This window comes from Vigna unguiculata, chromosome 11 (assembly GCF_004118075.2).
Source record: "Vigna unguiculata cultivar IT97K-499-35 chromosome 11, ASM411807v1, whole genome shotgun sequence".
Lineage (NCBI taxonomy): Eukaryota > Viridiplantae > Streptophyta > Magnoliopsida > Fabales > Fabaceae > Vigna > Vigna unguiculata.
The window spans coordinates 8,881,940-8,954,028 of record NC_040289.1 but is presented as its reverse complement, the minus strand read 5'-3'; the positions used below and the strand labels follow the sequence as shown (position 1 = coordinate 8,954,028).

The 72,089-nt window shown below is 32.2% G+C and overlaps 3 protein-coding genes across 10 annotated transcripts; 1 reads left to right on the top strand and 2 right to left on the bottom strand.

Annotated features, from left to right (window-relative positions):
* The first annotated feature begins 12,379 nt into the window (after window positions 1-12,379).
* On the top strand, window positions 12,380-15,857 carry LOC114168849. Of its 4 annotated transcripts, none has more exons than XM_028053814.1 (3): window positions 12,380-13,066; window positions 13,602-13,642; window positions 14,064-15,857. In XM_028053814.1, exon 3 carries the CDS (start codon window positions 15,089-15,091, stop codon window positions 15,806-15,808), a length of 720 nt encoding a protein of 239 aa, XP_027909615.1. In that variant the 5' UTR covers window positions 12,380-13,066; window positions 13,602-13,642; window positions 14,064-15,088; the 3' UTR covers window positions 15,809-15,857. The 4 variants fall into 4 exon arrangements, with proteins under 4 accessions (XP_027909615.1, XP_027909616.1, XP_027909613.1 ...); XM_028053815.1 differs by having other exon boundaries at window positions 12,390-13,066; window positions 14,061-15,857; XM_028053812.1 differs by having other exon boundaries at window positions 12,390-13,066; window positions 13,602-13,693.
* A 6,652-nt stretch (window positions 15,858-22,509) lies between these two features.
* LOC114170080 (probable aminotransferase TAT2) lies at window positions 22,510-29,667 on the bottom strand. Its single transcript, XM_028055561.1, has 7 exons — window positions 29,266-29,667; window positions 27,900-28,239; window positions 27,573-27,791; window positions 23,813-23,872; window positions 23,183-23,338; window positions 22,988-23,081; window positions 22,510-22,755 (listed from the first exon to the last, which is right to left on the bottom strand). Exons 1-7 carry the CDS (start codon window positions 29,559-29,561, stop codon window positions 22,637-22,639), a joined length of 1,284 nt encoding a protein of 427 aa, XP_027911362.1. The 5' UTR covers window positions 29,562-29,667; the 3' UTR covers window positions 22,510-22,636.
* Window positions 29,668-66,035: 36,368 nt separating this feature from the next.
* On the bottom strand, window positions 66,036-69,837 carry LOC114168243 (chromatin remodeling protein EBS). 5 transcript variants are annotated; one of them, XM_028052993.1, is made up of 6 exons: window positions 69,505-69,837; window positions 69,033-69,398; window positions 68,234-68,302; window positions 68,062-68,124; window positions 67,318-67,456; window positions 66,085-66,330 (listed from the first exon to the last, which is right to left on the bottom strand). In XM_028052993.1, the coding sequence occupies exons 2-6, from the start codon at window positions 69,356-69,358 to the stop codon at window positions 66,304-66,306; spliced, it is 624 nt and encodes a 207-aa protein (XP_027908794.1). In that variant the 5' UTR covers window positions 69,359-69,398; window positions 69,505-69,837; the 3' UTR covers window positions 66,085-66,303. The 5 variants fall into 5 exon arrangements, 4 of the variants coding, with proteins under 4 accessions (XP_027908793.1, XP_027908794.1, XP_027908792.1 ...); XM_028052991.1 differs by having other exon boundaries at window positions 69,033-69,375; window positions 69,505-69,828; XM_028052992.1 differs by lacking the exon at window positions 68,062-68,124 and having other exon boundaries at window positions 66,036-66,330; window positions 69,033-69,375; window positions 69,505-69,817.
* Between the last annotated feature and the right edge of the window lie 2,252 nt (window positions 69,838-72,089).

The following is a 72,089-nucleotide window of genomic DNA, read 5'->3' as shown; positions in this document are numbered from 1 at the left end:
ACTTCCAGAGTATCTATTACCCCTCTATTCAGTACTTTACTGGTCTATACATTGTATTCCTTGGCTTACAATTTCCTTCTTACCTTTATTCACCTATAGTCTTTTGATTTAAGTTGTAAATTCAACATGTCTAAATCAGATTACCACTATTAGCTTCATGCCCTTCCTTCTATTAATTAACCAATTGTTACCAAGCCTTCCCCAAATTCTACATGACATGGCCCCCATCACCTAATCATATTTACATCATTCTTCACAGTTCTTAATTCCAATTACTCTCACCATCCCCTATTTACCCTAGCAACATCTTATTATGATTCACATTACAATATATTATCCACACTTTATATCTCACTCTAACTGCAGTTCCTACTACATTACCATAACAGTCATCTTCCATTCAAATCCTAGAGGTTACACCCTTAACCCCAGTATATCATTACCTCTACTTCTATTCAATTAATCCTTCCAATTCCCTAACTAGCATGACTTGACTCATCAAAAATCCAGAACCATAAACTAACACTCGCGACCACATTAAACCCCAACCTCTGTGGTGGCACCTAGCAGCGAGCCTTGTGCCGTCAGGCGGTGCATGCGGTCTAGAAAAATCCCAGAATTTCTGCACCTGCACTACCCTGCTACCTATTTCTTGAAACTTTCCTCTGCCTAAGCTCATTGTTTCTTACCCGATCCACTTCACCATGATACCAAGACTCCAACTAGACTATATCCAACACAATTCTATGACCAATTTACCATAAACACACATAATCATGAAACCCCCAATGTGCCAACCTTAAAATTGGTTCATATATCACCACCACTTTCATTTAATTATCTCGTGCTGTACTAAAGGTTCATAATTTAATCATCTCCTTTTTTTGAATTCATAATCACAATACCAATTATGCTGACCAACATATCCCAGAACCCCGAAAACACCAAAATCGAGCTAATATGGCTCGCGTCGTCTGGCGGTTCAATCACCACCGCTAGGCTCCTCATCAGAAAACCCAAAATTGGTTAAATCACCAAGTGTCGCCTGACGGACTGTCTCATGCTGTCAAGCGGTTCCATCTCTGGAACCCAAAATTAGCATTACAAGGATGAGTCATCACCCGCCAGGCAGTTTTTGGAAAATTTCCAGAAATGTGAATTTGCATAGTTTTATTCCATTACATGCATCCAAGTATTCAATTAATCATGCAATATTAACAACACAAGTAAAAGGGACGGATTCCAGCTCCCCTAACCTGGTTTCCTTTGTTTAAAACTTGAGTAGCCCTTGGTTCTCCCTTGCTTCCAATAACATTCCTTAATTCTCCTCAATTTAGCCTCAATGCCTCACTCAATACATTCACCTTACTTTGATTTTCGTATTCCTCTACCTATCCAACAAAACCAACCACAAAAGCTCTCTCTTTTTCCCTTAATTGGCCAATAATTGGTGTCTTAATGTGGGTTTAATGATGCAAAATGAAATTACAATCAAACTAAGGTTAATGCCATTCAATTTGTTGTCTTATGATGGTTTTTCGGCCCTCCCTTGGAGGCTAGGGTTTCCTTGCCCTTTCACCTTCATGCCAAAGAACATTTTGGCAAAAATAAAGTTTAATTTGGGTTCACCAAGGTTTGAACCCCTCACCATGCCAAAGCCAAATCAATGTTCAACCATTCAACCAATTCATGTTTCGTGATGATTAATATAATTTTATGATTATATTATCACTCAACATGCTCTAGCATATTATTAAAAACAATAATAATTAAATAACACACAAACAGCATACATAGGACTTGAACCCAAGTCCTCTTGGATAATTAATTACTCTAAACCATTTAAGCTAATATTTTTTCACGTCATAGTAATCCGTATTAAATGCCTTAAAGGCTCCTACTACCCGCATTTATTAAATAATTATTTAATTAATTATTTAAATTTCTCAGGTCTTACAATAGGCAAAATATGGAACTCTATATGATGAGGGCAAGCATTAGAGAAGGAGAGGAAACAACCATTTCTAAGTTTTTAAGTGGAATCAATCTTGATATTAAAGAAAAAGTGGAATTGTTGCCATATCGAGACTTAAATGATTTGGTACAAATTTGCATCAAAGTGGAGCAACAACATTTGAGAAAAGGTTTTAAAGATAAGCAATTGTTAGAAGAAGAACCTATTAAAAACCTATGGAAGGAGAAAACCAAGAGAAACCAAGGGAAGGAACATCATCACACACCTATACTAGAGACATTAAGTGTTTTAAGTGTCAAGGGAGAGGTCATATTTCATCCCAATGCCCTTCCAAGAGGACCATAAACCTAAGGGGTGTCAATTCCTATAGTAGTCAAGATGAAAAGAGTTGTAGTGAAAGTGCAGATGAAATTGAGAACAAAAGTGAGTATGTCTACCCTGGCAATGGAGATCTTCTTATGATAAGAAGAACTCTCCACAATCAACCTAGTCACCAAGAACTAACCCAAAGAGAGAACATCTTTCACACAAGATGTAAAGTTTTAGAAAACATGTGCTATCTCATTGTTGATAGTGGCTCATGTTGCAATTGTTGTAGCACAAGGTTGGTTGAAAAGTTAGCTTTTCCTATCTTGCCTCATCCTAACCCTTATAAACTTCAATGGATTAATGATGATGAAGGCATGGTAGTTAATCAACAAGTGGAAGTTAATTTTTCCATAGGGAATTTTGAAGATAGTATGCTATGTGACATAGTACCTATAGAAGTTTGTCACGTCTTGTTGGGAAGGCCTTGGCTTTTTGAAAGAGAAACCATACACCATGGCCATACAAATGAGATAACCTTCACCCAACAAGAGAGAAAAATTGTACTTCATCCTCTCATATCTTCTCAAGTGGAAGAGGACCAAATGCAAATGAGAAAAAAGAGGGAAAAAGAAAGAGAGGACACTTGCACACACAAGAGTTAGATAAATTGTTTTAAGTGTCAAAGTAGTACACACAAGTCCAAAGAGTGTCCCAACAAAAGAGTGTTCATGTTAAGGGCCAAATGCTTGTGTGAAAATTCAAAAGAGTTCTTCTTTCCACCTCTTCTTTCCACCTTCCTTTAGTAGAATGGAAAGACAAGAACAAATAAGACCTTGTGTTGGAAAAGGAAGTTACTCCAAAAGCACATGGATTCAACAGAAGGCACACAAGAGTTTAAAGAGAAAGGCTCCCCAACTCCAAACCCTTGATCATTCATTTGATCCAAGGTGTATAATCTTTGGGAGCTACACGGTTTGGATGCTTATTACACTTATATTGTCTCTTATTTTTTGTAGAAGGATATTTGACCCCGATGGGAAGAAAGCCAAACATCTCCAAGAGAAGGAAGGATGAGAACTTAACAATTTGAAGATTTAAGGATAAATCCTTTTGAAGAGGGAGGGGATGATGGCATACCCCCTAGCATGGCCAAGCACTTTCATGAAGAGATAGAGTCATCTTTGCAAGTGAAGCAAAACTCTTTTCTTTTAGGCCATAATGAAGTATCTTTATTAGATTATGAATATTTTGGCCTTGTATTAAGGGTCAAGTAGTGTAGGTTTCTTCTAGGCCTAACCTATCTTAGAGCTCCACAAACCACCTTTATCCCACCCTTAAATCATCCAAACTGAGAGTCATTTTCTCTCAACACCAAGCTTCCGCGAATCCACCATCCACCATAGTCACAATTTCAAGCTTTGGCCTAACCTAGTTTGAGGAGTAGGCTATCAACACTACTCTACTTTATATTAGCATTAAACAAAGCCTAAAAAGTAGTAATTAAAAGAAAATGCAACTCAAGGCCTAACTATAAATCTATGCTAAAAATGTGCTAAAATACTAAGAATGACACGAACTACCCCTTAAAGAAGTGTTCTTAAGCTTGAAAAACATGAGCACTTGGGGACTCATCAATAGTACATAAAAGCAGGTCCATATATAATTATGTGGCCATCTTAAAAAAACTATTCATATAAAACATTAATTATTAAACAAAAACAGAAACAACTTTAAAGCATTAAAAACCATTTCACAATTGAGTCCCAATATTAGTTAAATATAGTAAATTTGGTCTCTTCCATTAAATTGGTGTTAACATCGTTTGGAAGTGTCACATGTCAAAATCTGGATCATCTTCTACCTTGGAACCCGTTTAGTTTTTTTTCTTCCACCTTCTTGCACCTTTTTCCACTTCCCACCACCCTCTTCCCCCTCTCACCACCTTCCTTTATCCCTCCACCTCCCACTACATCTTAGTTCCCACAAAATAAAAACCTAAATACTTAAAAAAAAGTGATTAAGACAATGATCACCATAACAACATTCTAGTACTCCTTAAACAACGAAACTGAATGAAACAATACAAGCAAGTTATGCCTAAAGTGAGGATATTTTAGGAATGTTATTTGAATATGTGCAGTCAAATAATAAGTTTATATTTGTGAGATGATCTAACAATTTTTCACAAACTAAGATTTAAAAACCTCTCGTTCTTAGTCAATGTAGCAATTATAACATATAAAATAACAAGTTAAGAAGAGGAAAAAATTCCTCTAGATATTTTGATGTTATCTGTTTGATAGCATATACTACATCCAATTCTTAAACAATATTTGAGTTTAACTATACTGTAAGGTACAAGAGTATTCTTTTGCCTCATTCTTGGATAACCCATACCAGTATTAATTAATAATAAGCTACTTTTATCTAAGACGAATGTTTCACAATAAAACATTTTTGCCTGATACGAGTATTCTTTAAAGAACAAATTGGATAAATTTTTGGTTGTTTTCATTGACGACATTTTAATTTATTCCAAAAATCATGAAGAACATGGGAGACATTTGAGGATTGCATTACAAATTCTCAAAGAAAGACAATTGTATGGAAAATGGTCAAAGTGTGAATTCTAGTTGAAAGAAGTTCAATTTTCGGGACATATGTGATATCACAAAATGGCATTGCAGTTGACCCCTCAAAGGTTCAAGCGGTATTTCTTTGGGAACAACCAAAGAATATCACAAAAATACGTAGTTTCTTAGGATTGGCAGGCTACTATAGAAAATTGATTGAAGGATTTTCTAAATTAGCATTGCCTTTGACTAAGTTAACACATAAGGGACAACCTTTCGAATGGAATGAAGCATTCGAGTTTAGTTTTCAAGAGTTGAAGAAAAAATTAACATCTGCACCTATTTTAATCCTTCCTGACCCTACAAAACATTCTGAGGTATATTGTGATGCATGTGGACAAGGATTAGGATGTGTATTGATGCAAGAAAGAAAATTTGCAGCTTATGCTTCACGATAACTCAAGCAACATGAGCTAAATTATCCTACACATGATTTGGAATTAGCTGCAGTGGTGTTTGTGTTGAAAATATGGAGACATTACTTGTATGGAGCAAGGTTTGAAGTTTTCAGTGACCATAAAAGTTTAAAATACCTTTTTGATCAAGAAGAGCTAAACACGAGACAACGTAGATGGATGAAATTTCTTAAGGATTATGACTTTGAGTTGAAATATCACCCTGGGAAAGTAAATGTTGTTGCGAATGCTTTGAGTCGAAGTCTATCCATGATGATGGTGAAGGAATTGGATCTGATAGAATCATTCAGAGACTTGAACTTAGCTGTAAAACTTAGACCCAATAGCATATGCTTAGGAATGTTAAAAATATCAAGTGAATTCTTAGAAGAAATAAAGAGAGCTCAAGAAAGAGATCAATTTTTGCAAGAAAAGTTGATAGCAAAAGTTGAAGCAAAGGAATCTGAATTCCACAAGGATTCAAATGGAATCATCAAGTTTAGAGATAAAATTTGCATACCTATAAAAGAAGAGTTGAGAAAATTGATAATGGAGGAAGCTCATAAGAGTAGCTTAGGTATTCATCTGGGTGCTACAAAGATGTATCAAGACTTGAAGAAAATGTTTTGATTGTCTGGGATGAAGAAAGCAGTGGTGGAGTTCGTCGCACGTTGTCTAGTGTGTCAGAAAACAAAAGTTGAACATAGAAAACCTTATGGGGAACTACAATCCTTAGATGTACCAGAATGGAAATGGGAAAGCATATCCAGGGATTTTGTGACAAGTTTACCAAAGACTGTGTTTGGTCATGATGCAATTTGGGTCATTGTGGATAGATTAACGAAATCTGCTCATTTTCTACCTATTAACATTAGATTTTCCTTAGAAAAGTTAGCTCATTTGTACATAAAAGAAATTATCAAGCTACGTGGAGTACCTTCTAGTATAATTTTTGATAGAGACCCTCGTTTCACATTTAGATTTTGGGATAGCTTACAAAAAGCCTTGGGAAAAAAGTTAGGCTCAGTTCAGCTTATGACCCTCAAACTGATGGACAATTGGAAAGGACTATCCAATCTTTAGAAGACTTGTTGAGAGCCTGTGTTTCAGAGCAAACTGAAAGTTACGAGCAATTTCTACCACTTATAGAGTTCACTTATAACAACAGTTTCCACTCAAGCACATGAATGGCTCCATATGAGGCTCTATATGGGAGAAGATGTAGAACCTCATTGTGTTGGTATGAGAATGGAAATTCCTTAGTTTTAGATCCAGAGATAATTCAACAAGCAACTGAGAAGATTAAAATGATCAAGGAAAAGATGAAAACTTCTCAAGATAGGTAAAAAAGTTACTATGACAAACGAAGGAAACCCCTTGATTTTGAAGAAGGAGATAATGTTTTCTTGAAAGTTACACCTGTAACTGGGGTTAATAGAGCTCTCAAATATAGAAAACTTACACCCAAATTCATAGGTCCTTATCAAATCTTAAAAGAATTGGTTCTGTCGCTTACCAAATTGCTTTACCTCCAAACCTCTCGAAACTTCACAATGTTTTTCATGTGTCTCAAATTCGTAAATATATTAATGACCCTTTTCATGTTATAGAACCTGATATAGTACAAATACGAGAAAATCGTACTTATGATGTGCTTCATGTGAGGATTGGAGATCAAAGGATTAAACAACTTCGGGAAAAGGACATACCTTTGGTAAAAGTATTATGGAATCAATAAGATGAAGGTGATGCAACTTGGGAATTAGAAAGTAATATGAGAGAGATGTATCCCCATCTTTTCACAACCACATGAATTTCGGGGACGAAATTCCTAAAAGGAGGAGAGAAATGTAACATCTCTATTTTTAATAAACTGTATTATTTATTTTAAATAAACACTTAGAAAATCTTCTAGTTTTACTATTGTTTCACATTTTATTATAATGTAGTTTAAACATTAAAAATATATTTTATCATGATATAATTTTTAAATATTGAAAATAACAATAAGAAGAAAACAAAACTAATAAAATATGCATATATATATATATGAATAAATATTAGGTAAAAATATATTAATTAAAATATTATAAAATAGGTGTGTGTAAAAAAAATTGAAAAATCATCTAAAAGAGATAAAAAAAATATAGAATGGAAGCAATGATGATTTGAAAAGATAAGCACATGCATGGGTTGCTTATATATACATATGGAATGAAGGTTACGTGAGAAAAATGTGAGAAGGAAAGAAAGAAAGGAGAGAAAGAAAGAAAGGAGGAGAGAGAGAGAAAGAAGAGACAGAAAGAGAAAGAGAAAAAAAAGAGAGAGAGAGAGAGAGAAAAAGAGAAAATAGAGAGAAAAAGTTTAGAGCAAATATTCAAACAGATCCTAGTCCTCTACAACTATTATTAGTGTGCCCTTAAATCAATAAGGTGAGGGGGAGTGAGGTTAAACTCTTTTTATATTAATCTTGATAAACTCATGGGTTTTATATTAATCTTTTATTTATTTTTACTCATATATTATTCTATTTACTTTCATTTAACTTATTTTCATTTATTATCCCCTTATATTTATTTTATTTAATCTCCAATTATGCATTAATCCTGTTTATTTATTTATTTTATTTTATCTCCAATTATGCACTGATCTTGTTTATTTAATTTATTTAATTTATTTAATTTATCTCTAGTTATTCACTCATCCTATTTATTTATTTTATTTAATTTATCTCGAGTTATTCACTGATCCTATTTATTTATTTTATTTTATTTATCTCCAATTATACATTGGTCCTATTTATTTATTTTATTTTATTTATATCCAGTTATGCACTGGTCCTATTTATTTATTTTATTTTATTTATCTCTAGTTATGCACTGGTCCTGTTTATTTATTTTATTCAATTTATCTCTAGTTGTGCATTGATCCTGTTTATTTATTTTATTTAATTTATCTCTCGTTATGCACTGGTCTTATTTATTTATTTTATTTTATTTATCTCCAGTTATGCACGGGTTCTATTTAATTATTTTATTTTATTTATCTCCAGTTATGCACTGGTCATGTTTATTTATTTTATTTAATTTATCTCGAGTTATGCACTGGTCTTGTTTATTTATTTTATTTAATTTTTCTTCAATTATGCACTGGTCCTATTTATTTATTTTATTTTATTTATCTTCAGTTATGCATTGGTCCTGTTTATTTATTTTATTTAATCTTTTGTTATGTACTGATCCTATTTATTTATTTTATTTAATTTATCTCCAGTTATGCATTGGTCCTATTTATTTATTTCATTTGATATATATCCAGTTACGCACTGGTCTTGTTTAATTTATATTTTTATTATTATATTTATTTATAACGTTCTAATCCTTATCTAATTATTTATTTAAAGTTCTTGCTTTGATTCTTATTTTATCATTATTTTATAATTAAGAAAAATTAAATAAATGTGAAGGGAAAGTAAAACAAGATCAAGTTTTGTGGTTGTAGGTCCAAATCTAGGCCCCTAGTGTCTGTATTGTTTGTTGAGTTTATTAAGATTGATATTTAAGGCTTGTAAAGACCTCACTCCTTTCATATTTTTCTTTCATATGTACATGTTGCATGGCAGAAGATGAACCTTCTCAGTGAGAGTTGTTCGAGATATTATTGATGGATCTTCTGAAGATTAACTCATGGATAATTTCTATTAATATCTTTAGGAGATATTAAAAATATAGATAATCTTATATTCTGATGTAGGACTCTTAATATTATACAAATATATATTTTTGTAATATTTCATGAACAATTACAAAGATGTAAATTATATATATATATATATATATATATATATATATATATATGAATATGAAGTTATGTTATTATTAATGTTCTCTAAAAGAAAATCTTATGGTAAAAAAAAGTTAATTCCATATCTTTTTATCAAATAATAATTATTTAATATAGTAGTCGGGGTGTCACAATAATGCAGAAGTAGCATACTCATTTGCTTGGATGTGCATGGTCTACAATGCTTTGGTGATACCTTAAAGGTCGACTTGCTTTGAGTTGTGGCTCAGAACGATATCCTTTGAATTATGGCTTAGGATAGAGGGAAAACACGTGGCATTCCTTGGTTTGTGGCTCAAAATGACATCTATTGAGTTATGGCTCAGGATGGCAGACGAACACGAGGAATCCTTGAGTTGTGACTCGGATTGGCGAGTGTTGCCGGTGTGAGTGTACGAGTTGTGGACCGTACAAATGGGTCTAGAAGATTGCCCTCCTCAGTAGTTAGCCGACGAGTTTGGTAGTCTTGGGACATTACAAACTATGTTCGTATTGAAAACTCCACCTGCCCGTGATCCGTAGTAGGTTTCCCGCACATGTTCTACAAGTTGTGGCTTGTAGGTGTGGCAGCAAGAGTATCTTGAGGTATTCATCTTAAGACGTAGAACATGAATAACATGGTGGTGGCCATGTGGCTTTGTATCAAAGGATGGAGTTCCTTTGATGAGTGTATGTTTATATATTTGAATTATTATATATTTATGTTAGCTCACCCATCTGCTTGTGTTTGGCGATGATCGTGTAATCCTTTACACGGGAGCAGATGATGTTGCAGGTGGTTCTAGTGAAGTTTAATATCAAAGAGGGACTAGACAAGAAACATTTTCATGGAATTTATGTTTTATGGATTTTAGTTATCGCCTATGATGCACCAACACTTCAACTTAAGTTACGTATTCGTGTCCAACATGTATCGTGTCTGATACTTTATGATACTTTAACAATAGTTATCAATGAAGTATGTAATTTATAAAATCTTAGTACACTACAATAAAATCTTTGAATAGTGACCAATTTTAGTGACAAAAATTAATTAGTCACTATTTGACCAAATTGACAACTAAAATAGTTTCAAAAAATTATAATTGGTCTCTAAATTGATAATTAAAATAGTTTCAATTATGAATTGATTTTTAAATTGATCACTAACATTAGCTACTAGGTGTTGGCTACCAAAATAATTGGTCTCTAATTAGGAAATTTGGATTCCCACATTAACAATCATATATTTATTATATTTGTAAGAATTATTGTACACTTTTCAATATTCATATATCACGTATATATCACGTATCGTATCCTATTATTTTGAAAATAAGCGTATCGATGTATCGGATACGTGTCGTATTCGATACACATATCGTATCTGTGCATCAATGGTTATCACTTATGGATTTAAGTAATTTTTGTAAACCTTTTGATATTGTAAGCGAGTATTATAAATTGTGGTTTTTCGCACATTATTGATGTAATAAATGTTCTAAATTTTCCTGTATTTTTGGGAAATGAAGTTCTAATAAATGAGGTATTATTCATATTTCTTTATTTTATTATTTAAATTCGTAATATCTGACCGGGATGTTACAACATCTCCTAACAACAACAACAATACATAATTCCACAAGAACTCACTTGGTGAAATCGCTCTACCCACTCTAGGTTTTTCAAAGTCTTTCCATAGAGAGTTCTCAAGTACTCAAACTTCTTTAACTTCTGTATTTTGTAAAATGAACTCTCACCTTCATTTATAGAAGCCACTTTCGAAATTAGGTTAAAAATATGAAAGATTAAGTCACAACTACTAGAGATAATCAATTATCATAAGTTATAATCGATTATCATAGAGGCTTTTATGGAAAATCAATGTTTACTTAGATAACCGATTATCACTGAAGATAATCGATTATTCCAATGACTTTTGAAAAAATTAAAACTCGTTCACTACTCTATTGCTTGTGTTCTTCCTTTGGAGTCTTGACCTACTAATTTAACTACTTTAAATAAGATACACAAATTACAATACTTTAACAACTAAACTCTTAAGTCTTTAATGTATCTCTTGAATCTAAGCATTCTTTAAGTCTTCAACATTTTTTCCATAAATCATTAAGTCTTCCGTACTTGTTCATAAGTCGTTGTCATCATCATCAAAACTCCTTATTGAAGCAAGATGTCCATCTTCTTTTTTGTCAATAATTTCTCCCTTTTTGATGATGATAAAAAATGGTTGAAGACTTGTGATATGCTTGTTCTCAATCAACAACTTAAGAGAAAAAGTAGTAAATCAAGGAGATAAATAAATAACTTTTCTCCACCGCTTTAAAATACAAGGTATTACAAGACATAAACATAAACACATATCTCCCCCTAAAAGAGATTCAAGTTATCATAAGATATCAACACAAATATATCTCCCCATTTTTTTTATCAATAAAAAATGAATCCTTTAGATAGCTCCCTCTAAATCTGATAACTTAATAAAATAAAACTCCCTCTTAATTAAGACTTGCATATTTCTCCTCCTTAAAGAGATAAACTCCCCCTACATGTAATATTCACATAAAAACAAACATTTCAAGAATAAATACTCCACCTGGATCAAGTGTCATTCTAAAGATTAAAGAAAAAAAAAGGTTTTAAAGAGGGCAAGGTTATATTAACAAAATGAGCTCCAACATACTTATTTGCATTTATGAAATATTGAGTTGTTGCTTATGGTCTAAATTTTCGAAAAGCTCACTTAAACGGTAAAAAAATTAAAAATACATGTCCTGCTTTGCAAGGTAATTGATTATCAGCTCAGGATAATCAATTATTGTTTCCTACCCAAGAACATAAATTTCTAGATTTGGTGATAATCAATTATCACCTAAGATAATTGATTATTTTAGAGCTAAAAAATATGAGACACACTGCAATAATCAATTATCTCCTGAGATAATCGATTATCTCAACGAAGTTTTTTCGAAAATACTAAAATGAATGATTTTTACCACTTTGGACATATATAATATTCTCAAACCCCTCTGAGATTATAAAACTTACCAGGATACCAAAACTTTGGTAAATATATGATACATATGAGGGAGCTAATGGGCTGAGTAACACCAACAACCCAATTGATGTGAGTGGGCCAATCATAAGGAAAAGTGCCACTAGTGTAAAATGTGGATATAACAACGACATTTAACATCATTTATTAAGAAAATGATGTAATAGATAATGCGGTGGCAATTTCATAAATATTGGAAACAATATTACATCGGTTGTGCGGGTAACCGATGTAGTATTAGTTTTTATTCAAAAACGTGCCTTTCCTTTCTTCTCTTTCGTTCCGATTCTCTTTTCACTCACGACGCGCGTTTCTTCAGCACTGCAAGGCGATAGAATCAGTGCAGTTGGAGAACGGTAGGCCGAGCGCTAGCGAGGTCGCTGGCGGAAACGCGATTCCGAGCTACGTCGTAGCGCCGAACGCGCAGATTTGGGATTTGGTTCACCGGAACAACACGCGTCTGAGAATATTCTCCAGCACCGCCAATCCCGCACTTTCTCAGGTCGTGTTTTTTCTTGAACGATTCGTTTTGTTTTTGGACATCTGGAGTAGGAAAACTAGAGTTCGAATAAGTCGTTGCCGCTCAACCCTAGCTCTATGTCGCCGCTGCATCGTGCTTCTTCCCCGCCACCAACGAAAAGGGTTTTTGTGTTTAGGTGTTGTGCGTTAAAGTGTGGTGGTGTAGGCATTTTTTTCCGGTGAGTTTTCTGGTGTTTGTGGTTTGTTGGGGTCTAGGGTTTCTTTCAAGCCAAAAAACAGAGCACTGCATCATGGAAGGGCTTTCGAGGGCATGGGTTTGCAATTTTTCATGAAAGAGATCATGCTAGGTCAGGATTACACAGCAACACTACGTTTTTTGGTGAGTTTCCTCTACATCGCTTCTGAATATATGAATTAGAACCACTTGTGAAGCAATGATGGAACTTGATATGTTCTATCTTCCTAAATTTCTATTTGCAATTTCTCATTTCCTTCTGAATAGTTTCCTGCTACCTAATTATTGATAAATTTGAAAAGATACATAGAATTGGTGGAAGTTAGCATGTTCTATCCTCCTAAAAGTCAATTTCCCTCTGAATAATTTGCCGATACTTAAGTATTCCAATTTAGATGCATGCCTAAAAAATATGTCCGTGTTCGAATCATGGCCAAGAGTGAATATGTGGACGAAGAAAAGTGTCCCCTTCTGTATCCGATGGTGCTGATCATATAAGAAATTATGTGAATCTTCTAATTCATTGTGGAAATTCTGGTCTCGTATGCAAAGATGATTTATGTTCGGAGATGATTAGTCGATTTTATTAGTTGGCATAGAGTCTTCGTTTATTAGTCCAAAACCAAAATCAATGACAACATGTGAGTATGATAATAATATGGTTTTAACTTCCCTGCAGGTTGTCCTAGAGTGGTTGGTGATGATGATGAGCATTTTAAGGTAGATGATTTTCATGATGATCTAGAAGAGAAACATGATGCTTGTCATTTGGTAAAATTTTAATAATATGATGGCAAAATCTTACTTCTCGCATGATCTTACAAATATCTCACATGATTTTTAATAAAAAAAGAAAATCATTTGGCTTAGTTTTATGAAAGGGGTAAATTGTTAGGTTATAAACTACATGAAAGAGGAACCAAAATCCATAATGTCCTTTCATTTTCTCCTCCCTGTAGCCTTTTTTTTACCCTAGTTTTAATTGTTGGGTTTGTTTTTTTACATACAGTATGGGAGATAAAAAAAAAGTAAACAACATGAAAAGGATTGTAAGCTAAAGTGTTGCATTTATTCCTTGTAAGTTTACATTTGGTAATAACTCTAATTAAGGGCCCTACAATGGGTACTATCATTGAAGCAGATGACACATATACCAAGTCCTGGGAAGATGGATTATCTTTTATTATGGAATGGGACACATACTCAACAACATAGCTGCAACTTGTGGGTTCACATATTTATTATTTTTCTTAATAGATATTGGACTTTCACCAAGGTGCATTTGATATATTTTTTTCTATGTATCAATTGGTTTAACTATTTTTTGTGTAATTTCTTATTGATTGACATATTTGATATGTATATACCCTGCTATAGAAAATGAAAGGAGAATGTCATGATTTCAGGTTTTGGTTTAGAAGCTAGAAGAACCTGTACTGTATTTTAAAAAAATAGTACAAGATATTACATCGGTTCCCATAAACAACCGATGTAATATCTGTTTTATCTATTACATCGGTTATTCGACAATCGATGTAATACGTCTTCACTTATTACATCGTCCGATATAACATCGGTTATAAAATTGATGTAATATGTCGAAAAAAATCGATGTAATATGCTATTACTGTACTCTAAGCAAACTGCAAGACTAGTTGGATGGAATGAGTTTATCCACTAAGAGAAATAGTTTCTTTTACAATTATGCATTATGCAGAATGAGAATAAAATATGTTAGGATTTGTGTTTGTTTTCGCGTTTGGTGGAATTCTGTTATAGGATAGATTTGCTTATGTCTACTATTGTAAGAAACATTTGAAAGAGAGGAAAATTTCATATTTACTCTACATTGTCTTATCTGGAGGGTGGTACCTCGAAATACCATTTCTTTTTCATCCCCTATCATTTGGTGCTTTCAATGGCTTCTCAAGCCTCCATCGATCTTCTGATTGAGCAATTGGCTCGCCTCAACAAGCATATCAATGGCCTTTCTCATGATGTGGTCGCCCTCCAAACCAAACCAACCACCACCCTTACACCGTCCCCATCACATAAAGTCATGCCCCCTATTCGTCTCGATTGTCCACAGTTTGATAGGTCTAATCCTTTGGATTGGATTTTTGCAGTAACCCGTTTTTTCGAATATTATCAAATTTTTGAAGTCGAATGACTCGAACTCCTTCTTTCTACATGGATGATCCAACACTCAGTTGGTTCCAATGGATGGAGCGCAATAACATGCTTCGCACCTGGCCAGAATTTCTCCACTCCCTGGAAACACGATTTGCCCCTTCTCATTTTCACAACATCAAAGGCCGCTTGTGCAAATTATCACAAACCAATTATGTTTTGCAGTACCTCACCAAATTTGAGAGTCTTTCCAATCGTATCACCGATGTTCCTCCATTATTCATGCTTGAGTGTTTCATTTCTGGCTTACGCCTAGACATTCAACGCGAGGTTCTCGCCTTTCAACCTGTCACTTTCTCTGAAGCAGTGGAGTTGGCCAAACTGCAGGAAGACAAATTTGGTTATTCCCCAACCCCTTCCAAGACACTATCCACCTCTACGTTCACAACGACGCACACACCATTATTACCCACACCATCCTCATTGGCACTCCCTTATAAGTGTTTGTCCGCCTCCGACATGCAAGCCCGATGTGATAAAGGCCTTTGCTACAATTGTGATGATAAATACAGTCCTGACCATCATTGTAAATCACATTTTTTCCTCCTAATTCATGATGATGAGGAACAACCCATCTCGGAAACATCACCCCCGGAGTCTCTCAAGCCAGATGCTACGGGTTCTGCACAGTTGAGCCTGACTGCCCTTTCTGGCCATTTCACCCAAAGATGTTTCATGTCACGTGTCATATTTTGACAAACCCGATTCGGGTGTTGGTGGATAGTGGAAGCTCTCACATTTTTTTGCAGTCCACATGGACCTGTGAATTGGGCCATCCTGCCAGCCCAACTAAACCCATTTCTGTAACAATAGGGAATGGACATGCTTTGACATGTTCTCAGGTTTGCACTAAGGTTCCCTTTCTGATTCAGAAGCAACCTTTTTTGGTGGACTTTTATCTGATCGACCTATGTGGGCCTGAAACTGTTTTAGGAGTGCAATGGTTACAAAGTTTGGGCCCTATGTGAACTGATTATGAACAGCTTACTATGCAGTTTACATGGGATGGAAAGATGGTGAAACTTCTAGGAGAAACACAACCTGAACCCATGGCTATTTCCATTCATCAACTTCACCGTTTATCACACTGGGGACAGATCTCAAAATGATTTCATCTTTCTCTGGCATCGCCTAGCCCTACCAAATCCATCTCTGATTCTATTCACCCAGATGTGTCTTCCCTACTCTACCAATATCAAATCCTTTTTTAGGAACCCACTTCCCTTCCACCAAAACATCAAACAGACCACACAATACCACTTATTCCCAATTCCGCTCCAGTGAAGGTGCGTCCCTACTGTTACCCATATTTTCAGAAACAAGAGATTGAGACGCAAGTAAATCGTATGTTGGACACAGAAGAAATTCGTCCAAGCACTAATGCATTTTCTTCTTTGGTTCTCCTAGTGAAGAAAAAGGACCACACATGGCGTTTTTGCATTGATTATCGCGCCTTTAATACGATCACGGTATCGGATAGCTTTCCAATTCCAACAATGATGAACTACTAAATGAATTGGGTGCGGTAGTTTGGTTCTCTAAATTGGATCTTCTACAAGGCTATCATCATATTTGCATGAGCCCAGATGATATACATAAGATGGCTTTTCGCATGCATGATGGACACTATGAGTTTTGTGTGCTACCGTTTGGCTTGTCCAATGCATCAGCAACATTTCAAGCCACCATGAACGAACTCTTTCGGCCCCATTTACGGAAGTTTATTATCGTCTTTTTTAACGATATTCTAATTTATAGTACTTCCTGGTCTGATCATTTACTTCATTTGGAAACCACTTTTCAATTGGTTTTAAATAACCAATTCCATTTGAAAGTGTCCAAATGTTGTTTTGTGTTGCAACATATTGAATATTTGGGGCACATAGTTAGTGTAGGATCAGTGGGTCTCGACGGTTCCAAAATTGAAGCTATGATTTCTTGGCCAACCCCTAGATTTGTCAAGGATTTGAAAGGGTTTTTGGGTCTCCCAGGATTTTCATCTGCGATTATGCATCCTTGGCATCACCCCTCATAGATTTGTTGTGCAAGGATGCGTTTCAATGGTCTCCACAGGCTCAAGATGCATTTGATAAACTTAAGGAAGCCATGTCTACTACTCTGGTGTTGACCCTACCGAATTTTACAAGAACATTTGTAGTTCAGTCGGATGCATCAGGTACCGCCATGGGGGCAATTCTATCCTAGGACCAAAAACCAGTGGCATTTTTTAGTAAGAAATTTTGTCCTCGTATGATGAGAGGCTTCTACGTATTTGCGGGAGCTCCATGCCATTACAACAACTATCAGAAAGTGGCGACAGTATCTTTTAGGCAATTACTTCATCATACAAATAGATCACAAGCCTTTGAAAGATCTCTTGACTCAAACTGTTCAAACGCCGGAACAACAATTTTACATGAGTAAATTGTTGGGGTACAATTACATGATTCAATATTGTCCTGGTCGCAATAATGCTGTTGCAGATGCATTATCACGAATTCTTGACAAACATAGCAACTCTTAACTATGCATCATGACAGTTCCTCATTTCCAATTTTTGGAGGAATTACGCACAATTCTTCAGTCCAACCAACAATTTCAGTCCAAGAAACGAGATATTGAACAAGGTGCTGAAATTGCAATTGATTATAAACTCCGAGATAACCTGATTTTTTTTCAAGGGAAAAATTTGGTTGCCCCTCTCTTTTCCTTTTTGTGAAGTACTGATGACAAAATTTCATTCAACCCCTTTGGTTGGTCACTTTGGATTGGTTAAGACCCTTAACCAATTGCAGGAAATTTTTTTCTAGCCAGCGATGTCCAAGGATTTTAAGGATTTTATTCGAAGATGTGTGATCTGTCAACAAATTAAGTATAGCCCTCAAAAGGCAGCGAGACTCCTCCAACCTTTTGCACCACCCACTCGACTCTAGGAATACCTGACCATGGATTTCATCACCCATCTTCCTCATTCCCGTGGATATACAACTATTTTGGTAGTTGTCGATCGCTTTTCTAAAGCTACCCATTTCGGCCCTCTACACACTAAATATTCTGCTTACCAAGTAGCTATGTTATTTATCAATTTGGTGTCCAAACTCCATGGATGCCTAAGAGTATTATTTCAGATCGTGATCCCTTGTTTTTAAGCAAATTTTGGCAAGCACTGTCCAAGGCTTATGGTACTCAACTACGTATGTCGACTGCTTATCACCCAAAAACAGATGGACAATCGGAAGTGCTCAATCGTACACTTGAGCAATACTTACGAGATTTTTGCCACCAACAAACTACTCAATGGAGTCATTACATTCCATGGGCAGAATGGTGTTATAACACTTTTATCCATTCAGCTACAGGATTCACACCTTTTGAGATTGTGTATGGTCGTGCTCCTCTTTCACTACTAGGATATTTTCCGTGAGGCTTTGTTAGCTAAATTCTAAATTACGCAAGAATTTGCATAAGTCTCAAGAGCGCATGAAGAAGTTGGTGGATAATCATCGACGTGATGTCCAATTTGAAGTAGGGACTTAGGTGTATGTCAGGCTTCGTCCATATCGTCAAACTTCGGTGGCTGGACGTACTCCTCACAAGCTAGCCAAACGCTACTTTGGTCCTTTTCAGATTATTCGTCGCATTGGAGCAGTGGCGTATGAGTTGGCCTTACCCGCATACATCCTATTTTCCATTGTTCTATTCTGAAACCCCGTGTTGGAAATCCCCTGACAGAGGTTGGCATCCTTCCTGCAGAAACTCATCAAAATGGGTCGTTGTTAGTTCCATTAGTTATTTTGAATCATCGAGAAGACACCTCAGTTGATCCATCAAGCATACAAGTTTTGGTGCAGTGGATGGGGCTTTCTCCTGAAGAGACAACCTGGGAATCATGGTCAAATATAAAACAAACTTTTAACCTTGAGGACAAGGTTTTTCTCCAAGGGCCAAGAGATGATACAAATGGGGGAGCTAATGGGCCGAGTAACACCAACAACCCAATTGATGTGAGTAGGCCAATCATAAGGAAAAGCTCTAGGCAAACTGCAAGATTAGCTGGATGGAATGAGTTTATCCACTAAGAGAAATAGTTTCTTTTACAATTATGCATTATGCAGAATGAGAATAAAATCTCTTAGGATTTGTGTTTGTTTCCGCATTTGGTGGAATTCTGTTATAGGGTAGATTTGCTTATATCTACTATTGTAAGAAACATTTGAAAGAGAGGAAAATTTCATATTTACTCTACATTATCTTATGTGGAGGGTGGTACCTCGAAATACCATTTCTTTTTCATCCCCTATCAATATATTAGCTCTTGAACATCCAAAGAGACTTTCTGGATTGTGAAATAACCTACGAAACAAAAAAAATAGTTTGGTCCCCAATAACTAATTTCGGGTACTTTGGGGTTAAAAACAGGTAAAACATACTAAAACTTAATGTAGAAAATAAAATGTTAAGTAGTACTCACTCTTTCAGCTAAGCTTTGCCTATTGGTGGCTTGGCCACAATGTGCTCAAACGAGAATGTAATTAGGGGCTTTGGAATTTTTTTCTATTATATGCTTGGCGAGTGCTACAATCGCAATATCGAAGCTAGCTCAAGCATCCACAGTGGTTCTAATCTTCATCACTTGCAGATTCGACAAACTTTGCCTCGAGACAATAAAATAAACACTTATTGGTAATTCAAATTAGGGTTTATAGGAAGTTGGAACTTAAAAGATCAAATTGGAATCGAAAAATAATGTATTAGAAGAAAAAATCTTACGAAAACGAAGAAAAAAACTCTTAAAAAAAGAAATTGCTAGAAGAAAATAAGATGTCTTACAAGAATGGCTTCCATTGGAAGAGAGAGGATGGCTTTGGAAGATACTTCTTAGAAAAAAGATGTCTCATGAAAAGAAGAAAATGGTTCATGGAAAGAAGAAGTGAATAAGCTTTGTAAAACACTCTACATTCAAAACGCGTGAAAAGTTTATCTAGACGCACAATAGGACTCATTATACAAATTTAAAATCCAATTTAGGATATAATGGCAGTTTAAAACTGACTATAAATGTTATATAATTTTTTTAAAAAAATTAACATAACGGTAATTTAATATAACTACCATTGATGCTAAATGTTATTTGTCTTATAGTGTTAGGAATGTCAACTAGGCAGGTAAGATACGGGTAGTAGCTCCCTCATACCCTACCCACTAGATAAATATTGGTCATGTGCGAGTATCCGCATATTTTTTAATATTCACGAATACTCACGAGTATTTACAAAAAAATTAATATTTAACAATATGTTTCAACCATAAATTCAAATAAAAGTACAATGTATAACATTCATAGATTTCAAACAAAGTGCAAATAACTCTTTTAATTAGTGTTAAGCGACATTTACAAAGAAATAGAGATTTTTTAAAACCAATTGATAAAAAATAACTCATTCAAAAGTAAAGCGATATGTTAATGTTTTAATCATGTTTTTTTTATTTGTTTTAATTTAAATACTATGATACTCGTACCATACCCATTAACATACAGGTATAAAAAAATACTCGTACCCATTTCTCGCAGATATTCATTCACAATATCAATTTTCTATCTATTGCAGGTTTTATCCACATATACATATGAATACAAATCTTTTTGACATCACTCGTAGTGCCACGTAACACTCTTACAAGATTTACTTTTATAACTATTTTAACATATTTTTTAACACTTCAATATAAATTTTATGAATAGATTTTTATTTCAATAATTATTTTTTAATTATATTTTTTTATTATCATATAAAGAATTGAAACACGTCATGTGTTTCCATTATTGATAAATTATAATTTATGGTCAGAAAAAGAGTTGAAAATTTTATAATTGATTAATTTCTTCAGTAAAAATAATATTTAAATAATTAATTTACATTCAATTCGATTTGAATCAATTATAAGGTGTCAAACCATGAAAAAATCAAATAGAAGTACTAGAAAAAATATCAAAATTAATCAATCTTTTTTATTTTAATAAATATTAACTTTGTCCGTTTTCAACAATTTAAATATTGTAGAACATATCTAAATTACATTTTACTAGCACACACGTAGTCGTTGTCGCGTCTACACACATAAGCGTTGTCGCGCCTGTATGTACGCATTTTTTAAATATGCATGATATTATATTAGTAGATGATGATGTAATTTCTTTAAGTTAATATATAAAATAAAATTATATTTATTAAAAATAAAGTGAAATATATAAGAAAAGATGAAAGAATAACTATTGATAAATAGAAAAAAAAAGAAACAAATATAAACGATTTTATAAAAATGTTTGTAAAAGTAATAGTCAATTTTAAAAATTTAATAAATAATTATATTTTAAAGAATAAAATTAAATATGGACACAAAATAGAGAATCCTCATATCTATCTGTATCCATTAATAATGTAAATGTTTTTAATATTGTTTTTAACTATGTTTACCCATATAATACAATCAACCTATTTTATTTTATGATTTATATTCACATAGCACCCTTAAAAGATTTATTTTTATAATTATTTTTTATTAACATACTTTTTAACACTTCAGTATATATTTTAGTAATAGATTTTAATTTTAATAATTATCTTTTAATTATATATTTTTTATTGTCGTATAAAAAAGTGGAAACTGCATGTAATGTGTTTTCGTTATTGATAAATTATAATTCATGGTTACAAAATATATAATTGTTTATTTTCTTCAGTAAAAATAATATATTTAAAATACAATTTCGTCGGTTCTCATTATTAGAGTTGTTATTGCATGGTGTGGTGTGCAGTTTTTTGTTGGCATCGTACAGAATATCGATTCTATAAATTTATACTGATACTATGTTATTTTGTTGATATATTTTTTTAAAAAATATTTAAATTTAATGTGAAATTAAGAATTTAATTAATATATAGAGACTATAATTAATATATATATATAGAGAGAGAGGGAGAAATTAGTAATTTAAATCCAGGCTTATCAATGAATAATAAATATATTCCTGATATTTGATGAAGTGATGACACGTCTAAATAAATTAAGATTTTGAAAGACAAGTTACACTTGGTTTGGATTTTAGTCTTTTTACCACAAGAGAAAAAAAAAAGGACATTACATAGAGTGCAAATGATTTTTTAAACTAAAATATAGTATTGATGGTTCAATTGATAGATACAAAATTTGAAAATAATAGGAAAAAATTATACATAACATGTTAGGTTTAATTTCACAAACATTTTCTTAACTAATGACTAAACTTACTTCTGTAGAGATTTTATAGGCAATTATTGCTGCAAAAACTTTTACAACAGTTAAATATTAACAATGTATCCTTAAATGGTGAGGTATTTAAAAAAGTATATGAATACTGCCTTTTAATGATGTTGCAATTAATATATCTCATGAAACTGAACGCTTAATTGAAATACAATATGCTATATTAAAATGCCAGCATTAGTGTAATAATTTTATTTATTTGTAGGTTCACAAATGCTTTTACAATTTTCTTGCATGCCTTTGACAGAAAGACTTTATCCTTTTCATACCCTCTCCAAGGGCACATGGATCAGCTGCAAAGGTAATACGAAGCCAATCTTTTAGCCCAACTGCAGTTCCTGCAAAGAATTCAAGCTTTTCTTTGTTACAAAATTCATTTTTCAAAGTTTGTTCAGAGTCATACCAAAATGAAAGTTAATTTTCACCTTATAAACTGGTTCTGTGAGAATGAATTAAACTGAAACTCACTTCCTATTAAACTTTGAAATTTGAAGCCTTTCAATACTAAATTTATTTTTCTGTATAAATGAATTGACTCCAAAATAGGAGATGCAAGATTTGCAAGAGTACCTGGAAGAATGATTACAGATTCCTCCTTTGCAAGTTTGAAACAGAAGTCTATATCATCACTTATATCTTCTAGGAGTGAAAGGTTTAGTTTCACCTGCATTTTATTCAAGAACACATAATAAATGAGTTCCACTGTTCAGACATTTATTCTCTTCCCAAAGAACCATAAATTGATAAAAATCCTCAGTTTCTCACCATCATAGCCATGGACCCTTCTGGTCTGTAAGGGCAAACAATGCATGGAATATCCTTTATCTCTGTACAACATATATCTGCAGTATGCCTCAAATTGTCAATGGTTTTATTGAAGAAAATCTCTTCAGTATTTGCAATTATCTGAGGTACAGCTGCCTGTAAAACCAGAAACGTCAAGAAATAAGTAACAGATGAATGCATGGCATGCAAGAAAACTCTGCTTAACCAAGAAATTCTGATGAAATGCTGACATATATCAGTAGCACCAAACCAAATCACTTGAATTTGATCAGCTAACATAGCTAGCAGCCACCAGTGAATACTAGTCTAGTCTTTCATCAGTTAAAACATGTCTCTGCAACAATGGTTCAGTCTAGAAATAAATCTAGAGCAGAATGGACATTTATTTTTTCATATTTTCAATTTAAGCTATGAAAATTTTGAGTTTAAACTTCATTTTCCTTTCATCGTTTTATATTTTTTACTTTTGCATTTCAGGTGGTAGTATCAAAGCTTTAAATGTGATAGAGTTCCCTTGATTTGAACATTGCTGTTAGCCAAACCATAGAAGCCATGCATCCATTTATGTATTGAAAATGAAAATAAGTGTGCAAGAGAAAACTTTAAAACCTGGATGAAAGTGGGTGGGCCTCCCAGAAGATCAAAATACTTTTTAATACGCTCAACTACCTGCATAGGAAACATATGGTTTAGGAAATCACATAAGGATAGTTGAATAATGTTGAGTTCGAATTAGCAATAACAAGAAAACACAAGAATAGGAATAGAAGGAAGCAACTTTTATTTACCGGAAGGTTCTAGAAACAAAGTATGTCTGCAAACAGAGTGTATCTACCATACATATAAAGCTTTATATCAAGATAGTTAAGCCTAAAACATCAATTAATATATGCATTAGATGGTCTATGTAAACTTAACATTACTAGAAACTCTTAGTAGACAACCTTTTGTGCTCTTCACCAAACCCATGATTTAAGAATCAATCATCACAATTCTCCACCTTGACTCCAAATCATGGAAGACCTTCATCATCACTTTCTTTTATCCTCAAATAAAAAAATAATCCGCTCCAGACATTATTTAAATCTCGATCTTGGCAAAATATTTATAAACACATCCACAGGGTTCCCTCCCAAGACTACCTTCATGATCATGACCTCACCAGACTCAAATGACTTATGTCACAAAGTGCAATCGATATAATGATATGTTGGATGTATGACACTTAGAAGCTTAGGTAATTAAGAGCTTTGAATGACACCCTAAAGTTGTACCCACAAGCTTAGACTCATGCAGCCTAAACCTTTCTACCACCTTCTTCAATTTTCCTTGCTGAGATAGACAACTCTCCAACCCTATGAATCCTGCATATTTTCATCCCAAGAATTCGCCTAGTAGGACCAAAATTCTTCATTTCAAATTCTAAGCTTAATTTTTATTAGAACTCCTTTATCTCATTTTTATATTGGCTTACTATAAGGATGTTGTCTACATATAAGAGCAAAAAGAACACACACCTTTCTTCTATTTTCGAAACATAGACATATCATAACTACTCCTCTGGAATTCTATCGCGTTCAGGGAAGTCATTGAATTTTGAACCATTGTCTTAGAGTCTGTTTCAAGCCATATAGGTTTTTCTACAATAGACACAACCTTGATTGATCTTCCATAAATCCATGAGGTTGTTGCATGTATACAGTCTCTAGAAGATTCCATGCAGAAAAGTTGTCTACATGTCCAATTGTTCCAACACCAAATTGAATTTGTTAACATTTGACATCAAAATCCTTTCTGAAGAGTGTTTTACCACAAGTGAGAAGATTTATAGTCTACTTCACTTATGTAAAACTTTTCGCCACCAGTCTCAAATTAAAATTGCTTCTCCACATCTAGTATTTCCTCCTTCTTCATGAATACCCGCTTACATCCTACCACCTTTTGATTCCTAGGTAGATTAACATGCGTCCATGTATGGTTCTTCTTCAGAGGTTCATTCTCCTCCTCCATGGCAACCTTCCATTGTTGAACTTTTAAACCTTTTATAGCCGTTTTGAAGCTTCTAGGCTTTGAACATTCTATCCTTTTAGTTATAGTCAAAGGATAACGAATAAAATATGCATATCTAAATCTCATTGTGGGTTTGATTATCCTTTTCTCCCTATCACGCGTCAATTGATAGTTGGAATCCACATCAGTACGCTCAAACCTTCTTAAGTAAGAGGAAGAAGGGTGGTTTTCATCGTGTGATGCTTCATCGTCTGACCCCTTTAGACAATATAATCCATCACTAGAAGGCTTCACCTTAACGTGCACTTTCTCCTTGCCTTTCTTTGATCGTTGCACATCATTATCATTCAAGCCTCATCAAATGTAACGTCCCTGCTAATGAACCATTTGGCCTCCCCAGGTTCCAACCATCTATAGCTTGTACCCCTTCACTCCTATATCCAATGAAGATACACTTTTCTCAACCCATGCTTCCAATTTTGTCTTTTTTGGACACATGTTTACCAATCTCAAATTTCGATCTATGAGACTTTCCAAGTGCGAGTGATCACAAACTCCAACTCCTTCAAGCAGGTTTTGCTTGCCCAGCTCACTCAAACCCCTCTCACTGATGTCCCAACCTTCGGTGCCAGAACTTTGGCTTATATTGCATCGTCTAACAAGCCATAGATGCACGTGTGATCACTATTGAACTGTCTAATATGTAAAGGTTGTTCTTTTTCACCCCAATAGACACTCCTTTTAGAATCTTTATCATACTTTGTTCAATCTTGGTTGCCAAACCCATAAGATCAAACATGTTGATTGAAAAAATATTTTTCTGGAACATACCTTACTTCTTGCAACAGCATCTCCCTGCAATATCTTTAACTTGATTGACCACATGCATTGCACCTCCTTACAGGCTTCGTTGTCCCTAGAAAAATCACTCCTCCTTTTTTCAGTTTCATGGTCCTAAAGAGCTCCTTCATAGGACACATGTGATAAAGTCATCTTGAGTCCATGACTTAGAGCCTCTATGTTTCTGACACAAACAATACCAACATCCCAACCCAACAAACTCGTAGCTATTAGATCATACCCTTCTCGTACGTCTGTTTTATCCACCCTATTATTAGATGAATACTTTCTTGGCTTCTTCCATTTCCACTCTTTCTTCTTCTTACTCATTGATTTTGGGACATTTAAACTCTTCTTCTTCCTACACATAACATTACTAGACGCTCCCATAATAGACGGTCAAACACAATTTGAAAGTCAATTATCACAAATATATGATGAACAATGGTGAATTTAGAAGTAGAAGCATTTCTTTTTTAGTTTTGAAAATGTTTATATTAAGTAATAGTCAAGTTGTGCTCTATGGCCCGGTCAGTGGCCAAGACAACAGGAACGAATCGTGGAGATTTCGAATAAGGTTTCCACAGATGTTATCGAGTACCCCGACAACATTTCACTCAGTTTTTTAGTGTCGTCAGCTCAATTAAGATGGACCTCCCCAGTTGACTTCTGTTGGACTGTCCATAGGATTTTATCATGACCTTTTATACAAGTCATGTGACCTGGCCGGTTGGTCCTCACTAACCGGGCGGGACATCTCCAGTTAACGTTAGTTGAACTGATCATAAGATTCATTATAGTCCTTTATACAAATTATGTGATTAGAGCGGTCCATCCTCATTTACAGAATGAGGTCTGAAAACCAACTAATTGTCTAATTGACGTAAACATATTAGTAATCGGGACTAAGAATGATTGGACCATGATTAGGCCAACCCTAATTACGAGCCCATGAGAAAAACTATAAATATAGGTCAAAGATATGGTTGTTGAAACTTTTGTCTGACATTAATTATAATCTTTACTACTTTGACCGATCGATCTTGTGCTGACTTTAAAATCGGAGTACCTTTAACGGGTACCCCAATCATTTGACAATTAGGAGCAATGGACGGAGAGCAAGATAGGAGATTTAAAAGATTTGAAAATTGTTTAAGTGGATAGGAGATTTAAAAGATTTGAAAATCGTTTAAGTGGACGTTGGACCCACACCCGAAACACAAGTATTGAAACTTCAATGTAGATTAGTACTAAAGAACGAAGCAATAAAAAAGGAAATAATTAACGGTAGTTCAACATGTATAAAATAAAGCACTACAGAGATCATCAACAAACATACTGAAAAAATGTTCATTTCCATCCCTAAGACCATTAATCACATATCGGTTATAAGATGAGTTAAAGATCTTCTCACATTAACTAATGTATTTGTTTCTAATTGAGGTGTGATTATTCAAGTAGCATGGCATCAATGATCCAAGACTCATCAAAAGATTAAAAGGTGAGCCAAGACACGAACCTTTGGTTCTCTAAAAGTGCCAGATGGATCATTTGTTACGAACCAACCAAGCCTCCATCCAGGAACTATCCATCTCTTAGACAGTGAGCCAAGAGTGAGAACAGGAACAACGGAGCCAAACACTCCCATTGGCACAAATGGCTTTGCCCCAAATGCAAGATGGCCATATACTTCATCAGAAATCACAATTGTTCCAACCCGTTTTGCAGTTTCAGCAATCTTAGTCCAATACACAAACAATTCAACAACTCCAGTTAATACTGTTAACTTTCAGAAACATAATCTCAAAAGAAACCTATTATGTTAGGCAACTAAGAAAGAACAAACCTTTTCCAAATGATGGTAACTGTACACATTCCCACAAGGATTCCCAGGGTTTATGATCACCAATCCAACCGTGTTCTGATCAGCAAGAGCTTCAACAGCATCTAGATCAACCTCCCAACCTTTCTCTGGAAGCAGATCGTAATGCCTCACTTCAACCCCTCTAAATGCAGTACTGAGTTCATAGATTGGGAAGCCTGGTCTTGGAAGCAAGATGTTTGCACCTGGGCGAGCAAGCATCGCCACTGAAACATCAATGGCTTGAGTGCATCCACATGTGATGAAAACATCATCACTTGATAACTTGTAAGGAAGGTCACGAGATAGATATTCAGCAATTGCTCTGTCACCATCAAGAAAGTAACTTTAGATGGTATTCAATTTTAGAATAAGGTAGTATAAATATAGATAGACGAAACAACATAAACAACCACATGACTTTGTTTCTTAGTTACTTACAGAACTTCATATGAACTGCAGAAAAAAAAAATGCATTGAAGAAAAATTGTTGGGCAGTTTAAAGTTCAGTGACAACCAAAAGAACACGTTTAGTACAATGAAACCATGTTTGTTGAATGAAACTGATCCTGGTCTAATTGAACTCGCTATTTACCAGCAGAAAAAATGTTGAAAAAATAGTTTCAGATATTGAATATGATAAACATGGAAAAAAAAAAGGGACAAAATCTGAAAAAAGCTAATGGCCTCTAGTGTAATAATAGTACCCAAAAAACGATTTTACCGAACCACATGACCAAATGCAAAATCATAAAGAAAACGCCAAGAACAAATGCCATACAATTTCACACTGGACAGAATTTCATGCAAACCTGAGAACAGTGAGCCAAAGTCAGAACCTACCAAAACGATCATCAATATCGACATAGCATAAAAATAGTAATTCTCTAAAAGTGGACTAATTAAAAAGGAAAATGTTATGCCTAAACACTTTTAGAAAAAGAAAATCAAAGAAATAAAATAAACCTTCTCATGAAGTAAAATTAGTTTTTGTGCATAAGTTTTTATTTTTAACTTATATATAATATGAAAATTTGGATTCTCCACTTGTTATTGTGTCGCTGCTCCTTAAAATACACAGAAATATCAGTACAGAAACGCTCCAAGACCAAAAACTCAGTGGAGATGAAGAAACTCATTATGAAGAAGTCTGTCTCTAGAATAAATTTGGGACAGGCAAATTAAGATTCTCAAAACAACAAAATCAAGGCTAAACAACAATTTTGAAAGACTCAATACAGTTGCGTAAAAGTTTTGGATAACCAAATTGAGCATTCTCTCAAACATGAACAGGGCTAGAGTGAAAATTTTGAAATCCCAAAAGAGAGAGGCAAAAAAACATAGACATTACATTCTAGCTTGGGGAAGACCAGCAGTGGGAGCATAGCCATGAAACTTGTGAGAGTGAAGAGAGTCAGCAACAGCTTCTTCAACAACCTTAGGTGTGTGGAATAATGTGGTGAGAGTTGGGTCACCCATACCCAGAGAAATAACTCTCTTGTTTCCACCATCCAAATTGACATCAATGTTTTCCATTATAAGGCTGAGAATGCCCTTAATGGTGATGGTGGAAGTTGCTCTGGTTTCATTCTGGTGATGGATGACGTTGCTGCTGTTGTTGTTCATAGCCACAGCCCCAGTTTCCATGCTCTGAAGCCTCTGCCTAATTCGGATTTGTGAAGGCCCAGTGGAGAATTCTGAGTTTGGTTTCGCCCCACACCACACGTTATGTTGTTTCTGCGCATGGAAACAAAGTTTTTGGCGGTTTATATAGTTGCGTGACTGTCTATGAACCACCTTGTTACGTGTCAAAATATACCTTAATGGTTTTGTCTCACAAATTATGTGGAAGAAACCTAATCATCTTGGCTAACACGTGAACCTGACATTTCATATTTATTTACTCTTTAATTTTTAATATGATCATACATACTAAAAATAATTTTTATTAAAAATTGAATTTTAAATCCAAAGAAATTTTATTAAATTAATTTATAATATAAAATTTGGATATTCATCTTAAATTTAATTGATATAGGATTTTTAGTACCTATTTCACATTCGTACATATATATTGTAAGTGTAAGACTAGATAATAATAATTTAATAAGAAATAACATGATAGATTTAGTAATCTACAAATTTTATTAAGATAATTTTCGAATAACTCTCATAATATATTAAAAAATGAATTTACAGTTAAGTTAATCCTATAAAACGGAATTATATAATGAGATTTGTATTTTATATATTATAAATTTATCAACCTACTAAAAAATAATTTATTTATAATTTTTCATTTTATAATTATGAATGTGTTATATGATGCTATTCTTGTTATGGAGATTTGTATGGAAAATAGTTTTTTTTTTCTTCTAAAATTAGGTTGGGATGTAATTTTCTGGAGTGTGTGAGGCTTTTTAGAATTTCTCCATTATGTGTTGACATTTAAATTTTTATTGAAATAAAATAAGAAAGGTTTGCTTTATTTTGAATTTAAGGTGTCTAGTAATAGGTATATTGATATCCTTGTTAGTACTAAGTTTGCTAATAAATTAGATTTTCTTTTTTAAGTTTCATATTTAACCCCTATTGCAAGGTTGAATGTTTTTGGACGAGTTGTGTTATCTTTTAGCATAGGTTTGATTTAGCATAGGTTTCATTTGACCTACCTATGCCAGTTAGGTTTTCTCTTTTTCTTTCTTTATATATGTGCATATCACAAATGATGGTTGAAGTTTTGGGATATCAACTTGATGGGGAAGTCACACACATGGTTTTGAAAAATTGAATCTTAATTATTTTTGTTTTTATGTTAACTTAGAGGAAGATACCTCTTTGGTCATGTTTCATTATTGTCTACCTTATTTTTGTTAATCTCATTCATGTTTTCACTTTTTTAAAAAAATGATGTTTCTTTTTTAACAAAAACTACTTATCAAAAATATATTTCTCTTACGCTTTTTTTTTTATTAAGAAAAATAAAGAAGTGTTTAGGTTTCGTGAATTTTTTTTAATTTTGAGTTTGATCCTTAAGAAAATACGATAAATACTATTCTTAGTCTTTAAATGTGTCAATAGGTGTCGATTAAGCCTCTAAAAGAACAATTTTTTTCATTTAATATCTGAAAGAGTGTACATGTATGTGACAATTACATTCTTTGATTAAGTTTCATAAGATCCTTTTTATGTTAAACTTAATGATCAAATTAATACTATATTGTATTCTTAAAATTAATTTGACATTAAATTATAAAGTTTAGAAACCAAATTGTCACTTAGCTACATAACGTAATAATCATATCTTAGCATATTCGGCAACTAACACAGAATTTTAATTCTTTCCTGAATTAAATTCTCACATTTTTATACCTTCAAGAACAAAAGAGACACTTATCTAAAAATAATAATTTGAATCCCCTCAAATTGTAAAATAATTCTTAACTCTAGTTGCTGATCATGTAGGTAGTAAAGAGGCAGGTTTCATAACACGCTACCCTTTTAGGAAAATATTGGCTTTTTTTTTTCCATTAATGGGATCATAACATGTTAGAGTTTTGTAATATATATATATATATATATATATATATATATATATATATATATATATATATATATATATATATATATTTATAAAATAATGAATGTGAGTTTTTCATTAGATAGTATTAATGTCATTCCTTAAATTTTGTTGTTAGAATCGGCAAATAACATCTAAAAAGAATGCATTGTATTAGTAGATATCAATTCATTAACTTTAAATGACGATAATGTTGATTTAATAGAAGTGACCATATTAAATTTTAAAAAAATATATATAAATCGCATTGAGTAAAAACAAATAGAAACATACTTAATCATTACTATAAATATATAGATAAAAATGCTATTAAACTTATATATAATATAATATAATTTGACGGATCTTGTTAATATTTTTTAAAGATTGAAATAATATTTTTAAACTAAATATAATTTTAATGTTTAATCTTCCTAAAGTAAATGAAGGTAACGTGAATGAAATTTTATTCCTCTCACGTGTGTTGTTACATCATCACACCTTTGTTCATAAATGAAAGATAAAAAAAAAAGTAAACATTTTTTAATCACCAACATTGACTATTACAAAATATTTTTTTTGAAATTGAAAGTTTTGAATCCTCTAACCACGTTGAGATAACCAAGACTACTTCATTCCTATTAAGATTGGTCCTAACATATATATTATTAATTAAAAAGTTGAATTAATTTTTAATATTTTAATATTTCCTAAACAACTTCTGATTTGAGTTGGAACATTGATCACATTATCTAGAATAATTGATTAGAGGAAATTTACAATTTGATGAGTGAAAGACTTTCTAAATATTTCAATATTCAAAAGGATAACATAAACAATTATACCATATGGATTGAATTTTAAATTCAATTTAATTATTTTTCGAGATTATTGCTCTTTTGTTACACGTGAGTAACTTAAATTTGTACACAGTTCAATAATGCACAAGTAATAACTATCACACAACGCTAAATGCCAAAAACGTCACCAGCTACAACTAAATAATAAAAAAAGAAACAGATTGTGTGGCATTGCCATCCAAAAGCGGAGGCATTATTTGAGATATTTAAAAAAGAAAGCAAATTATAAAGTTTAAATAGGTTTTAATTTTTGTAAATTTTGTTTATTTTAATTTTAATTTTTTAAGGTTTTAATTTTTGTAAATTATGATTAATTTGGTTTCTTTAGATGTCGTTTAAATTGTTAACATGAGATAAACAATAATTGTCATGTGTCATTTTGTGGTTTTCTTAATTTTTTTAATTATTTTTAATTTTTCAATTTTAAAAAAGTTGTTCACATGTCAAACTAGTGTTAGGTCATGATCATTACCACATATCAGTGTCTCGTGACTTATATTTAATTCAGTCTCAACTTTCATTAATTTTGTTCAACTTAGTCATAATTTTCATTATTTTTGTTCAATTCAGTTTCAATTTTGTCCCTCTCCAAATTTACCAAATTTAATTTTTATATAAATGTTACACAAGTTTTTATTTTTATTAAAATTTAAATTTAATTAAATATTTCGTTCATTATTTTTAAACCAAACATACTTATATTCTTGGAAAGAAATTATTAGATTTATGTTTGATGTTAGTTAGACCTAAAAATTAGGTTTAGAGTTGGTTTTAAAATAAAGAAAAATTTTCCTACTAACTTTAAAAATAATAAAGAATTTTTCTTCTAATTTTAAAAATAATGAAGAACTTTCCTTCTAATTTTAAAAATAATGAACAACTTTCCTTCTAATTTAAAAATAATTAAGAATTTTTCTTATTATTTAAAAAATAATAAATAATTTTCATTCTAATTTTAAAAATAATGAAGAGTTTTTCTTCTAATTTTTAGAAATAATTAATAATTTTCCTTATCATTTAAAAAAATAATGAAGAATTTTTCTTCTAATTTTAAAAACAATGAAGAATTTTTCTTGTAGTTTTGAACTAACTTTAATCTTATTTTTTTATGTGTGGCAAAAAGCAAACATAAATCTAATAATTTCCTTTCAAAATTATAGATGGGTTTGATATAAAAATAATGAAAGAAATATTTAATATAAATGTGAATTTTAATAAAAATAAAAAATTTAGTGTAACATTTATATAAAAATTAAATTTGGTCAATTTGGAGAGAGACAAAATTGGAACTGAATTGAACAAAAATAATGAAAATTATGACTAAATTAAACAAAAATAATGAAAATTAGGACTAAATTGAATATAAGTCATTGAGACACTGACATGTGACAATGATACCAACTTGACAAGTGACACTCTGGATTGACATGTGCAATGAAATTGTCACGTGTCATAATATTGACTTGATACGTGGATAATTTTTTTAAGATTAAAAAAATTAGAAAAATAAACCACAAAGTTATACGTAACAGTTGGTGTTCACCTTTGTTAACAATTTAAACGACGTATTTAAAAATGATCAAATTGACTACAATTTACAAAAATTAGGACTTTTTTGAACATTTTAAAAAAATGAGGACCAAAGTGAATAAAATTTACGAAAATTGGAACCAATGATGTATTTAAGCCTTGCATAAAAATAAGTTATGCCTTTTCTTTTTACAAAATGCATAAGTGAGAATTTTATTTTTCTGTCTTTTTATATATATATTTTTTTTCTATATTCATACTACTTTTAGACATCGTATATTATTTTGGTATAAATATATGTTTTTCGTCCTCAAACTCTTAATGAATTTTAAAATTAGTCCATATACAAAATTATTTACATGTTATATGACACATGATGGAATTATTTGCATTGATTTAATTAAAAATTGAATTCAAAAACCTATTAACCTAACCCTAAATATATTGTTATATATGTTAATATATTGTTATATCTTGAGCTTATCTTATTTATTGTCATACCAACTCGGAGATTAAGTTTTTGATGAAGTTCACAATGATGATAACTTACAAATCGGTCTCAATCATGACAACCACAAAATACTAAATGCCCTAAAAACACGGATAAACCAATAAAAGATTAACCTTATACACAAGGTACAAGAAAAAACTCAGGTGAAAAATTACGAAGTACGAGTGATATTCTCAAGCAAAGTATCAAAGTCATGGTTAAGAATGTGAAATCTTTTTGAGAATTTCTATGAGAAAATTTGTAAAAGGGTTTGAGAAAAACTCTAGTTAGGAAAGACAAGGTTCTTAAGTTTGTCTATTGTGACTCCCTTCTCTTTCCTAGTAGTCTACTTAGTTAACCTTCAACAATATTTTGCTCTCAAAAACTATTATGCACCGCATAGCTAGCGATTTGGGTGGTACCAGTGTCAACTTACACCATCCTTCATTAAAAGCCCAAAGCTTCACCAAATTCATCTTAAGAGGAAAAGGGAATTACCTGCTACTAGTGCTTGACAAGACAACACTTTGACAAAGAACACAACAAGGAGGATCACTACTTGATCTAAACTTCAAACATGAAATACGAGAAGAGTCTCGAATATGAAAAAAGGTATCAAAAAAAGAGTTGCACGACAATACAACATACGGGTAAAAGAACGAGCTTAAGCTCGGAGAAGTGAGAAGAGATAATGAGCAAAGACAATGAGCAATACATTTGACTAGAGTACATAGGGAGGACTAGGAAGAGTTCAATCTAGATTCTCGGTCAAAAATTAAAGACCCAGCCTAAGCACTAAAAGTTTGTACTCATAATTCAAATTAGGAAGCATGATAATGTTAGCCACATAAGAAATTTTTTTTTCAAACGAGAAATAAAATTTGACAATTATTAGATAGATGATCAACAATTATACTCTGTAAGTCAAAATTGGATTATTCCATTGGTAATTGTTTGAAGGACAAGTTCAAACCACAAAAATCTGGGAACTCAGCATATATAAACAAGAAATCAGCTAAGGTAGATTTTATACGAGAAGTACGGGATGAGGCTCATGGAATCATAAATACCATAAATAACACATTGCCGAGCTGGATATAAAATGGGATGAGGCCCGTGGCATCATAAATACTTCAAACATTTAACTTTTACTTTATTGTTTTGTAGTATATTGATGCAAATAAGTGCGTATTGATGCAAATAAGTGCGTATTGTTTTAAGGAGACACCACGTACACTTTATGTTTCATGAATAATGTTTGAATATGCGACTACTCAGTAAATTTGAGCCCAATGTATGAATATACGACTACTTGGTAAATCTGAGCCCAGCGTCCGAACTTGCGACTTCTCGATAAATTCATGCCCAATGTATGAATATGTGATTACTTAGTAAATTCGAGTCTAGTGTCTGAATATGTGAGTACTCGATAAATTTGAGCATGTGCGTCAAAATATGTGACTACTCAGTAAATCTGAGCATGAATGTCCAATCATGGACCTACATGGAAAATACTCCAAGTATCTTATGAGTGTACGACCATGGACCCACTTAGAAAACACTACAAGTACCTTATGAGTGTCTGATTATGGACTTACTCTAAAAAACTATAAATTAAGTGTCTTAAAACATGACAATATAAGTGCCCAAGTATAACCCGACCTTGAGCTAAAAGCAACATATAAATCGTCCAAGAGCTAAAAGTAGCATATAAAACCAATAACAAAGAGCTAAAAATAACAAAATTTTTCATTTCATAACTTGGTCGACCTGCAAAAGTTATTAACTTTTGAGCTCAAGGGGCTTATGTAGATACCCGACCCAAAACATATTATTGTTAGACTCAAAACGGTATAATAAGCATGAGATTCAAGTATGAGATTTATATGAAATATTAACAACCCTAAAATTAGGGAAAGATGATATTTATGATAATATAAACACAGTCCAAGTTATAATAAACAAAATCCAATTATTATATATGTTAATCTGTTGTTATATCTTGAGCTTATATTATTTGTTGTCATACTAACAAGCCATGTAAGCTTATAAATACGCCCTATCACATGGAGTAATATAACTAATACACATTGTATATTCAAATATCTTATACTGACTTGAGTGTTAGAGTCATTCCAAGTGAACTTCCCCTTTTCAGTGATCAAGAGCTCAAATACATGTCGGCATCAGGCTCCTTCCACCTCTGATCAATCCAGAAAAATTATGGTAAGAACATACTAATGATACCATTAATAAGTTAGTTTAAGTGAAAATTATTTAAACTTTTTAATATTTTGAATTTAAATAATATAAATTTTAAAAAATAATTAAAAGAGGAAGAATTTATTAAAATACCAACAACATTCTTCAAATTTAAGTCATATCACAACTGCATCCAACCAACAACATAAGTAAAAAAAAAACATTAAATTGAAAAATTAAAATCCGTTTCTGTTCCAAACTTTGATATATTTTGGTCTCCAAACTTAAAAAATGAATGAGTATAGTCATTTTATAATCCAATTGCGCTAACTTCTTTTTAGGTGTTAAATGGTGTTCAAGGCTGACATTTGAGTTGTTTACACAATTTATCATATTCTAACTCAAATGCCAACATAGAACAATGTTTAACAAGTAAAGAAAAGTTAACGTCGTTGGGTTAAAATGATTATATCCATTTATTTTTAAAGTTTTAGGGCCAAAATATATCAAAATTTAGAATAAAGACGAATTCTAATTTTGTGTCTAAATTTAAGAACTAAAACATATTTAACCTTAAAAAAATATAAATCAGAGCACTATAATTCTAATTATAACGTTGATTTATAGTTTTATTTTAAACTACGAATGAAATTTTATTAAAAAAAATATTAATAAAACAAAATTTATCAATAAATTTTACTGATGAATTTTAAAATTTTAATCGCCAATGAAAAAAGTTATTTATAACGAATTGGTTGATAATTTAGAATATTTATTATTGTAAGTAAAATAGACATTAAATTTTATGCTTTACTCTTTAATCATCTTGTAGTAAAATATGTTAGTAAGTTAATTAATAATTAAATTTTTTAAAAATTCGTCAATAATAATTTCTTTTAAATTCATCGATAATTTAATATTTTAAAAATTTATCACTAAAATCATAAATTTTTAAAATTTCCTGAATAAATAAATTTATTAATAAACATTTTATCTACAACTTTTTGATCATCAATAATTTTAACTTATGGACATATTTTTGCGATTATAATACATTTTGTTCATCAATAGAATAAGTTTTCTAATATACTCTTGATTTTCTTATTTATCCTTGTTTAATCTTTCTCAATAACTTAGAATATGTAGAGATTTGTTAGTTTGGATGTACATAGCATGTCGTAGATTAGATGGAAAAGGAAATATTAATATTTCTTTCTTTGGACCAAAAGGTTGAATTAGTTGAAATCCACGTAAATTGGTTCCAATATGAACAAGGACAAAAAGGTTACTTAATAACGTATTCTCTGCACTAAAACTAAGCTTATCGTTATCGTATCCCTAAACAAAAAATACACGTTTCATTATAAAAATATTTACGATATATAATAAGCACATGCAGATTAAATATTCAAATATTGTTCCGTAGGACTTCTAGGTACAGGTACCGGATATATTTATATATATTCACTTTTACATTCTTTCAAAATATTAACTAAATAATTTTTTATAAAAAATTGCAGTAAAATATATGATATTAATAGTTATAAATAAATGAAATTTCATAATAATTACAGTATTTATTATTTTTATTTTGAAAAATGTTGAAAAGAGAAATACTTCAAAGATTTTAATACACTTGATAGATATCAAATGAGTTGAATATTAAAAGAGAGAATAGAAAATTATGTAATTAAAAAATAGTTATTTAATGAAACGGAATTGAGAAGAAAACAACAGATAAGTTTTTGTTTTGTTTGTTACTTAAAGAAACAAGTTCAACGGATGAGAATTCAAAATTGATGATTATACTTTTCCACGTAACAAAAAAAAGAAAAAAAAAACAAATAAGACCAATGTATCTTATAAAGTATTTAATTTGAATTACGTTTCATGAATACCATATATCATTTAAAGAAAACCGTGTATAAGAAAAATAAATGTAACCTACGATGAACCTTGGGTCTTGTATCCGTGTCTGTCTGATACCGATAGTATATGATACTTTATTGATACTTATTGATGAAGTATGTATTTATGAAGTCGTAGTACACTACAAACAAATCTTTGAATATGACAAGTTTTAGTTACACAAAATAATTAGTCATTATATAGTAAACAATTTTTGTACTAATTTAAAAACTAAAATTATTGTCAATAGTTTCAAGAAATTATAATTGGTCTCTAAATTGATAATTAAAATAGTTATTATTATAAATTAGTTTCTAAATTGGTCACTAACATTAGCTACCAAAGTTTTAACTACCAAAATAATTGGTTTCTAAATTAGTCATTAACATTAACCATAAAAGTTTTGGCTACCAAAATAATTAGTCTCTAAGTAGGGAATTGGTCTCTAACATATTTTTAATTACTAAAATTGGTCATCTTTTAAGAGTTTTCTTGTAGTAGTACTTTTATGATGACAATAATTTATATTTTTATGTTGACAACTTTCGTACATATAGTTTTAATTTGAATTCATACAATAACAATTATATATTTATTATGTTTTTAATAATTATTATACACTTTTCAATATTCATATATATCATCCATCATGTATCGTATCCTATTATTTAAAAAAATAAACGTATTGACATATCAGATACATGTCATATCCGATACACGTATTGTATTCGTGCATCATAGAATGTAACTGATACTATGATGAAGAGAAAGAAAGTATATTGGGATCTCGATGCATTTAACAAATATTGAATGAGTAAAATAATCGGAAGAGAGAATAAAGAATTATGTAAAAGAATCAAATTAAAAGTTTATTACTTTACTTAAAAAATTAAAAGCATTTTAATATGTACATTGTAATATACTTAATAGTCTTATTTTTTAAGAAATTAAAATTAAAGACAACTTAAACATATTTTATTCTTTCAATTTGGTGAGATCAAACGTTTATCATTAGGTTAATCCCTATAATTATTATTCAAGACATAACTCTTTTACTTTAAGTATAAGAGTCCAAACATCACAATTCGATTGTGACCTAGTTCTTTTGATCTCTAGTGACATAATTGATGTCACTTGTAATAAATTTTACAAAACAATTTATAAAAATAAATTATAATAAAACTCCAAACTCTAAAAAAGAAAAATATTTAAAATTCGATAATTAATGTAACGGAACTATGTAACTAAGTTAGGTATTTGTTTGGAGAGGGTGATTCAATACGAGTAAAAATAATTGAATAGGATTTTGTCACTTTTGTTGTGAGTTGTGAGTGTTCTGACACGGAACGTAAATAAAATTTAATACAACCTTTTAAGTTTCATAAGATAAGTTCGGTGATTCATCATATAATTCCTAAAGCTTGAAGGTGACCTGGTGGAAAGAGATAATCATATCGTGCAATTGTGCACCTAATTTTTGAACAAGATATAACTCAACTCATCCTTATCATTTAAAATTTAAAATTTGATCATATAAAGGTATTATATTAATATTAATTATGAATAAAGTTGTGGGATAGGGATGGATGTGAGAGAATTATCCTTCCTTTCTTTTTCTGCCTTTATAACTTTTTTATTCTTAATTTATAATTATTAAGAAAATTATATGATAAAGTAAACCAGAATACAGTAATTAACAGTAAATTTCCTTTACGTGACGAGTTTAAAGTGTATGTACAGTTAACATAAAAATAATTATAAATTATTATTGATATACATTATAAAAGATTTTTATATATAACTAATAATTGTAGTTGAATGACAAAAACCAAATATCTATTTAGTTCTTTTGTTTTACCTCTTAAAAATAAAGATAAATAGTAAAGATTTCTATCTAGTTCTCTTGTTTTACCTTTTAAAAATAAAGATAAATAGTAAATAATAGTATTGGTTTTTCAAAATGACCCTCAATTATTTTATTAATTAAAATACTAATTATAGATAAAAAATTTTATAATCGAGTTTTATTTTTATAAAATTTATCACTTTTTTATAAGTCTTTTATAATTTCTTTTTTATTTTCTTTTTAGATTTTTGATCTTATCCTGCATAAAATGAGAGACCATGGTTATCCTTGAAGAGAACTCTACACATTTAATTGATTAGAGTTAAGAACATATTAAAACAACATATGAGAGCTAGAGTTCTAGGAGTAGTTTTGAAGTTAGGAGTTTTCTACTCCATCTAAAGAAAATTTTTTATCTTTATAATTGTTTTGATATTGATATGCTTGATGATTTTGAATTAGTTTCATTGAATGTTAACTGGCTTGTTGTGAGTGGTATATTATTTGACGAAAAATCTTTGGTTGTTGGAGTTAGTGTGTAATACCCTAGGTGGATATTACTTGATAAAATAATTTTAAGAAAATATAGAATTCAAATAGTGCATAAGGTTCCCAAGTGCGGAAAAAATTTAAAATTTATATCGCGTGAAATAGAAATACACTTCAAAGGCTTTATTACAATCCATAATTCAAAAGCCAAATAAAGGAAAATTACAAAACGTTTGTAAATAAGACATAAAGTAAATTCCCATTGCTGGTCTCGCTCCTCTGCTATGCATCACCATCTTCACTTGGATTCACATATGCTCCCGTGTGACAAGTCACACGATCCTCGCCAAACACAAACCAAACAGGAAGGGTGAGCTGAAATAAACAATCATACATACATAATAAATAAAGAGAAAATCACCCACTCAAAGGATCTTAGCCATTTTCTTCTTCATATATTCATTTGTACCATTCCTCCCCATTCTCATAACCATAGAAGGATACTCACCCAACTTTGGTCTTAGGGATTATCATGCTTTCACGAACTTATCCGCTCGTAGTCTAACTCTACAAACCTCCCCACTTATAATCTCACCCTACGAATCTCCTCACTAGTAGTCCAACATGCGTGAACACTTATTATGAACCTCTCCGTTCATAACAGCCTCAGGTGTGAAATTATGATTTTTGTATTAGAATTGTAATTTTTTTTACTATACTAAAAATAAAATATTTACATACTTCTACTACACCAATTATTTTTCAAAAATCAATTATATAGTTATAATTTATGCTCTTTTAATGAGATAATTACAAAAATGAGCGTCTGTACTTTTAATTTAGAGATTATTATTTTAGATTCAAGACAATCAAATTTTATTAAGTAAAGGTGAGACTTGTAGAAACAGGCCCAGGTTCACACTCGAGCTTTGGCTCAGGCGGAGAGCTCTCGTTTTGAGCGAGGTACTACCTCACTCAGGCGAGAGGGGCTAGCCTTAGCGAGAACGCGTGAAGGTTTGAGGCATGTCGCTGCAGTTGTGGCCCAGGCGAGGGACCTCACCTTTGAGCAAGGGGTGGCCTCGCTCAAGCGAGGAGGGCTCTCCTAAGCGAGAAAGTGCAGAGAGCCAATGTTCCTGTTTGTCGAGCTCTCGCCTAGGCGAAAGGAGCTCGCCTGAACGAGAGACCTTCTCGCCTGAGCGAGACCTTTCTACTTGAGCGAGGAGCTGGGCAGAATGCGTTCTGTCCTATTTAATTCTCTGCTCTTGGATGAATGTCATATGTTTAGTTAGATTACTGTATTAAAGCATGTTTTGAGTGATGTTGCATGTATGGAATGGTTCATGGGATGAATATGATGAGTTTTGTATGATTTTGGCATGGAATATGAATGAAGGTTGGTTATAAGTGTTGGCATGAGTTTGGTATGCATGACAAGTACACTCTTGGTTGGTGAAACATGATTTGTATGTGGTTAGGGCGTAATTCCACGATAGTTTCGTGGTGGTGCCTCATTGGTTAGGGCGTAATTCCATGAGCCTCTGGGTGAGACCTCATGGTGGTGCCTCAGTTGATCGGGACGTAATTCCATAACCCTTGTTAGTGGGAGTTCATGGTGGTGCCCCATCTATATAATTTAGTAAGGTTTCAAGGTAAGGTTGCATCTTGACACTCTAAAGAGTCAGATAGTCTCACATAGAGTGTACTGACTCTAGTGGTGAGAGTAGCAGGAGGTCTGAAACTCATTAAGGGCTAACCTTGTCTGTGGGGGATGAAAGATTGTCACACTTAGCTCGGTAGAGTAGGGAAGTCCACCACAAGTGCAAGTATCCGCTAAATCCGACTAATTATATGTATCCGGATGAGTCGTGTCTGAATCTTAGTGTATTGTTTGAAAAGTCATAACATGATTGGTTGCAATATGCATCTTGGACTGTGAAATTGTATGTAACTGTATGATAAACTGATTTCTACTCTAACTTACCCTTTTGTTTGTTGTATGTTCTATTGAGTGATTTTCTCTTTTTGCAATGATCATCAACTTGTTGATGTGAGTAGATGTGAGAACTCCCCGTGATCATACAACTGTAAGGAGTAACATCTTTACTCCAGGACTTTGTTTTTATTACTATTAAAATAATATTTCATTTAATTATATTATATTTTAATTATATTATATTTTAATTAGGACGTTACACACATACAAATAAAAATAATAAAATATATAAAATAATATATGCGTATTAAAATATATGTGTGTGTGAGTTGGGGTTCTACTATACACATACGTAATATATAGTATATAAAATTAATCAACCTTTATATAATAAGTTTATTTATTTTTAGTTTTAACAAATGAGCTATTAACACGCTTATACGATTTTTTTATGTGAACAATTTAAATAATGTGGCAATTATTTATTTGATATTTTTTTTATATGATATTTTTTGATAACATTTATTTAGTGCATTTTTTATGATTTTTTTCTTAGTATATTAGCTAAATTTAACTAATTTTGATGTATCATGTTTTTACTTATTAATGTTTTAATGTGTTTTTTTAATTAAAGTCATTAAGTGATAATATACTATTAAATTAATAATATTTTATTATATTCAATCTCAACTAGTTTTTTTAAAGAGTTTTTTTATCTAGACATTATATGGTAAAATATTTACTAAATAAAAAAATCTAGTAACTAAACAATATTATAAATACTTTTTAAGTTCATCCTTTTAGTTTTAATACTCAAAAAACAATAAGCGCATAAATGACAAGAAACTAAATTATTAATCTTTAAAATGATAAAATTATTCAAATTGAATTAGAAATTAATTTTTAATTTTTAATATCATATACTAATTCTATTTATGAGTAAAAAAGCTAATTTAGTTATTATATAAACATTAATTTAATATCTGAATATATAGAATCAATTTAATTACATTACTATATAAAAAAAAATTGAGTGATCATAATATATAAATCATTACAATGTATGATATAACCATACTATGTTGAAATAAATTCAAAGATAATATTATGTATAAATTATTTAGATACGTTTTATACTCTTATATTACATAAAATACAGAATAATTTAAATATACTTTTTCTCTTAATTTTCATATTTTTTTAAAAATAAAACTATACAAAATTCTTAACTTCATAACAAATAATACTTCACATATAATAATGATCTTAAAAACATTTTTCTTAAATTTCTAGTAAAATTTTTCATAAAATTTAATCAATATATTAATCGCTAAATAAAAAATTATCATTTTTTTTTTACTTTTTTGTTTATCTACTTTTTACTTTAACTTTTAAATTTAATTCCAATAATGTTTTTAAATTTAATTCCAACAATTTAAAAATGAATGATCAATAATTAAAATTTTCTTTGTATTATAATTTAAATTATTTATAACACATCTAAAATATAAATATATTTATGATTGACTTTAATTTTAATTTAATTTTCATATATATATATATATACTGGAGTCAATTATATAAAAATTATTTTATCAAGTACAAGTACAATGTAAACAATAAAATATTTTTAATTAATCATCATATCATTAGAGATATTATATTTATGAGTCAATGTCTAGTCACAAACAAAATCTGATTCTGGAAGCCTCTCATTGACGATAAAAGAAACGAACGCGGAAGCAGAGGCTGTGTCAGAAAGTTGTTATCTCGAGAAGACCCCATAACAGATACGGACAGTTGGAAGCTTGTTAGGTTTTGGTCTTAGTGAAGAGTTCAATGCATTTCTTTGTAGTTTTTTCGTACATTTATGGTAGTTTTTTGTACACTTCAAAAATTTCAACATCCAATGCACATAATTTAGAGTAATAATTTCATGCAAATTTTCTCTTTTGAAATCACATTATAAAATTTGAATTAAATTTAAATTTTATTTTTTAACATAAAATATAATATTAAAATTATAAATTAGTTATTCTAACGAATTTTGTTAATGGTTAAATATTTTATTTTATTTATTATTGAATTATTATCGAATCGACTATCAATATTTAATTTCACGTTCAAGATATATATACCTTGACATAAAAAATATACTAGAAATTATACATTAACTATAAATAAAGTTAATTTAATATATATATATATATATATATATATATATATATATATATATATATATATAGATAGATATATGAATTTTTCTTGATTTTCACTAGTTATTGTCATCTATGTGACTCCATTTACAAGTAGCGTTAGAATAAATGATCTCACATTTGTATCTATTGTCAATACATCCCACACTAAACAAAATCATAGTAACATTTCCTCTTTTGGAATAACTACTTCTTTATTCCATTCACATACATCTTTATTTACAATAAACATCACCAAGACCGTAAGCACAATCACAAGAAAAATAGCAAAAATACAATATATCATACATAGCTCCTTAATCACATTCTCATAAATCTTAAATCATCATAATGTCATATATGTATTTTACCATGATCCACACTCGTCTGATAGCATCAATCACCTATTATTTATTTCAAATTACATGTTAATAAGTCATCATTTATTTTCTATTACATTAACATAGCATTCAAATACAATATTTTCAATAATTATATCAAAAAGGTGAAAACCATTTCTCTAACTACAAACCTCTAAGATTCGAACGGTCAAAGTCAATGTTCACATGTTCCTGACCAACTTTAAAAATTTTAGCTCAATCCAATAGTTAGCGAATTAGGAATCAAAATTTTACTAAGGCTGCCTAGAACCCAAAATAGTGTGGCACCCAGTGCACTATGTAAGACCCATTGTAGGGACGTTACACACTACACCTAGCGGCCAACGCCAGATGCCCTAGTGCTCATAGTGAAGTGAGAGCCCGATGGTCCTAGAGTGGCATCTGACGCCCTTGACCACTAAAACCACTTACATGGGAGTGCCCAACAATACTATGACAACACCCAACGCTTTGGACCTCTGGTGCTCACTATCCAGGTTCCAACAAATGACACACAAGTTATAACATTATCTGCACAACAAATTATAATATTCTAGCATCACACGCATATTAAAACTCATCACATATCAATATAATTTTAAATTTAAAATTAGCTTCCTTTACTTGGATAAATATTCCTACACTCAAAAGGTGCTCCTTACAGACTTTATTTCACATAGGTTCCTCTACCTACACATAGAAAACTCTAATCAATTATCAAAACACATCCTAACAATGCTAGTAGAATAAAGATTCACCTTGAGCCTTTAAACATCACATGCAAACCCAAACCACCCAAAATGCAACATATTTCTTAAAATACCAAAAAGAAGGCAAAATATGAACTTACTCTATTCAAGATTTTGATCGGGTAGGATTGTAGACCTCGATGCCAAGAGTTATATAGCGTACTTCGATCTTGAAACAAATGAAGGATGAAGTCAGAGATTTAGAGAAAAGGTAGAGAAATTTTTTATAAAAAAAAGTTTTATAGAGATGATGATTCTTAGAAATGAAACTTGATTATTAGAAAATCTATTTATAGTTGAAACTTTTATAAATAAAATAATCAAGTGTCATCATAAAACCACTACTACTTCAAAACTATTTTTTAGGTCCTTAAATTCTCTTGTACAAGAAAAAATTTCATCCTTAGAAATTTATTTATCAAGTAGGAGACAAGGATACACTCTCCTCATTTCCTTTTATAGCTTCCACCTAGATTTGTCCGACCTCCACAACAACCTTACCTAATTGTAAACCTTGCCTATATGTTATTTGGTATGGTGCTCAACAGTTTAAACCGACCTATACAAGTGGCCAAGGTAGTTAAAATCAAGATTATGATTAAGATCGGGAGGTGTTCATATAATCGTCAATCGTTAGATTGTAACACACACACACACACACACACACACACACACACACACACACACACACACACACACACACACACACACACACACACATATATATATATATATATATAAAGAGAGAAATAATTATTCGATTTTACTAGGAGTAGAAATTAATCTAATTTTATCCATTGAAATTCTAAATAACATGTATGAAACTAATTAATATAATAAAATATGGAATACAAAAAGATTTAAAATAAAATAACATAGAGAAAATAAGTGAAAAGAAGCAATTTGTTATTCGTCTTCATAAATAACAATAATATAAAATTATGTATATAAGAAATAATAAATAGTAATGTTATTATGTTTCTTTATACGAGAAGTAATAAATACAAACGTTATAACTAATAAATATTAAACAATTATGCTTTGGGTCTATACAAAATTGTAGCTGCAAAATTGAAAAATTATAATTGTATTAAATTTTAATTGGGAAGTGTTGTAATGTGTTGCAACTGAATTTTAATTATGTTAACTTTTCATTTTGAAATTAATTTTAATTGTATTAATATTTAATTTAATTAGATGAAAGGTGGTTCTATGACTGACAACACATATAACAATGTAAAATTTTAATTATTCACCAAAGAATATGAACAGGTAGTGCAACAAAAAATAAAAAAAAATGACGATTTACACAATTTTATGATTTTGTTCGACGATCCTACCGATCCTACTATATTATGATTATGCGTGAGATCTAACTCGCAAATACGATCTTACGATTTTACGATTTAAATCTCGATTTTGACTACCTTACTAGTGGGTAATAACATCCATAGAAATGTTATTCCACTTCCAAATCAGAACTTCCAACTATTGCAACCACCACTCAATTTTTGTCATGCCAATATATAATCACAATGAAGTAACATCTTTCTTTAACTCATCATCATCGAAACACAAACTCTACCTTTGAACTTGAGAACTCCATCTTCTCTAAACTTGAAATCACTAGTTTGATCAGTACCAATCAACCTTATGGTATGTCTCAAACTAGGACCATCTGATTGCCTTTTCTCAACCATTTTAAGAAGCTCATTAGTTATAGTTAGATGACTTAAACTAGCGTGATCTCTATGTAGCTCCACCTCCAAGTTCAGATCCTTGAAATTCTCCACCAACTGTAACTCCTTCACCATTAAAGTAGTAAACTTGAGCCGTCTTTTTGCTTAAAGCATCTACTACTATCGTTGCATCTATAGGATTTCATAGAAATTTAAAATCACAGTCTTTAAAGAACTTCATTCACCTCATTTGCCTCATGTTCAACTCTTTCTCTTGTCGAATAGATACTTCAAGCTCTTTGTGATCAATGAACACCTTAAAATGAGCTCCATAAAGATAATGCATCCACTATTTTAAAACAAACACTATTCCATTAATCCCCAGGTCATGACTAAGATAATTCTTCTCATGAACTTTCAAGTGTTGAGAAGCACAATCCACCACCCTTTTCTCCTATAATGACACACACCCAACCCTTGGTGTGATGTATCACAATAAACCTCAAAAGACTTCCCTATGTTAAGTATGATTAACACCTCAACTTCCTGAAATATCTCTTCACACCTCTCTATCCACGTAGAGGGATGATCCTTTCATGTCAGTTGTGTCGAAAAAACTACCACTTCAAAATCCTTCTATAGTAACCAACAAGACCCTCAAAAGTCCTTACTTTAGTGATAGTCTTAGGACTCTCCCACCTCAACACTACCTCCATTCATCATAAACCATATGTCCCAAGAACTCCACCTTCTTTAACCAAACTCACACTTGGATAACTTAACATACAAATGCTTCTCTAACAACTCTTCCATCTACTTCTTCAACTTCACTAACTCAATAAGAGCCATTCTATAAGGATCTATTGACACATGTCTTGCTTCAAGGACTAAGCCAATAATGAACTCCACCTCTCTTCTAGGTGGTAGTCCTAGCACCTCCTCCAAAACACATCTAAAGACTCTTCCACAATTGGAATCATTTGCGTTTGTCCTTTACTAATCTATGTCAGACAACTCAAAACCATAACACTCTTCCCCACTCTTCAACTTGTTGCACACCTAGTGCGCAACCGACTCACACCTGTTTGAATCAAGGGTTTGTTGTTCATTTTTTTTATTTGCATGATAGGCGTCACAATTGGAGAAAAGTATGGTGAAGGTGACTCCTCCTCCTCCTCTTCTCATTCATCTACTATACTATGGGATCCAAATTTATCTTTCCTACAAACAAGCTCAAAACTGAGAAAAAGAGAAAAGATTAGTGGTTAGTTGCAGCAAAAACCCGAGACCAAAAAACTTCTAAAATAGCACTCCAAGTGTTTAGATCACACTCCTAAAGCAATAAGGTAAGGCTAACACTCAAAGTCGACCAAAGAAGTGAAGAAACACCTTAAAAAAATTTTCAAAACCTTTCAAGAGCAAGCAAGTGTCTCGACCAAACACTCGAAAGAGTTCTAAGAAAAGAAAACTACTAAGATACAACAAAGAAAACCTAGTGAGAAGCAAGAAAATCACAAAAACAAGGAAATAGCTAAACTTTGAGAGAGAAAATTTGAGATAAAACTTTCAACAAGACTAACACAAGAAAAACACATTAAAAGACTCTTGGAAAATACTTGAACATACATTATCAAGCCTTAAATCATGTATACACCAAGGAAGATAATGACTAAGTTAAGGAATGGAACTAATTTGTCGATATCACCCAACACTAAAATATGAAAACTAGTAGCATAACACTTAGTAAATTTTGCAACTTTGGTTCAACAAGGAGCAATATTGCTCTCGACGAAGCATCAAACGAGCTTGAAAAATTTTTCTTTTTTCAAAACTAGCTTCACAAAGATAATGGGAAAGTGCTTTAGGTGTCTTGAACACTTAGTTCCTTAAAATTCTTCAACACCCAATTTCGTTCGGATGAATAATAAATTGTTTCCAAAACATCCAAAAAAATAAGTGTTAATTAAAAAGGGGTAAAAATAAATTATCTTAAAATATAATTAATTAAAAAGTTTCTTAAAATTTTGTTTAAGAAAAATTAAGTTGGTGTTTAAGTAATATTTAGAAATGGAGTCAAAAATAAAAATTCAAAACAAAAAATATAAAAATATAAAATGTTAATTAAAAAAATAAGAAATGAGATTTATTTTATCTTATTTTAATTAAGTTAAAAATATATATAAAAAAGTTTTAACGTGTAAAGATGGGAAATTCTTTTGATGGTTTCAACTTCCTCTCAATGTTCTAACTATTGCTCAAGCCATTCATAACTGTTGACAGTTTTTTTAAATTAGTAGATTATTTTGATCACACAAATTTTTTAGGACAGATTCTCATTTTCACTAATACTATATTACACTCGCGCAAGCACCATCATCTTCCTCGGTAGCACTTTAATCTATCACTATTGCCATCCTCCACCAGAGCACGCACGGATAACACCAACTTTCGTCCGTTCATCCACCAATTCATGCCTCATCATTAAGAACTTTTCATCTTCTTTCTCTAAAAATAAAGATTTATCCCAACACCAATTCATGCATCACCCTCTGCACCCATCCATCCTCACATTCAAATAACTCATTTTCACATTACCATATTGTTGTTGAATCCATACAACACCAAGAGTGATTAAAGACTAAGAGATAACAGTGAGAGCAAAGGAAAGATTGGAGCATAAACAATGTACATAGTTCTTCATCTGATTTACATGAAATAATTAATGAAGCAACTAAAAATTAAAAACAATAGTTGGGAAGAATTGAAGTAGGGGGGAATTATAGTATGGGGTCTTTGTTGTACAAAGGAGAGTCACAGGTTGAAAGTACTTGACACCGACGTGGTGGGCTTCGTGGTGGTTGGCATCACCATTAACGGTTCTAGTCAGAGGAGGAACTCGCACCGGTTGAAAGCATTTGGTGTTGTGGAGCGCGTATGAAGAAGAATCACGGTGAGAGTTCCAACAACGAGAACGGCGGTGCCACTGTTGGCCAAACGAAGAAGATGCGAACATAAGGTCTTGCCTGTTAATAGATATTTATTGTGTTTATTTTAGTTTGATTATTATTTGTGTTTTAATAATGGTCAGTTAACTTGACCGGGATTTTAGGAGAGAGTAGCTAGATTTTAGCTACTTAGTTTTCTTTTCAGTTGTTACGCAGATAGGTAGTGGATAAGTTTTTCTCTCAAGTCTGTTAGCTTTGAAAGGCTATAATAATGTATTTTGTTATGCAATGAATAACATAAGACAAGTGAGCATTTTTTATAGAAAACTTGTTTTTAGTTCATAATTTGGTATCAAAGCTCCTTTTTAAGGGCCTTGAACCAGAAAAGCATCAAAACACTAGGTGTGAGAGAAAGAGTAATACCTACAGATATTATGAGGGGTATACACTGAGGTGTGAGAGAAAGACTACAGAGTGCACACATGAAGACTGAAAGATTATTCTACAGCCATAACAGATACAAGCAAGTATGTGCAACCAGTAATTCCCAATTTCGATGGTCACTATGATCATGGGGCGAAACTTATGGAAAATTTCTTTCGATCAAAGGAATTTTGGCACTTGGTGGAGAATGGCATTGTTGACGTTTCAAATACAGCTGATGCATCAGAAGAAGAAATTAGATTAATGGAGCAACAAAGGTTGAAGGATCAAAAAATAAAAAACTATCTATATCAAGCCATTGATAGAGAAATCTTGGATACCATTATGAATGATGACACGTCTAAACATATTTGGGACTCAATGAAACAAAAGTTCCAGGGTTCAACTCGAGTTAAGCATGATCGGTTGCAAGCGTTGCATAAAGACTTTGAACAATTGCAAATGAAGAAAAGAGAATCTGTGAATTGCTATTTTTCTCGAACTTTGAAGATAGCTTAAAGTATTAAGGCTTGTGGTGAAAATGTACAAGAAATTTCCATAACTGCAAAGATTTTGCAGTCTATGACAACAAAATTCAATTATGTAGTATGCTCAACTGAAGAGTCCAACAACATGGAAGCCATGACCATAGATGAGCTTCAAAGTAGCTTACTGGTGCACAAACAAAGGATATTACTGGTTGTGGAGGAAGAACAGGTCTTTCCAGCGGTAACAAATGAGAAAAGTGGGAGAGGAAGAGGAAGAGGAAGGGGTAGAGGATCCTTCCGAGGTAGAGATAGATGAAGACAATTGTTCAATATGGATGACATTGAATGCTATAAATGTCACAAAAATTTGGGCACTTTCAATATGAGGGTCCCATGTGGGAGAAGAATGCCAATTATGCTGAAGTTGAGGATAAAGTGAACAAGAGGATGAGCTCTTGTTAATGGCCGCAATTGATCCCAAAGAAGACAAAGACAAGTGGTTTCTTGACTCGGGGTGTAGTAACCATATGAGTGGTTCGAAGGATTGGTTCTCACATTTGATGAGAAGTTTCATCACACAATAAAGCTAGGGAATGACCTCCGCATTGCTGTTGTCGGGAAATGAAGTGTTCGTATAGTGATAAACAGTATCACACATGTGATATCCCAGGTGTATTATGTTCCTGAACTCAAGAATAATCTCTTGAGTATTAGACAACTTCAGGAAATGGGCTTGACCATCATAATTCAAGGCAATATGTATACGGTTATTTATCCAGAAAAAAGGTCAATTATGGAGATCAAAATGAGCAGTAGTCTGATGTTTGTGTTAACCGCCACTCAAGCTCCTCCGACTAGTACAACATGTTTTTAGCTAAATTGGGACAAGACTCACAACTATGGCATAATCGTTTAGGCCATTTAAGCTATGATGGCTTAAAAACACTTTCCTCAAAGCAAATGGTGAATGAGATACCTTCTATTTCAATTTCGCAAGAAGTATGTACACATTGCTTAAGTGGAAAACAACATCGAAGTGCCATGTCAAAGAAGAGTACATGGAGAGCATCAGAGAAACTTCAACTTATTCATGCTAATCTATGTGGTATTCAACCTTCATCAAACAATAACAAAAAGTATTTCCGAAGTTTTATTGATGATTTCTCACGTAAAACTTGGGCATACTTCCTACATGACAAAGTATAAACTTTTTATGTATTTAAAAGTTTCAAATCCTTGGTAGAAAAAGAGGTTGGAGAAAGCATTATTTGTCTCAGGACAGATAGAGGTGGAGAATTTAATTCTAGAGCATTCGAAGAATTCTGCAAAACTCAAGGTATACAGAGGCAATTAACAACAACTTACACACCTTAGCAGAATGGAGTTACAGAGTGGAAGAACATAACCATAATGAATATTGTTCGGTCCATGTTGACAGGAAGGCGTGTTCCAAAAACTTTCTGGCCTGAAGCAGTTAAGTGGTGTGTTCATGTTCTAAACAGAAGCCCCACAAAAGTAGTACAAGATATAACTCCATACACCAGACCAACTATGAGTAAAGTTAGATGACAAGAGTAAGAGGTGCGTTCTTCTTGGAGTTAGTGAAGAATCAAAAGCCTATAGATTATTTGATCTTGTTAAAAACTAGATCATTATCAGTCGAGATGTTATATTTGATGAAGGAAAGTATTGGAATTGGGAGGAAATTGAAGGCACAAATCAACGAGAGTCTGCATTGGATGATAATGAGGCACGAGAACATGATATTGAGGAGGTTGTGCAGAATGATGTTGGAAATTTAGAACAACAAGATACAGAGCAACCTGCAAAGTTACTGAGTGCAGGGAATGCTGGAAACAACACTATTGATCTTTTATCCAGTGATAATACAACTCAAGGGATGGTAAGAAGGAATATGAGAAAACCCGTTTGGATGGCTGACTATGAAAGGGGAAATGATCTATCAGATAATGAAGATAATGCTATGATAGTGACAGACAATGATCCTGTAACTGATGAAGAAGCTGTCAAGAGTATGACACGAAGAGATGTAATGAGAAAAGAGATGGAAGCCATAAAAAAGAACAAAACTTGGGAACTAACAGATTTTCCAACAGGTATGAAACATATTGGAGTCAAGTGGATATATAAGACCAGGCTCAAAGAAAATGAAGAAATTGATAAGTTTAAAGCAAGATTAGTAGTTAAAGGATATGCACAAAAATATGGAGTGGACTACACTAAGGTATTTGCCCCAGTTGCTAAAATGAACACTATACGCAATCTTTTATCCATGGTTGGAGTGTCTATCAACTTGATGTGAAGAGTGCGTTTCTACATGGAGAGCTCGAGGAAGAAGTATATGTGCAATAACCCATTGGCTTCATGGAATTAGGTGAAGTAGAAAAGGTTTACAAATTAAGAAAAACATTGTATAGGCTTAAGCAAGCACCAAGAGCATGGTACAACAAGATAGAAACATATTTTCTACGTAATGGCTTTGAGAGATGTTTTTGTGAATACACATTGTTTACAAAGTCAAAGGGAGGTAAAATTATAATTGTAAGTCTATATGTTGATGATCTAATATATATTGGAAATGATTAAAACATGTGCAATGATTTTAGATCATCTATAATGCTAGAATTTGATATGTCGGATCTAGGGCAGTCAAACGTATTCTAAGATACTTGAAACGAACAACAGAGCTTGGTATATACTACAAGAAAGGCGAGACTGCTAATATGGTAGCATATACAAACAATAATTTTGCTAAAGATATTGATGATAGAAAGAGAACTTCAGGCTTTGTGTTTTTCTTAGGGAGTGGAGCAATGTTGTGGTCATCTAAAAAGCAACTAGTTGTAACACTATCTACAACAGAAACTGAATACATAGCAACTGCCTCTTGTGCGTGTCAATGCATATGGATTAAGAGAATTATGGAGACTCTCGATTTTAATGAGAATCATACGTTAATTTTATGTGCCAACAACTCAACAATTCAATTGTCAAAAAATCTAGTTTTTCATGGCATGAATAAACATATAGATGTACGATTTCATTTTTTAAGAGATATGGTTAACAACGGAAGCATTGAACTGAAGCATTGCAGCTCACAGTCTCAAGTTGCAGACATTATGACAAAACCGTTGAAATTGGAGCAGTTTTTAAATCTCAGGAGCAAGATGGGTTTGATTAAGCATCGACAGTAAACTAGATGCTAAGAATTTAGTTTAAGGGAGGGATTGTTAGGAGATATTTATTGTGTTTATTTTAGTTTGATTATTATTTGTGTTTTAATAATGGTCAGTTAACTTGACCGGGATTTTAGGAGAGAGTAGCTAGATTTTAGCTACTTAGTTTTCTTTTCAGTTGTTACACAGATAGGTAGTGGATAATTTTTTCTCTCAAGTATGTTAGCTTTGAAAGGCTATAATAATGTATTTTGATATGCAATGAATAACAAAAGACAAGTGAGCATTTTTTTTACAGAAAACTTACTTGTTTTTAGTTCACAATGTTGTGGTGCTCCGTGCGATTGAGGGAAGCAAGAAGGAGAACAATGTTTCCGCTGTTGGTGATGGTGCGATAGACCTCCGATACTGATCGGCATTGTCGCCGACGACCTTGGTAGTGAGTAAGGCGTTGGTGTTTCAGGTTGGGAGTAGAGTGTCGTGAGGTGGAAGATGAACATGGCTTAGAAGCGGTCTTCCTTTTAACTTTTGAAGAATTAATGAGAATTAAGTCTTAGAGTTTGGTAGATTGAAAATCACTTTGTGCACCCTCATAACTTAATTTCCATACATCTGCATATTTGCTTCATAATTGGGCCATTTGTTTTGTTTGATTTCTACATGCACTCCCCAATGTAATAACCCCCAACCCCTTGCATCTTTTGTTTCATGGTAATTGGTTTTACTTTCTATACCAGCATTTTCATTAAGCACACACTTCACTTCTTTAACTTTGTTTATAGACTGATTTACTTCCTGCACCATGTCTTTTTCCTAAGTGCACCACATTCCCATTGTGTAGTTTTTCTCATTGCACCAACATACTCACTTATGCACTCCCAATTTCTATTCCCAATTTTACCCTTTTCTAATTAAATCTCTCATTTCAATCACATCACTTCCTAAAAAATAAAAATATTGACATAAAAATTAAAATAGTTTTCAAAAATGATAAAAATAAGAATAAATAAAAATTTAAAATTATTTTCTTTATTTTTTCTTTTAATGTCTAATCGACCGCTCACATCGTAAAACACTTCTTTTTTAAAATACAAAAACTGATAAAAATAGTTTTGGTGTCTAACCGACCGCTCGCGTCGCATGACACTCCTTTTCAAAGTATAAAAATGTTTTGGTGTCTAATCAACCGCTCGTGTTGTATGCCACTCCTTTTCAAAAGTACAAATATAAAAAATAAAATTGGTGTCAACCCGGCCACACGCGTCGCATGACACTCGTTTTCAAAAATTGTCAAAAGACAACTCTAAAAAAATTAAATAATCTAATCAAACTTTTTTTTATAAAGAACTATGTAGCCCTGATTTCTCATTATTAATGAGAATACGTACGACCAAGGTTAATCCTTATCGGAGTTGGATTAAACGCTTACCACTTGGCCAAAAGCTATAACTATTAGTCAGGGCGCAACTCTTTCTACTTAAGCAACAATCTCCCCCTCAACAATTACCCGTTGGGAATCAAACTCATGACCTTGGCTCTGACACCACTTGTTAGTTTTGATGCACCAATATTTCAAAACCAAGAGATAGGTGAATTGGTTTTGCAAACTTTTGATTTGTTCTTACACTTGAAAAACAGTTTTTATGAAATCTTTAACCAATTGACAAAAAGAGTTTAAGAATGCATATTGTTCAACCTTTATACCTACCAAAAATTTAAAGAGAGTGAAAGAAAGTACAAGAGACAACAAGATTTATACTAGTTCGATTCAAATGAATCTACACCCAGTCTCTAGTTTTCCTCACTAGAAATTTCTCTATATCAACAAGAGAAGGAATATAAGAAATACTTATGCAATTCCTAAACTCAAAACCAAACTTTCTTGAAAATACCCCTTCAAGAAATGTGCAAATTGTAATGCTCCAAGCAATTACACACAATTACCATAATCACAGTGATAACACACAAAATTTCAGATTCAAGAAACTACAAAAACTAATACAAAAATAGAGACAGTAATGGAACAATAACACTTGATTTAGTACACAACTTTGGTGTCAATATTACACCCTCTTCATTTGATCTTGATGATCATTCTTGATGAACACTTGAGCCCTTGCTGCAGAATTTTCTCTAAGAAGATATTCCACACTTTTCTCTTTCTTTTTGATTGAATAAAATGTTCTAATAAATAATAAACCACTTTTAATAGAAACGTTTAAAGTCTATGCAAACTAAATACAAATATATATATATATATATATATATATATATATATATATATATATTGTCCTACTTTCTACTTTTATCACTAATTAATTATTCTTATTTGGTAAAGGAGAAAATAGTGTAACTAAGATAACATCAAAATCAATTATAATTTTATACAATTATAATATAAACTAAACCAGTGGCTAAGCTTCATTAATAAGGGGCCAACCAATTCAATCCAGTGTCAGGGCTATGGAAAAAAAAGGGAACTAGTTAATATAGTTAAGATATTTATTAGCTAGGTAGGGAGTTAACGAGTTAAACAAATAGGAGAATGTAAAGGAAAAAGGGGGAGTTAAATCTATATTCATTTGTAGATTGAGCATTAGCTCTTTGTGAAAGAAGAAATCTTTTGTGAAGGAGAAACACTTGGAGGAGAGATTTCTCTCTTATTTATTGTTCTTTTCATCCTATTCAATAAAAATCTTTCTTTTCTTTCTTATTTATATTCTTTGTTCTCAGCAGTATATGAATGAAACTCAATGGCTATGGTGGTAGCTGTGAATAAATTGTATCATAACTTGTTTGGTCTCAACCAATTTGGATGGTTAAGACTTGGATCTTGACAAAGCCCATTAAGAAATCCAAAGCTCCTTTGGTACATAACATCATTTCTACAAATGTGTTGCCACAGATTCCTATAACTTAGCTCACTCATTTCAAATACAAATATGTACTATTTGCATGTCTAGCTCCAAAAAAATTAGCCACTAATTCCATTATTCTTACATTGTAAGGCATTTTGTTTCTTTTGGTAGTTTCCATGGGTCTAATATAAAGGAATCAGTAGAAGCAAGGAGACTAAGGTTATGTCTAGAGCATAGTTTATGCAGTCCTTAATGAGAGTAGAAGAGAACATCGTGTACCGGACCTTCTACAATTTTTTTATCTGGGAAAACAATAACTTTTTTATTGTCTATGGTGTACTACTCATGGAAGCTTCAATATTGTTGTAATCCTAGATTCGTAGGGTAATTGAAAAGCCTTGTTGCATTTAGGGAAAAGAAATAATAGGAGGACAAGTATGTAGTATTGTAGGACATAATTGTGTCTTCCCCCATGTTAAATCTACATAATGATGAAACCAATTAGGCCATTATCACCAACACCAGCATATATAAATTTTAATTTCTTAAAAGAAACAATGTGGCTAGTAGCCACTATCATGTGATACATATAAGCCTGGACTTGCATTTCTATCAACTACAAGTTAGAAACATCAACAAAAAGACTATAAAGCACCAAAATACCGATTAGAGCAGAAAAAAATGGCAAAATAAAATAGAAAGTGCCTTGCCTTTTATAATCAGAAAAAAAGTTGAAAAGACGGTTGTATAGTTTCATACGCGTATAAGGGTAGAGGTGAAGGAAAAGGAAGGGTTGAATCTAAGTCCCATACTAGTGAAGGGACATTTCCTTGTTTTATCTGTAATGCAAACACCACAAAAGTATGACAAATGATCCCTATGATAAGAAATTTAGATATCAAAATAAACTGCTTTCACAACCTAGCAAACTAGCCACCACAACAAAAGGAAAGGAAATACATATTAGGAAATACCTGAATGCAAATTACATGATAATCCCATAGAATCATCCCATCAGCTCTTTTGCTAGCCTTTTGATTCCATAGTGGAATCTACAAAAGTTAAGACAAACACTTCACAAATTGACTAAAAAAAGATTTTAATTTTGCAAAAAGTTATACAAGTGTAGCTAGAAAACTCTTCAATCAGATATGTAGTGGCAGTGGTAAGAAAAAACATGGATAAATACTTGAACATGCAAATAATACTTTGTTTGCTTGTCAGCATTACACAACTAGGAAGAAAGCAAAATATATTAGAGATAAATACTGACAATATTATCAAAAACTTTGACATGTTTTTCCTTCACATTCAACTTGCACAGTGCAAGAGCCATAGAATTATTCCCCATCCCACTATTACTTTGTCCGGTCACTATTTAGCAATAGTAAGCAAGGTATTAATTATATCTTAGAACAGAAAAAAAAAGCAATTGACGAAAAAAAACTCAATAAAACATCAAACAAAAGAAACTCAAATACAAAGAGTGTCAAAATTACTATTCACAATAACAATTCTATTCCATGAATCACCTTGAACTAGAAAGTGAACATACAACACCAACCAGAGGAAGAAATAGAGCATGCCTGTTTCTTTTCATTGGAAATGAAGACATAAAAAATATCAGATCCCTCAAATTTTGCTATTCCATCACTACACAACTTCTTGCAAAAGAAGTATACATTCTCCTCACTACAAATAAATATCTAGAAAATGAAAATTCTACAAAATATTACCATATTTAATATTACAAAAATGAAAAAAATAAATAAATAAACACATACACAAAAGGAAATCATAAAACTAAAAACATGACATTTTACTTGCACGAGAATTGTGAAATTTCGCAACAAATTTTAGGAGAAATTGAACAATTAAGCAATTTATAATAGGAATAATAAGAACCAAAACTAACCTGGGCCGTTTTCACTCCAACATCAATCACACTTAACTCCTGCAAAGGAACAAATCTACCAATTCCACTCATTCAACAAAACAACAATAATGTGTGGTTAGGGTTCAAATGCTAACCTTCAAATGGAGAACGCATATAAGAGATGGACGGTGAGGGCGACACAGACTATGAGACCAAGTGATTTTGACAACGAAGATAACACAATGCGACAGTGATGCTAGCAGACGAAGAGCACAGAAACAACACGTGATGGTGACGAGGCGACTTCGCACGATGACAGCGACTTCGCACGGTGATGAGGCGACTTCGCACGGTGACGACTTCACATGGTGACTGTTGGAAAGTGAGAGCGACAAAGCAATGAAGAACTATGTTGGAAACGAGAACCGTGTTAAGGAAAGAGAATGAACGAAAGAAATGGGAAATGGGAAACATACTGTGTCGGTTACAAGTCAACAAGTATAATATGTCTTTTAAAATTAAAAATAATATATATATATATATATATATATATATATATATATATATATAATTTTGAAATTTATACCAATTCTAGTTATAACCGGTATAAAAAATCTTTTCAATATTACAAAAATGCCACCGCATTAATTTTTATACCGGTTGAAAATATAATTGGCATAAAAGATCTTACGTTATTTATAAAATTGTTGTTCACCTATTGTTTTATACTTGGTGGATTTGAACAGGTATAATAATGTAGGTATAAAAAGCTTATTTTGCACTAGTGTAGTGCAAAGTCAGGCTCGGGTTGCCTTGACAAACTAGATGTAGCTCAGGTTTGAGTGAACCAGTATAAAAATCTTGTGCATCAATCTTCTCTAACCCTTCTCTCTTGCATTATCATTTCAAGTTTAAAGAATTTGGCTTTAAACCATATATTTTTATATTCTTGAGTGTTTTGGTGGCATCTGTAGCATTGACCATGTTGGTTTAACTCATTGGAACCTGTATTGATTGATCTTTTAAATTGTTCTTGTTTTAAATCACATATCTGCATTTCTAAATTTTTCCCAGTATTTCAATCGACTATTTTTCTGATTCAATCGATTGATACTAGTACATCATTTGTTTAGTAAAATCAATCGACTAACTCTATTTTTGATCAATTGAAAGTGTATTGTCCAAAGGTGTTTGCTTCCAAACTTGGTGATCAAATTGATTCAATTTAAAACAATTTTAAACCTTCAAAAGACATCCTATTTTTTAACTAGCCAATTCAATCCCCCCCCCCCTTCTTGGCATTTCAACAATTTCAAAACTTATGGATTCCTTTGCCCGTAATCTAGAATCACTGATCTTAAACTAAGAGTTTTGCACCTTAGATCAGTTTGATTTCTCCTTTTTCGTTCATCATGACTCCACCATTTCATGCTCCATTTTGATCTTCAAATCACCTCCCTTGATCACGATCAGAGCCTTCATTAGCCTCCCTCAGATTGGATTCCTGCATCAGCTTTCTCTCCCATCAAGTTTCGACATCAAGGGCTGCAGTAGAAGAATTGGGTTTGGTGCGCGTGTTGTAGAGAGCTTGCCTCTTTTGATCAGCACTGCAAACTAGATCAGACACTAATAAGTGAAATGTGTGTTTTGATGAGAGAAGGGTTGGTCAAAGCTTTAGTTGACCAAGGCAGCCGAGACTGATCTACAAATTAGAAAAGAAACAAGTTAGGGGTTCAAAATTGAATTTCAGCAAAATTAAAAGACATGCTGGCAAACAAAGCTACTTTATTCTACAAAGGGGGTTCTAAAGAAATAAAACTAAAGCAACAAAAAAACTCTATTAAAACTAACATTTTTATCACATTTTATTGAAAACTAAATTTTCCTAAGAAATTAAAAAAAAACTAGTTAAAGAGCTACGTAACCTTGATTCTCTATTGTGAGTAGAGATACACATGAGCGAGGAATTATCCTTGTCGGGCCCACAAAATTTAAAAATATTTTTGTTTCTTTTCTATATTATTTTCTTTGTATATGTAGTTAAAGGTATCGCCTTCCAACAGGTGCGGTAGGATACTAGTACCTTTCCCTACGGTGTAACCGACTCTCGGACTCAAAATTCAGTTTTTGCAGACCACATGTTTTATTTTATGATTTTCCATAGTTTTCCAAAATAAATTATGTTGGTGATTCCCAATAATGTATTTTATTTTAAAAACTATTTATATTTTTGGAGTTAGTCATCCCATCGCGAAAATCATTATAACAACGAAAAACTATTATAAAAACTATTTATATTTAGGTTGCAACAATATCATAACAACGAAAATCATTTCTCTAACCAAAGATCCCAACAATTAAAGTGAAGACTCATATGTTTAGGACAAGCTATCAAGTTTCAGTCACGATTTAGGTTGCAACAATATCAAAACAACGAAAATCATTTCTCTAACCAAAGATCTCAACAGTTAAAGTGAAGACTCATACGTCTAGGACAAATTATCAAGTTGCAGCTCCATCCAATTATTAATGAATCGAAAATCAAAATTTTACTGAGACTGCCCAAAACACAAAAATATGATGGCACCCAATGCCAGATGCCCTGGTGCTCAATGTGAAATGAGCGCCCAACAGTCCCAAAGTGGTGCCTAACGGCCTGAACCACTAACTTGGGAGTGTCCAACGGTCCCAGGGTGGTGCTTGACGCTCTGGACCTTTGGTGGTCACTCTCTAGGTTCCCATGAATGGCGCCCAACGATTATGCTGCCCAATGTTGTATGAGACTTTTAACTCCCAACTTAACTTGAATAAGTTGTCCAACTTGACTATCTACACGACATTAGTTCCCTTTTAGTTTAAAATACTTTACTTTTCAAAATAACCATCAAATAGATCAAATTGAATAATGCTAACTAATCAAATTGAAAACTATAAAACATGATAACTAATCTAAAATGATGAATGAAACTAATGTAAGAAAGCTTAAATAATGCAGATATGTATACTAAAAATTTGACCGTGTTTGTATGGCATGATGAATGTGAAAAGTGCTCAAATAAATATTTAAATGATGCTATAATGGTTTTTAGATGCAAAACAACATGAATGTATGAATGAAATATGATCTAGGTCTTAATCCTACATAAAACAATTCCTAAATGCAGAATCTAAAATTATTTGTAAAAAGGCCTAACTGAAACTCTATTTTGCACTAAGTCTTTAATGAAATGTCTATATGAAGTAAAATTGTAAAATATGCTAAACTAATGAATGGAACATGTTTCAATTAATTCTAATATGTATGAGAATTGTTTAAAACTTCCTAAATGCCCAAAATTCTCAAAATCACTACTTAAACCAAAATTTGATAGTAAAGTAAACAAAGTTGATGCATAAGGTTTTGACAACAAACTAGTTTTATGCACTAAATGGGTCTAAATAGAGTGCAATGCATGAAATCGGGATTTTAACATTTAAACATATTTATAACAATGTTAATCAACTTCTGAAACAAAGAATTGATCAAAACAATCAATGTAGAATGGGTTTAATATTTGCTACCAAAATTCAATTTGAACTATTGGATTAAGTGGTTACATTGTACTCCTTAGATTTCAATCTTGAATCCAAAAACTGAGTATAGGTAAAATGCAAAGATCAAAATCACTCAAACATCAACCAAGAACATGTTTCTGGACCAAAACTGGAAAATGGGTATGAAAGCATTATATGAAACTTTGAATTGCAAAAATTGAAAACTAAAGTTGTAAACGCTCAAAATAGTAAATGAAAGATGTAAATTGGACTGGAAAGTAACAAATCCATAGTAAAACAATGAAAGAAAATGGAAATTGAATTGCATTAAATTTGGAATGTAAAAAATGGTTCAAGAGCACTAATACAGTGAAGAATTGGATGTTTCTTTCTCACAATGTTGTCTTGAACAACCATAGTCTTTACAACACAAGTTTCTCCCAAAATCCAAAAAATTGGAACTGAGAACCTAAACTATGAAAACTATAAAATGTAATGTATTAAGGGTATTTAGGGATGGCAAAACGAGCTAGCCAGACTCTTTTTTAGATGTTTGATTGATTTTGTTTAAATTCATATTTGTTTAAGTAAAAGTTAATATGAATAGAAAACAAAATTATTTTTTAAACTGGCTAAAGTTACCTTGTTTTAGTTGCACCGGTTGTTTTCAGATGAAAATAATTGATTATTCCAACATATTTGTTTTTATACTCCAAGCCTCTTTACTATTTTTATCTCCTTGAATTTTATGCAGGGGCTTTAAGATAGAGGGAGTTTTCATAGCAAGGGGAGTTTGCATGCTACTTTGTATATGTGTGAAAATTTGAAAGAAAGCCAAATATCAAAGTTCAAAATCTTCATTGAAGTGAAGACCAAAAGTGGGATGTCAAAAAGAAAAAGGAGAAATTGTTGATCTCGAAGAAATCCTCCAAAATTTCAAGAGATGATGTTTGAAGATATTGAAGATTCTATGATTATTTTACAACTTTTTGTTTTTGTTTGAATCTTTCACATAAAATACTTGTTAAAATTCTAGAATTCAGTGCAAAATGAAATTTATCATTTTTAACGAATTAAATTATCGGTTAAACTGTGCTAAAAAGGTTTTAAGAATAATATAATTGATTATACAAGAAAATAACCGATTAAAACAAAGTACTTTTTAGTTTTAATGTTTCCAATTATATAATTGATTAGATTCTTTTTATAATCTATTAAATTAGTTTGTTCAATTAGTTAATGAAGAGCATTTAACCAGTTAAATGACGTAATAATTGATTATTTCATTGAGATGTTACAAAAATATTTTCAAAATTTTATTAAGAAATCGATTATCAACTAATATAATCAATTATAATAAGCTAATATAATTGATTATATACATTAGTGTCTGTTTTCATTTTACATTTTTAAAACTCTACAAAAAATTATGAATCTTAATCTTTTATAGAACTTTTGCAATCATAAAATAAAAAGAATGCGAACAAAGTATTTGCGTCTTAATAGTAGCACAAATTTCTCCCAATTCTTTTTATAAAAACATATCACTTTAAAAGTGTGAATACAGACACATAGACTCGTACACGACATAAAAACAACACAAATACGAAGATACACTGAATTGAAAAAATATAGGACACAATACACAACGTGTATATATATATATATATATATATATATATATGTTAGTTTCAAATTTTTAACTAACTCATTGTCAACTAATAAAAAAATGAATCTAATCTATTTATCTAATATCCAGAAAAGAGAAAAAAGTGATCATATAAGATTTTTCCTTATTTTTATAATCATAATAAATACTTATGTGATAAATTTATAAGTTTATGGGTGTTTTAGAAAATCATTGAATTTGTAGTTATTAACATCGTGTTAAAGCATGTCAAAGACAAAAAAAATATCTTTTAAATTGGACACTTTACTGACACGTGTATCGTACAAGTATATATGCATGTTAGTATCGATACGTGTCAGATACAGAACGCATATCGGACACGCCATTGATATGGCGTGTTCTGGCTTCATACACATTCAAACTCACTACATTCATGAAATATAGAGAATAAGAGATGCATTGATGCAAAGAAATGGAAAAAGATGGTCTCAAACACAGTAAACATATAAGGGTTAAATATGTTTTTGGTCCCTCAAGTTTCAGTAAATTTTGGAATTAGTCCATCTTCGAAACTTTATACAAATTTAATCCTTCATCTTTAGAAATATGTGGATTTAGTCCTTCTTACCAATTTTTGTTAAGTTTATTTGACATTTTAAACGTATTTTATGATAATATTTGACTTACTATTGAAGCGAAAATATGCCAAATGGTATAAACAATTCAAATACTATCATGAAATGCGCTTGAAACGTCAAATAAACTTAACAAAATTTGATTAAAATGACTAAATTCATACATTTTTAAAGATAAAAGACTAAATTGGTATAAAGTTTCGAAGAACTAATTCCAAATTTCATTAAAACTTGAAAGACCAAAAACATATTTAACCCAACATATAAATATGAAAACTCACCCACGTAACAAAACAGAAGAATAATGTACACAAATACATAAAAGACAGTAAAAAGCCCATTACAGGAAAAAAAACGAAATCGTAACTGTTTTTGGTTTCTTTTTGTAATTGATAAGCATGGACAAGAAGGTCGTGCAACAGTTGTGCCGTGCAATAAGTGTGCAAGCTTATCCTTTTGTCTTTTTTTTTTTCTTCCGTTTTTATTCTTTATTTTTGAATTCAACCATCATAATCCTAGAGAGATATTTTTTTATTCTTTATTCTATACGATTGCATCTTTTAAACCAAAGAGTTTAATGCCGCTCCTTTTGTAGTTCTTGCAAAACCAAACAAACACCAAATAAAAAAAATCATTTGGTTAATTTTTGAAATTTGTACAAAGGTGGAGAACCATAGTGAGGAACAAAAAGCTAAGATCTAAACAAGAACCAACATTTAAAACTAACCGATTCTCTGTGCTTAGTATTTTAGGTTTCGATGTCATAATGTGAAGAAATAATAATAATAAACACTTGATGGAATGTCAGAGTTATAAAATCTAAGACGAATAATAGATACATAATATAAGCTAAGTCAGATACATAATGAAATGTTCATAGCCTCTAGATGAAGCTGTACAACACACAAAAGCTACCATAGAGTGCCACCCAAATTCAGCAAGAGTCACTCACGCCTCCAAACAAGGTTACTACTGCATTATGGTCATCTCTTTCGCCGCTTGGGCTCCACCTGCAAAATTCAAAATTTGAAACCCAATAATATAAAACCACAATCCAAAAAGCAAATCTCACTGTGCTTCAACAATGAACCAACTATGTCTATCAACTATTTCTGACCCCATTTGGTTTGAGAAAAAAAAAATTCAATTTTTACCCATAATTACAAAAAGGGCACTTATCTTTTGCTTATTGGTTTCGAAAGTTTGTTTTTTTCAAACACTTTCTCAAACAAAAGGGCATCTGAGAATATAATCAAAGTCCCATTTTAACTTTGAGTTTACCATAAAACAGACATGATGATGAAATTGCATTTATCATGAATAAATAACCTCCAAAAGTTCAATAGTAATTGATACAAGACAAGCAGTGAACAAAATAAATATGCTGGTTGATCATGTTAAATACTGTTAAAAGTATTTTTGTGCAGATTAGCCAAGTGAAAAGCATAAACCAAAGTGTGTAACATGATATCAATTACAGCCTTCAATACATTACCAATGACTATCAAAAGAATGCATACCTGCCAGACAACAGTACAAGAATTAAAAATAACATAGGTATACATTTAGCCAACCCACTTTTTTATTCCAACAATGCACAGTGTTTCAGATTAAGGACAACAAATAAGATTGAACTATGCAAAGTTTGGTATCAAAACAGGAGAGAAATGCACATGTTGGCACATGATATTGTTAACTTACACATGCCCAGTACTTGTTCATGTGTCTCAGTCCACACTAACTAGTGAAAAACTAGCTACAATCTATGGTCATTTTTGAAACTAGCTGTACTAAGGGTTAAATTTTGAAGAGATTTTTTTCCCCCATCAAACTTCAAATTCTAGACCATATGTTAAATCACTCATTCCTTTTTCAGCAATGTGTCCCATTTCCCTCCCCATATCCTTGCCAGAAACTAGATAATAGAAAACTAATGTCTCAGTCATATGCTGGGAACAGTGAGTAACAATTATTTGGTGTTGGATACAAGAAATCACCTTGCCATCGGCTCCTGGCGATGCAGAAAACGTAGCTTGCGGTTTCTTCATATCGTCATCAGATGAACATTCTGAACACACAAAATGATCTAATTTCTTTGCTTCTTCGATGGTCATGCCCACACAAGCAGGATGATACCTACAAAAAACCTACAAAGATTGAAATGTGTGTTCTATAGAACATATAGAGACACTCAACATGTAAAGAATGTGATTCTTGACACTCATTAGATTTTAACTCTTCGTCAATTCACATAGAAGTTATGTCCACAAAGTTCTATGTTGATGATGAATGAAGTAATTTGCAGCTCCCGTATTTCATAAACATTATATGAAAATACATTTCCAAGTATAATTTTCAACACTTGCATGGAAACAATCAAAAGATGGAATAAGCCTCAGCATCATCAAATTTCTATTGGCTCACGCACATATTGAAATAAAAGAAACGACAGAACCAATAGTCATTATAACAAAACAGCCCCACACAAGTACAATGACACTTTCGGGCAGACATAAATTTCATCTGTCACTGAACTTTCAGCTGTGAAGCTCAGAAGTCACAAGTGAATGTACAACGCATTATATATTCACCCGTTTCTTCTTAGTTTTGTTTTACTTTTACTTCACAAGTAAAATGCCTTTTCAAGACCAACATGCAAAGGGTTTGCACAGGTAGATGCAGTTCTATACAAGAGTTTTAGAACCATACATGAGCTTCCATGAGCTTCCAATAGAACTTACAACTTTCTAACACCCTTTAGGCCACTCATTCTGCAGGTGGTGAGATCACATAATTGATGATTCCTTCAACCCAGTAAATAGCATCCAATGTTCAAATTCAACATACAAAAATAAATTCGAAACTACAAGCACAATACTAGTAAATAAATCCAGGCAGAACACACTGATTTACCAATCCTTGCACCCTTCACATTGTACCATGAGGTCATCCGGGTTATATGGCATCTCACACTTGCAATACCTTCAAAACACAAGCCAAAAAAACAAACCTTTAGTTCCAAATCCCAAAATCCCCTTCCACACAATTAATAACCCAAAACAAATACATATTACATAAATTGGGAAGACATGTTTTGCATCCCCCATCATATCCCAAATTTCAATTGTAATACCTGAAAAATTTAATAGGGTTTTACTATTTACATTAACCAAAAAAATATGCAATTTGACTACGCCATCAGGTACTAGAAGTAAGAACACTTCAAATATAAAGACCGAAAACATATTAGTACACTAAAATCGTATTAAATGCTTATACAGCCCAAAAATCTAAAACTAAAATCTCGACTTTAATATAACTACTAAAATGTATTAAATTGCTGTAAAGACTAAAACCACATGCTAAAATCTGGTGTTTCTGTTAAAGTGTAAAATCTCGAGTTTCACTTAAAACACAAATACTTCAATATATTAAATTGTTATAAAGACTTAAAACACATAATAAAATATATTAAATTGTTACAATTGTTATAAAGACTAAAAACAAATACTAAAATTTCGTGTTTCTGTTAAAATATAAATAGTAAAAACAGTACTAATTCGTTTATAATGACTAAAAATCCTTTAGAAGGAACAATGTAGAGACTTAAATGTATATCAAAACAATGTACATAAACGTGTTTCTGCATTAAATTTTCGTAGGACAAAAATCGAATTATTGATAGAGAAAAACATATATGAGAGGAACTCACACAGCAACACGGTCAGGAGTGAAAGCCCCAGTGGCAGCCTTGTACTCAAATCTACAATAGTAATCCTCAGCACCCACATTCTCGAGCTTGGTGTAGTTCTTGAAAGAGTGTACTACGCATTTGCCTTCGATGGTGTGCGCACTCTGCACATCATAGTGGTCGGAGAGAAAAAGCTCTTTGGCACCATGGAACTGTCTGCGACCCCCAATGGACTCTTCGGGTCTGTAGTACCACCTCACACGCACCTTCACGTTGTTCCTGTTGTCCTGCTCGATCTTCTCCACGCGCGCCACGTAAGGGGGCTTGGACGTGTCCGATGGCCGCATCAGAACGCAATCACCGGCTGCAGCACCAAAGAACCAAACGCTGTCAACGACAACCCCATCTCAAAAAAACATCATGGGCAGCCACGAAAACACGGAAAGGAAGTGTTTTGAACGAGGAAAACGCAAAGGGTGGTTGTGTGTGTTACCTCGGACGACCTTGTTGGTTCCTCTTATGGTGTACGAGTCCAAGTCCTTTCTGCCTGGCCTCGTTTTCGCCATGCGGTGCGCGAAGGGTGTTTTGGGGAATGAGGATTTTTCTTTTTCTGAGGGCTTGTTGTTGGGTTAAAAGGAGAAGAAGAGGAACTGAGGAAGGAACCCTAAGGTGTGGGTTTGGGTGAGGAGTGACACTTTTTTTTCTGTGAGGGAAGGGAGTGACTGTGACGCTTCGCCTGCGATTTTATTACTGTGGCTTTTTGGGAATGTAATGCGACGATTCTTGGTCGGTTCATTACATTTGACTGCTTCGTAAATTTTCTTGTCCTGAGATCTGCGCTAAGTAATTTCCTAATCCACTCCATTCATGTTGCGATATGTGTGACATTTTGTGGAAAAAAAAGGATAATTTTCTTGTTTAGTGGTGGACTTTTGGAAACAAATCATACAACATAGTATTCTTAGCATTGAGTAGATGTGGTTCACTTGTAGGAAACATGTGTTAAAACGTTTGTGTTGAATTAGAATAATCTTTCGTCAATTGGTGTATATAAAAATTGAAAAAAATATTGTACACAATTAAATTATTTTTTACAGTTGTGAAGTTTCTTTTTAGATTGTCACGTTTGTAAGATTTATATTTAATGATGCTTATTAATTTTAGAACATCACAACAAAATTTAATAATATCATATTAACATACGTTAACATCGGTTTGTCGTCATAAATTAGATAAAAAGAAACTCATAATGAACCAAATTAATTTAACATATATAGACGACTCCTAGGGTGTGTTGGTTTGTGTTAACGTACTATACAAACGGATGAATTTATGAGTGGGTTGGTTGTTTGTTTTAGTGGTTTTGAAGGTATTTGAAGGAGGATTTGCGGGTGGGTATTAAATTTGCATTCTTGCATTAATGTGAAGAAAAGCGAGGATTTATTGTGCCTACAACGTGAGGTCACGAAATTACCCTTCACCTTTTTTTAAGATAGGTTGTTCATTGCAGCAGGAGAACCAATTTTGTGGGTACGAGAATCGATTCTCTTTGTTGGGGATGGAGTGGTTGATGAATGAGAAGTGATCAAAGCATGCAGTGCAATGAAGGAGAAAACAGGGAAGGAAGAATACATTCTGGTTAAAGAAAATTTATGGTCACTTTTAAATGCATAGGAATCAATTCTAGTAGGCATGGGAATCGATTCTCCCATTCTTAAGCCTACTATCCATTATTGTTCTCTTTTTTTTTTTATTCTATTGCTTATGTTGTTTTTCTTCTCCCAGTTTTTTTATTCTATTCTATTACTTTTTAACCAATAATAATAATAATAATAATTCCACTATTTATATTTAAATTTATATCACTTTTATCTTCAAGGATAAAATGGTAATCGTCTAATTTAATCCATTAAAACATTTTTCAATCTATCATACATATCACATTATACATAAATTTTCAAACTTTCATTTCAAATTTACTTAAATCCCACAAATTTTTCCTTAATCCAAACAATATCACAATCATCTCTTTGTCCCCTCAAATCCCTTAATCCATAAAACACTTTGAAGAAACAAAGTATCTACCAAATGGAAGAGAATTATAATTAAATAATGAATAAAGATAGACACAAGTTCTATAAAAAAAGGTTGTATAAAGCATAAGACTTTTGATTCTATGAGAACAATAAATTGTCTAGAATATGTCATCTAATAAAGTAATATAATGAATAAGAACATCAGAAAGAATTATATCATTACAAGAAAATTGTTATTTATCGACGGTTCATAACCGACGAATAATAGTTTGTCGGATATTTGTCATTACCGACAGATATGGTATTTGAATTTATCGACGGATAAATCTGTCGGTTTTCCGTGGATAAATCATGACAGAAAATTATCCGTCGGTAATGCCCTCGGTAAACCCATTTGACCTTTACTGATGGATTATGTTGTCGGTAAATCTGTTGGTAAGTTGGTTGACTATAAAGCATCAGAATTTCAGATTCCATCCCCGGTTTATCAGTTTTCCCCAAATTTCTTCCCCCAACAGTTCCGCAAACCCAAATCGTCGAATTGACAACGGTCCGCTGCCGTGGAGAGCCGAGATCTACGGTCTGCTGTCACCACTACTCCCGTTGTCTATTGTAAGGAGTCGCGACGAAGGGTCGCTGTCGCTGGAGAGCCGCAAACGACGGTGTGGCTGCTGCCACCACTACTCCGTTATGTCCTGTAAGGAGTCTCGACGAAGGGTCGCTGCTGTTGGAGAGCCGCGAACGACGGTGTGGTTGTTGCCACCACTGCTCTCACTGTGTCATGTGAAGAGTCACAACGAAGGTCCGCTGCCGCTAGAGAGTCGCGAACGACGGTGTCGCCACTGCCACCACTGCTCACACGGTCTCCTGTGAGGGCTCTGTTACGTTGTCACCGCTACCATCTTCACGTCGTCGCAACAGATTTTGAAGTTGCCAATGAGTCCATTTTTTTCTCATCTTTTCGCCATCCCATTCTTCTGTTATTAATTGTGGTGTTGTTGTTTGTATTATGAAGAGCGAGCCTACGAGGGAGGGCCACAAA

Coding starts and splice junctions, on each gene's coding strand:
- LOC114168849 (XM_028053814.1), top strand. CDS start 15,089: ATGACTCGAACTCCTTCTTTCTACATGGATGATCCAACACTCAGTTGG.
- LOC114170080 (XM_028055561.1), bottom strand. CDS start 29,561: ATGGAAACTGGGGCTGTGGCTATGAACAACAACAGCAGCAACGTCATC. Junction 23,873..27,572: donor GCACTTTTAGAGAACCAAAG/GTTCGTGTCTTG, acceptor TTTCCTATGCAG/GTAGTTGAGCGTATTAAAAA. Junction 23,082..23,182: donor AAGGGTCCATGGCTATGATG/GTGAGAAACTGA, acceptor AATAAAATGCAG/GTGAAACTAAACCTTTCACT.
- LOC114168243 (XM_028052991.1), bottom strand. CDS start 69,577: ATGGCGAAAACGAGGCCAGGCAGAAAGGACTTGGACTCGTACACCATA. Junction 69,376..69,504: donor AACCAACAAGGTCGTCCGAG/GTAACACACACA, acceptor TTGGTGCTGCAG/CCGGTGATTGCGTTCTGATG. Junction 67,457..68,061: donor CTAAAGGGTGTTAGAAAGTT/GTAAGTTCTATT, acceptor GGTTTTTTGTAG/GTATCATCCTGCTTGTGTGG.